Source organism: Pinus tabuliformis, chromosome 7 (assembly GCF_031772625.1).
Source record: "Pinus tabuliformis cultivar Carrire ecotype Pingquan chromosome 7, CPIR1, whole genome shotgun sequence".
Taxonomy (NCBI): Eukaryota; Viridiplantae; Streptophyta; class Pinopsida; order Pinales; family Pinaceae; genus Pinus; species Pinus tabuliformis.
Window position 1 is genome coordinate 487,980,620 of NC_142293.1, and position 72,089 is coordinate 488,052,708.

General features: G+C 36.2%; 1 protein-coding gene across 1 annotated transcript; it reads left to right on the forward strand.

Annotated features, from left to right (window-relative positions):
* Positions 1–37,951: 37,951 nt before the first annotated feature.
* On the forward strand, positions 37,952–41,559 carry LOC149248152 (dihydroflavonol 4-reductase-like). Its single transcript, XM_089458358.1, has 6 exons — positions 37,952–38,318; positions 38,695–38,864; positions 39,048–39,251; positions 40,354–40,513; positions 40,826–41,018; positions 41,140–41,559. The coding sequence occupies exons 1-6, from the start codon at positions 37,982–37,984 to the stop codon at positions 41,297–41,299; spliced, it is 1,224 nt and encodes a 407-aa protein (XP_089314484.1). The 5' UTR covers positions 37,952–37,981; the 3' UTR covers positions 41,300–41,559.
* The last annotated feature ends 30,530 nt before the right edge of the window (positions 41,560–72,089 follow it).

Sequence of the window (72,089 nt, forward strand, 5' to 3'; positions counted from 1 at the left end):
TAAGTTGGAGGAATTAGACACATGCCTATCTAGGGTGGGGCATCCAGAATGGGAGAAACTCATTTTTATGATATTCCGACACATAGGAAATAGTTAAGTATAACTTGCTCTAGTGTAGAGTTAGGTAAAGCGTGTTTCTTTACTATGTACTTTTGCAGCTTACAATCCGACAGTCACGATATGTTCTAGACATGAAGTGATCTGACGGTTCATTCTCTCCTCGGTATTACTGACACTTGATTCATGGCTTAACACCCGGTTGGTTCATGATCTCTATTTAAAGAGCATGGAGGATCATTTGTAGTGTGACCATTCATGAGAGAAGCTTATGTAAATTTTCTTTCTCTTATTAATAAATTGTCTGAAGTGGCTGGGTTGGCTCAGGCCATGGACTATTTCCCTCTTTGATGGTTTTAACCACGTCAAGAATACTAGTGTATTAATTTGTGATCTATTTGTCAGCGGTGTCCTTTGGTGTTCTATCTGAGGAAATTACCCTATAAATTCCTATATGGTATCAGAGCTATTTGAGGACCGCATCCATTGGTGATCCAAATATGAAGCTGGTATAACTGCATTCGATTGTCGTTTCCTAGATCTACTGTTTCTGACTGCTTTCAAGTTGATAGGACTGCTCTATTGTGTTAGGATCATCTGTTCCAGTGAGGAACCCCTTTCATTTCAAGCAAAAAGATTTTTGGTAGCCCTAGCTACATAATTTTTAAGATATGGATGTATACAGTCTTTATTTGTAGTTTTAGTTATTCATCTCTCTATTTATTTCGGTTTATTTAGCTCTCGATTTTTTATTACTAGATCTAGACCTTTCATTTCTACGTATGATCTTTGCCCTATGACTCTGTTTGATCTGGGCAAATCAGAAATAGAAAGGAAGAAGTTTTCTCATGTGTATGCTCTTTTCCGCTGCGCCTTAGTGTGATCTCGGAAAATCAGAAACATTGAGAAAAAAATTTAGTTTCTGGCAAAAGCTAACTTCAAGCCATAAGATTTGGTTTTTTTTGCATGTTCATGTTCGGTTGTGTGGTTTTTTGTTTTGTAGGAAAAAATATATTTTTCAAGTAAGCACGCACCCCAAAACTTCAGTGACTTGTAAAAAAGAAAAACCTTCCTCTTTTCCAAAAATTACTAACCTTTTAAACTAGCTCACCTGGTCCAAAGTTACTTTATGAGAATAGAGGTCTTGGGTTCAAGTCTTTCTTTTTGTTGAGTTACCATTTCAAAAAGCACATGTAACTTATGTTTTAAAGTTACTTTATGTAAAAATGTTCTCACCCATTATAAAAAGTGAGTCACTTATAATTCTAAAAGTCTCTTTATCTTTTATTTAAGTTACAATTTAGTGAGTAGCTCATAAATTACCATTGTAAAAGTGACTTTCACTTATTTATAAAAGTGGGTCACATAAAATCTTTTTTTAAGGTGAGCTAATTAGATTAAGTTTGGAAAGCGAGGGAGAGGGGGTGGGGGGTTTCTAAATATAAAATTATCATTCACTTCTGCACATTCACGCACTTCGTTGGCATCTTCAACAACTTTTCTTCAAAAAGCCATAACTTCTTCATCCGAAAGCCGTTTTCAAAGCCTTTTTTTTTAATCAGCCTAATTTTTCGAGATCTTTCTATTGGAACACTTAGTTTCATCATATACAACTTTAGATTCCATTAAAATGGAAATTCCATGCCAAGTTATTCTTGACAACACCAACTACTTCTAAAGGTATTCCTACATTGTGGATTTACTTAGAAGTAAAGGTCTTTACAGAATAGCCTCAGGCCAAGAAACTAAACCTAAAGATGAAGATAAGGTATCCAAATGGGAAAATAGGTAAGATCAAGCACATGGGTTGATAGAGATTCCTATTCCTCTAGACCTTATATTCCATATCGTAGAACTTGATACCCCTAATAAAGCAATGAAACAACTCATTAAAGTTTTTGGAATTAAAAACGAAATTAGAGCCCATCAACTCGAAAATGAGTTGCTTACGTTGGACCCCAATACTTTTTCTTACATTGAATATTTTTTGTCAAAGTTCAAGACCCTTAGACTTCTCTTGGAAGGTGTTAAGGTAAATAAAGAAGATGGTAGCCTTATCTATTCCATTCTTACTAAGTTGGGACCAACCTACTCTGTGTTTGTTTCCGCCTTCCATTCTACTAGAGAAGCCTTTATTTCTCAAGGACAAGATTAGAAGTCCCCCTCTTTTGATTCCTTTTGTGATTCTTTAATAAGAGAACAAGAAAAACTCTTACATCTTGGTCTTCTTAATCTTGGAAACTCTTCTAAGAAAGCCCTAGCTGCCCAACAACAACCAAATTCAAAGAATCTTAAGAAGCAGTATCCTAAAAGGAATGGTCCCAAACCAAACAAGGGTCCGAAGCAATTTCAGTCTAAAAATGAAAAATCAATTCAACAAAATGATAAGGAAAATAAAAACAAAGGGAAGAAGATTGATAGACATTGAAATTTTTGTAATCGAGATGGCCACTTAGAATCTAAATTCTTTAAGAAGATGGAAGCCTTGGAAGCAACAATGAATAAGAATAACATCCATTTGGAGCACTCTTCAACTTCAACTTCATCTTCAGGAATAACACTTTCTGCATGTGGTTGTCAATCATCTCGCTCTGGTTATGCAATAAATGTATCTTTTTCTTCTCATTCTCATGAGTGGCTCATTGATTCTGGAGCTTTTTATCACATGGCCAAAAACAAAGCCATGTTTTCTTCTTTAAATGATTGCAACACCAAAAATATATATGTTGGTGATGATAGATCTCTTAGTGTTGTAGGGACTGGAACTGTTCATCTAGACAATGGTCAATTTAATGATGTATTATGTGTTCCAACCTTATCTTGCAACCTTCTATCTGTATATTAGATAACTCATTCAGGTGAAGGTAAAATCGTTGAATTTTCATCTCACGATGTGGTAATTAAAGACCTAAGAGATCCTAAACAGATTTTAACTACTGGAATTGCTATTGATTCTACAAGGTCGTATACGTTTAACAACTTTGGGTCATCAAATCTTCCCTCGGTATTTGTTGCTCATAATGATGAAATGAGCACGCTTTGGCATGAGCGATTTGGTCACTTAAACTATCGCTCCCTTCAAAATCTATGTAAAGAAAATATGGTGACAGGTCTTCCTATGGTATCTTGCAGAGATGGTGTTTGTTCTAGATGTGTACTCAGAAAAGATCATCGGGATAGCTTTGAAAAACGTGCCTCTTGGCACGCCTCAGCCCCTTTACAACTTATGCATAGTAATTTATGTGGTCCACTTCCCGTTGTTTCATTCTCTAGCTACAAGTATTTCTTAACTTTCATTAATGATTTCTCCATACGCACTTGGCTATACTTCATAAAACTCAAGAGTGAAGTATTTAACATGTTCTTGGCCTTTAAGGATTTTGTTGAGAAACAATCTGGACATCAAATTCTTAAGTTAAGATCTGATAATGGTGGAGAATATGTTAACAAAAAATTCATCAACTTTTGTACTGAGCATGGAATTCAAATGCAACATATTGTTCCATATACTCCACAACAAAATGGTGTAGCTGAAAGGAAGAATCACACCTTAAAGGAAATGGCTAATTGTATGCTTCAATCTAAAGGACTTAGTCTTAATTTTTAGGCAGAAGCAATTAACTGTGCAAATTACATAGTAAATCACATTCCTACTAATGTTTTAAATAATATCACTCCATTAGAAGCATGGAGCTCAATTAAGCTAGCTGTAAGTCACTTTCGTGTTTTTGGAAGTGAAGCATGGGTCCATGTTCCAGATGAGAAACATAAAGCTTTAGAATCTAAGAGTGAAAACTATATTTTTGTCGGATATTATGAAGATGTCAAAGGATATATACTTCTTCCACTTAAGTCCAAAAATGTTATCATTAGAAGAGATGTAAATTTTGCTGAAAATATATCGGCCTACGAGCCTAGTTCGGCAGATGTGCCAACTCTCTCTATCCCTTCTAATTCTGAAAATATTTCTTCTTCAGATGATGACAACAAGGATGACAATCCTCCCCCACCTTCTTAGGATCCTCCTTCAGCTCCTCAGCTTCCAAAATGGGTCTGTGCTACTCGAGATGCAGTAGGTGCTCTTGCAGGTGATCCTACAGATCATCGACGTACATGTTCTTAGTTCGATAGAGCCTCTTCTTTACTTGCTCAAGCTTCAGCTAATTATGATCCTGAAACCTTTGCAAAAGCTTTAGGCCATCCAAATTGGGATGCAACTATGAATGAAGAATATCGTTCATTATTGGCAAATGATACATGGGATCTTGTTCCTCTTCCAAAGGGACGAAAACTTGTTAGATGCAAATGGGTTTACAAAACCAATACTGGACCAGATGGAAAAGTTGACAAACATAAAGCTCGTCTTGTTGCTAAGGCTTTTTCACAAGTTGAAGGCATTAAATATACTGAAACCTTCTCCCCTGTTTCCAAAATGAACTCTATCCACCTTGTTTTTTCCCTTGCTGCCTCTTTCAAATGGGAAGTCCATTAGATGGATGTTAAATCTACCTTTTTGCATGGGGACTTGCATGAAGAAATCTATATGGAACAACCTCCTGGCTTTATACACACAGACTCCAGCCTTTTATGTCGGCTTAAGAAATCCCTTTATGGTCTCAAGCAAGCCCCTCGGACTTGGTATGCCAAAATGGATAATTTTCTTTTAGATACTGCCTTTTCTAGGTGTCATTCTGACAATACTGTCTACACCAAGAAAGTGGGTAAGTATCTTACATTCTTGTTCTTTATGTTAATAATATTCTCCTTATTGGTAGTGATCCCAACCTTATAAACCATGGGAAGTCCAGCCTTAAAAAGAAGTTTGAAATGACAAACTTAAGACACTTGCACTATTTTCTTCATCTTGAAGTCTTGTAAACCAAGGAAGGTGTTTCCCTTTCCCAATCCAAGTATGCTTGTGATATTCTATGCCATTTTCACATGGAAGACTGTAAGCCAACCCCTTCTCCCTTTTAGTCTGGAGCCAAACTTTCAATCACTTGTACTTCCCCTGAAGTTGATTCTACCTTATACTGTCAACTTATAGGAAAACTTTTGTATCTGACCCATACTTGTCCTGACCTTTCCTTTGTTGTTGGCCTTATTTCTCGGTTGATTCAAAACCTACATGAAAGTCATTAGAAAGCAACTAAAAGAATACTTTTTTATGTTCCAGGTACAGTTTAGTTTGGGATTCATTACAGTGCAGAAGCATCTCCTATATTGGTTGGTTTCATTGATTCCAATTGGGTTGGTGACCCTGATGATCGGTAGTCTACTACAAGTTATGTCTTCACTCTTGGTTCTAGACCTATTACATGGGATTGCAAGAAACAAAGTGACATTTCTTTTTCTTCAGCAGAAGCATAGTATTGTGGTGCCGTAGAAGCTAGTAAGTAAGCCCTGTGGCTTCGTGAGATCCCGTTAGAGTTTGGCTTTCAGCAGCAGCCTCCGACTACACTTTGATGTCATAATCAAAGTTCCATTCAACTATGTAAAGATCCAGTCCAACATCAGCGCAAAAAACACATTGAACTACACATGCACTTCATTAGAAGACTCATTCATGACCATGTTCTTGAAGTGCAATATTGCTCAACCGGTGATCAAGTTGTAGACATCTTTACAAAGGTTCTCACAGAGGCGAATTTTTCTAAAATTTGATTTATGGTTGGAGTTTAGGAAGATGTCACTAAGGGGGGATAGGCTCTAATGCCTCCTTCCTTCTCCTATTGTGTCATATTTGTACATCCTTCAATCCTATCCCAAGTTGTTCTTAAGGGGGGATGTTAGGATATTCTAACACAGGAAATAGTTAGGTATAACTTGTTCTAATGTAGAGTTAGGTAAAGTGTGTTTCTTTACTATGTACTTTTGTAACTTACAATATGATGGTCACGATATGTTCTAGACATGAAGTGATCCGACGGTTCATTCTCTCATCATTTTTACCGACACTTGATCCATGGCTTAACACCCGATTGGTCCGTGATCTCTATTTAAAGAGCATGGAGGGTCATTTGTAGGGTGACCATTCATGAGAGAAGCTTATGTAAATTTTATTTCTTTTATTAATAAATTTCCTGAAGTCACCACATTGGCTCAGGCCGTGGGCTGTTTCCCTCTTTGAGGGTTTTTGTTAGAAAATTATATATTATGGAGCAATGGAACACATAAAATATTGCAGAAATATAAACACAGAAAGCACATAAAACAAGAGAGACACAGATATACGTGGTTCACCCAGTTTGGGCTACGTCCACCCCGAACAGCCAGTCCTTCCTTTCTATTATCCAGCAAAATGAAGAGACACAACCTACAGCAGATCCGCTATAATATCCTATGTTTTCTCTCACAGTCTCACCTCTCTATTTCCCGCTCACAGAATACACATCTATCACACAGCCTCAAATACAATACCCTCATACAAAGAGAGGGGTTGCCTTCTAGGGCAAAAACCCTAAACTAAACATAAGTTCTACCGTCAAATCATCCGCCTAATGAACGGCCCAGATTGACTAGAAATTACTATACTTTTACAAGGCAATTTTACAGCTATTTTTAGCTTCGGGGGCGCTGCCCCCGAAACCCCCCACTAGGGGGGGCTCCCAAAGGTCGCAGCCGCCCCCCCTAGACCCCCCCCTGCAGCGAATATTTTACAGGCGGTGTTGCCGCCCCCATTTCCAACTAGGTTCCAATGTGGCGGTACCTTTGAATATAGAAGATAATCAGGCTCCACACCCAACAATCTCCCACTTGGAGACTGATTGTAGCAACTCCACCGCTGCTCCATTTGCTGGACAATGACTCCTCTTTAGACCTGGCTGTTTCTCATCTTCATCGTCATCCTTGAAGACCAATTGAAACTGAGCATATTCTCAGTTTCTCCCTAGTTACAACTTTTGTTAGCATATCTGTAGGATTCTGGCTAGTGTGTATCTTTTCCAGCTTCAACTCTCCATCTTCCAGCACTGATCGTATGAAATGGTACTTGAGCTGTATGTGTTTAAAACTGGAATGAAATGTTGAGTTCTTTGAAAGATGAATGGCACTTTGGTTATCACTATATAACGTGCCCATATCATGCTCCTTACCAAATTCACCCATAAACCTTTGTAACCAAATCATTTCTTTACTAGCCTCTGTAGCAGCAACATACTCTGCTTCTGTTGTTGAAAGTGCAACAACACTTTGGATTTTTGAAACCCAACTGACAGCTGTTCCTCCAACAGTAAATACATATCCTATAGTGCTCCTCCTGTTATCTCTGTCACCTGCCATATCTGCATCAACATATCCTTGTAGGGAGATGTTTGAACCACCAAAGCATAATGCTTGATTTGTGGTACATTTCAAATATCTGAGAATCCATTTCACTGCCATCCAATGTTCCTTTCCTGGATTGTTCATGTACCTGCTTACAACTCCCACTACATGTGCAATATCAGGCCTTGTGCAGACCATTGCATACATTAAGCTTCCAAATGCTGATGCATATGGAACTTTAGACATATAATCCATGTCTTCTTGGGTCTTTGGGCACATTTCCTTGCTAAGTTTGAAATGGCTAGCAAAAGGTGTACTAACTGGTTTTGCATTGTGCATGTTAAATCTTTTCAACACCTTTTGTATGTACTCATTCTGAGACAATGTTAATTTAAGATTTTTCCTGTCTCTAGTTATTCTCATACCAAGGATTTGTTTTGCAGCTCCCAAATCCTTCATTGCAAATGAATTTGCCAATTTTCTTTTGAGCACATTTATTTCCTGCATGTTAGATCCTGCAACAAGCATGTCATCTACATACAATAACAATATAATATAGCTACCATCATTTTGCTTTTTCAAATAAACGCAATGATTAGAGTGACATCTAGTATAACCTTGTTCAGACATAAAATTGTCAAATTTTAGATACCACTGACTTGGAGCCTGTTTTAAGCCATACAAGCTCTTCTTCAACCTGCACATTAGTTTCTCCTTCCCTTTCACCTCATATCCTTGTGGCTGCTGCATATATATCTCTTCCTCCAAATCCCCATGGAGAAAGGTTGTCTTTACATCTAACTGCTCAAGATGCAAATCTTCAGTTGCTACAAGACTTAAAATAGTTTTGATTGAAGTCATTTTAACAACAGGAGAAAATATTTCATCAAAATCAATACCTTTCTTCTGTGCAAACCCCTTCACCACAAGTCTAGCTTTATACCTCTGTTTTCCTGCATCTTCTTCCTTCAGCCTGTAAACCCATTTATTCTTCAATGTAGTTTTTCCTATAGGCAACCTGACTAAATCCCAAGTCTGGTTATGCATTAAGGAGTCCATCTCTTCTTCCATGGCTACCTCCCACTTCTTCATGCTTTCAACCTGCATTGCTTCTTCATAACATTCGGGTTCACCGGAATCAGTCAGCAATAAATAATATAATGAAGGAGAGTATCGTTCAGGGGGTCTACTTATCCTGGTAGATATTCTAACACCACTTTCAGGTGTTTGAGGTGCTTGTTGTTGTTGTGGTTGTTGATTATTATTATTTTCAGGCACCTTTACTTTTTCAGTGATTTCATCAAGGACTGCGTATTCCTTGTTTTCCTTTTCCTGCAACTGGTTCTTATACAAGACCTTTTCATTGAATATTACATCTCTGCTCCTAATGATTTTGTGATTTTTGTAATCATATAAGCGATAACCAAAATCATTAACACCATATCCAATAAAGGTACATTTCTTTGACTTTGCCTCAAGCTTTGTTCTATTTTCTTTATCAATTTGGACAAAGGCCTCACAACCAAAAGGCTTTAAAATAGAGTAGTTTACCTTTTTACCTGTCCATGCTTCCTCTGGAACACCACCATCCAACAAACATGAAGGCCCTCTGTTTATTAGATAAACATAAGTATCTACAGCATCTGCCCAAAACTGTAAAGGCAATCCTGCATGCAATCTCATGCACCTTGCACGTTCCATGATTGTTCTATTCATCCTTTCTGACACACCATTTTCTTGTGGTGTTCTTGGAACTGTCTTCTCTCTGCGAATTCCATGCTCTGAACAATACATATCAAACTCTTTGCTGCAATATTCACCTCCATTGTCTGATCTAAGACACTTCAATTTCTTTTCTGTCTCAATCTCAACCAAAGCTTTCCATTTCTTGAAAGTATCAAATACATCAGATTTATTCTTAATACAATAAATCCAAGTTTTTCTAGTTGCATCATCAATAAAAGTAACATAATAACGAGAGCCACCGAGAGATGATACCTGAGCAGGTCCCCATACATATGTATGCACAAGCTCTAATTTTTCATTCTTCTTTTCTTTCCCAACTCTAAGAAATCTGACTCTCTTATGTTTTCCATAAATGCAATTCTCACAGAAGTCCAAATCAACATTCTTCAAACCCGGCAACAAATTCCTTGAGTGAAGAATCTTCATCCCCTTTTCACTCATGTTTCCGAGCCTATGATGCCATAATGCTGCATCTGCTCCTTTGGAAGTTAAAGCATTAACAGAGTTAGAAATACCATTGCATAAATACAATGTACCAACCTTTTCGCCTTTTGCTATTACCAGGGCTCCTTTGGTGACCTTCCAAGCTTTATCTGTGAAAGTTGTCACACAACCTTCACCGCCTAACTGCCCTGTTGAAATCAAATTTTTCTTTAGATCTGGAACATGCCTTACCTCCTTTAATAGCCATTGGTTTCCATTCTGTTGTTTTACAATAACCTTACCCATTCCAACGATTTTACAGGGTTTATCATCACCCAGACGAACTTGTCCAAAATCTCCTTGAACATAGTCATGAAAGTATTTCTTATCAAGTGTGGCATGGAATGAAGCCCCTGAATCTACCACCCAGGAATCAATAATATTTTCGAAAGAAAGAATCAAAGCATCTTGTAACACCTCACCTGTCACATTTGCTTCATGATTGTTTTCTTGTTGTGCATCTCCTTCTTTTCCCTTACGAGATCTACAGTCTTTCTTTAGGTGTCCTTTCTTTCCACATTTCCAGCACACTATCTTTGATCTGGACTTGGATCTGCCTTTCCTTGATTTACTACGATATCCTGAGATCTTTCCTCTTTCCATTTTTCTTCCTCTAGACTCTGCACTCAAAGCATTTCTCGATGTCTCACCGGAGCTTTTCCGTTGCATTTCCTCGCTAAGGATAGCACCGACAACATCATCAAACTTGAAAGTACTAGATCCAGAAACGGAGTTACTAATGGCCATTACCAAACCATTCCAACTTTCTGGTAATGAGCACAAGAATAACAGAGCTCTAACTTCATCATCAAAGTTTACCCCTACAGAACTTAACTGACTTGTAACTGTATTAAAATCATTTAAATGGTCTGCAACAGATACACCTTTCGACATCTTCATATTAAATAAACGTTTCATAAGAAATACCTTGTTTGAGGCCGAGGGTTTTTCATATAGTTTCGACAACGCCTGAATCAAACCCTCTGTCGTGGTTTCCTTCGAAATGTTGAAGGCGACTGACGCAGCAAGGCACAACCGTATTGTTCCAAGTGCCTTTCTATCGAGAAGGTTCCATTCTTCGTCTGTCATACCCGTCGGCATCTTTGATTTTCCGCCCAATGGTAGGTATAGATATTTTTGATACAGATAATCTTCCATCTGCATCTTCCACAGCGAGAAGTTTTGGTCGTTAAATTTCTCAACCCTAAACTTACCATCTTCCGCCATTGCTCCCACTCGAACCAAGAACCCTTCTTTCCTACGAGTTTATCAGCCAAATAGACCTTCGGCTCTGATACCAGTTGTTAGAAAATTATATATTATGGAGCAATGGAACACATAAAATATTGCAGAAATATAAACACAGAAAGCACATAAAACAAGAGAGACACAGATATACGTGGTTCACCCAGTTTTGGCTACGTCCACCCCGAACAACCAGTCCTTCCTTTCTATTATCCAGCAAAATGAAGAGACACAACCTACAGCAGATCCGCTGTAATATCCTCTGTTTTCTCTCACAGTCTCACCTCTCTATTTCCCGCTCACAGAATACACATCTATCACACAGCCTCAAATACAATACCCTCATACAAAGAGAGGGGTTGCCTTCTAGGGCAAAAACCATAAACTAAACATAAGTTCTACCATCAGATCATCCGCCTAATGAACGACCCAGATTGACTAGAAATTACTATACTTTTACAAGGCAATTTTATAGTTGTTTTTAGCTTCGGGGGCGCTGCCCTCGAAACCCCCCACCAGGGGGGCTCCCAAAGGTCGCAGCCGCCCCCCTGGACCCCCCTTGCAGCAAATATTTTATGGGCGGCGTTGCCGCCCCCATTTCGAACTGGGGTCCAATGTGGCGATACCTTTGAATATAGAAGATAATCAGGCTCCACACCCAACAGTTTTAACCACGTCAAGAATACTAGTGTATTGATCTATGATCTGTTTGTGAGCGGTGTCCTATGGTGTTCTATCTGAGGAACTTACCCTATAGATTCCTACACTCATTTGGGCTCTCAAGCCATCCATGCTTTCATTAATACAACCCAAAATATGGGAGCATCCTTGTGAAGAGTTCAAGCTCGTAGTTGCTTCTTGTCTCAATGGGATCATAGATTTAACATCACCACTACTACCTTACAATAAAGATATCATGAGAGAGATATTGCATGTGATAGTATAATCCCTTCAGGGGTTGAACAACACATGCTTCCTACCTTTCAGAAGTGGTGTAGAATCTTAGATCTGATGGCAGAGTTTATCTTTAGCACAGTCATGCTGAATATGGAATGTGATGAATTAATCCCTTAGGTGTTCCAAAACTTTTCCAACAACAGTACATCATTCCATCCAGACCGTTTCAAAACAAGCATGCAAGTATTGCGTACCTTGTTCTTAGAAGGAGATGTCGACATCTGCAAGATACTAAGACCCAACTATTGACCATTTGGACGAAGGAACTAATTGTATCACTAGCCCCCTATGATTTAGTGGAGAAGTTTTTCATGCAAAACATAAAATTGCTCAGAAGGGTGTTGACTAAGAAGGAGCTTAAAACGATTAATGGAGGAATGAAGAACAAAGGTAGTAAATCCTGCAACAAGAATGAACTAAGAAGGAGAGGACTATGCTTCATTTGCAAGGGATATTGGGAACTTAACCATTCATGTCCAGGTGATAGGAAGGAGGAAAGAAGCAAAAAACAATAGGTGATTCATTAAGATCATGGGGAGTCTTATATAGTTAGATCTATTGATTTTCAAGATGGTGAGTAGCAGCGTGATATTATTCAGGGAGACTTACATTATTACAAGCATTCGAAAGTGCATGAGGAAATTCTACCTAATGGTATTGATGAGGTAGACTCATACAACTGAGTCCATAAGTATCCATGGGGATGTCCATAAATAATATGAGCAATCAAGTATAGATAGTAGTCCACCAGTGCATCTATGTTTGACAATTGGAGGGGGTGCATAAAAAATTATCCTTATAGATGGAGGAGGCTAGGGAAACCTAAGTGAGGAGATAACAGTTGTGAACTGAAATGATGAGCATGATGATAAGGGGGAAAACGACAGACATAATGTGCAGGATGAACCATTCCAAGAGAGCTAGTGAAAGACTCAAGTTAAAGTTGTGGTCATGGGGCATCTGGTGTAGACAGGTACATAGACATTTAGTAAGGCACTAGATTTTCAAGTAGAGGAATTTTAGGGAAAGATCACGCATTTCAAGACAAATCTTATGATGTTGAAGTAGAGATTTGGACATCTGGAGACACTATCTTACAGGAGAAAATAAAAATTGAGGAGCTCATAAGGGTATGTGTCGAGTCAGCAACCAAGCTGTCTAGTGTAGAGGAACGTCTCAAGTCCCTCACAATGTACAAGGAGGAATACAATTGGGAGTTTCAAAGCATCCCTTTACAAAATTAAACAGATAGGGCTTGCTATAATACAAACCCACCTTTATACATTAGGGAGAGTAGGGCAGATTTCTCCAAATGGATCATGTTGGGTGACCGGGTGGAGCAACATAAGTTGAGCATCGGGCAGCATCAACATAGTAGACTTATTCCATGTGCAGGAATTCATGCATTAGATTCGTCCCACAAGATGGGTAGGTGATAGATTATGATTTCAAACTCTATGGATTGGATGATTCCTAGGAGGATACCCTTAGCCAAACACATAATGCAGCTTGGGCCCCTAGGCACGAGAAGTGTTGGAGAGCTGAGATGGTATCATAACCCACAGGTCCCAGGAGTTAGGTGATATTGGGATCCAGGTATCGAAGGATCCATTCAGGATCATTTAGCATGGAGGCATGGGATAACACGTTGGCTTGTATGGGATCCTGATATCAGCATACAAATTGTTTTTCTATGGATTGAAGTGGATTGCTTGAGGGCAAGCAATCTTTCGGCAAGAGGATTTGTAATATTCCCTTATCTTGATATGATCAAAGTAGTCAGAATTTTCCCATGGTATTTACCATGGTATTTTCCCATGCTATCAGACCATGGTATTTACCTTCATTTTTCAAGGGAAAACAATGAAATAATGTTTCTAGAGAGTCCATCAAGCCTATAGAAGGGGATAGAAGCTAGATAGTGGGATCATCTTGACTTGTTTATCTATTTGTGTTTTGTTGAGAACTCAGCTTCGCTAGTTCTAGTTTGATCTCGGGACGAAAAACCCGTAAAGAATTTTGTTGGTGGATCCATCCACAGTTGACATTTGTGCTTCAATGTCCTTTTTTTCTTGTACAATGAGGAGTCGTGTATACTGAGGCAGGGGCTCCATTATTTTGCTTGTATTTGGTCATGTCTCGTTTTCTAAATATTAATTGAAATAAGGGCTGCATTTTCCCAGATCCCTTTCTGTTTAGTGTTTTGTTGAAAGTATTTTTATTAGAATACCTAAATGTGTCATATCTGTTGATTATTTCATTATTTTTGATCTTACACTTCGGCCCTGAGTACACATGGATGCGATGTGGCAATGTGTGACTGACGTGGAACCATGTGATTCGTTGAAATTTGAACAATGATATCTCTCAATCTAGGGGATGAATTGAGATAAAAAATCTATTGTTGGAAAGCTCTTGATGAGTCGGCAATATCAAAAATTAGCTTCACAAAATTGGAGAAGGATGATTTTTGTAACCCGATCTTCATAAGTGGACCATAGAGGTCATGTTAATTAAAATTAACACCTCCCACAACTCTAGTAGGTATGAAGGGGTGGGTGAGAGCATTACAACTTGAAAAGTACTTAGAAATATAAAGATTTTAAACAATTCAGAAGCAAAGAACATTTGTAATGATGAAGAAAACCATGTAATTCCAAAGGGATATCATTATGAGAATGTGGATAATATGTATTTGTTAAATAATTTGTAGTTGTGCTTGTTGCATCTACACGGTGTTGGTAATATGAAATGTACTATAAAAACATGAAACTAGTTTTTCAAATAATGAAATAAGTTATTTTTCGTAACACATTCAATATACGACAATGTTTTTTTTTATCATTAATAAAGTCTTAATATTTGTATTATTGTCACTGTAGTAGGCTAGGGTATAAGGTATTCAAAAATACGTGTTTACCAAAAATTTAAAGCATTTAAAGTGGACATTAGAACCTACAAATAATTTATTTTTTACAATTATTAAATTGAATTTATTTAATTTTTGATTGGTGGAGAGAAGAAGGACTCTTACTTAGTAATCATTACTTCATATATTTCATTAAATATTAAATAATGGCAACTCATATGGTACTTTTCATGAACAAGTCACTTTGGATTTGTCATTAAATAATGACAAGTCATTTGGTACTTTTCATGAACAAGTCACTTCGAATTTGTCATTAAATAATGGCAAGTCATTTGGTACTCTTCACAGGTTGTTGAGGATTCCAAAGTGGGGTCCCACAGGGGTGCCTGCACTATGTTCACACTGCCAAAAGTTTGTCCATACAAGTGACATGCGTGGAGGGTGTCGGCATATTTATTTATTGTATCAGTAAGGCATTGAAAATAGCAACAAGGTGTATGTAACATGTCCGTGTCAATAGTTTCTACAAATATTGCGAGTTTTTTAAAATATTTTTTCTTTTATAATGAGTCTGCATTATTATAAGTGGTTCACCATATTTTATTTTATTTTCCATATTTTATGGTTCAATTTTAAATTCTCGTTTACATAGAAATGTCCACAAATTTACCATATATTATCACGTGAAAATAAAAATTAAAAAAATTATTTTAAAATTATTAAATAACATTTATTAAAATTACGCAAGACCTTGGCACTCATGAGTATGCATAAAATGTGAAATAACAAGCATCACAAAGAAATAACCGTCATCTATGTTTAACTAGATAGACACAATAAATTTGAAATTGCGGTGGCGCCAGAGTCAAGATTAAAAAAAAAATGTCATCTAGAAGCATGATAAAATATATATTTACAATACCTTGTAATAAAAGCTTACACATATCCTTATTTATTCATTAATTTCTTCTCATTTCATTTCATTAGTACTTTATCAAAAATATAGTATTGTAATAAAAGTTTACACTATTATCATTATTCATTGATTTATTTCTTATCCTTTATCAAATCCAACACCATTTTTTTTTTTTCAAAACATGCAATCCTTTCACAAAATTTTGCTACATTCAAAATATCAAACATTTGCATTCATCAATAATGTGGGGAAAGCGAATTGATTTCCTTGTGAGAGTTGTTGAACATTTTTCTGTTTTTCTCTGTTTAAATTGCAGTTATTCAACATACTTAACTATTCTACCAAGCGGAAAAAAATGGCAGCCGAGCGCAGAGAAGCAGTTTCTCTCAAAAACCACGGCGGCGCAACAGCACTTCTCTGCATGGGCGACAGACTTGGCTAGGGGCTCCTAGGGTCAAGGACACGGCTTTGCAGTTCTGGATCAGGGCCGAAGGTCAGTCAAGAGACTGGATCTAAAGCAGCACATCGCGTTTCGGCTCAAACCCTAACGCAGGAAAAACAGAGTAATATTGTGAAGCGAGAAGGGCACTCTGGGGAACGACGGGAGTCATCCTCAAGAAGATCGAGAGCGCGCTCAGAGGACACAGGCGGGCCAGCGGAGGCAAGAAATGATCGCAATGGAAGCGTATGGTTAAAACCCTTTCTTGAGGCGACTACCCAAGCGGCAGCACCCGTGTTCGCTTGCAGTGGCGACGCGTTCACTGTTGCTAGCTGTGGCAGCGCGCTTGCTGCTGGGCCTACTGTTATGAACGCATTTCAGGAGAATAACCCTCCCCATTCTCGCCAGGGTTCTAAGGAATCCTGGACCGGTTGGAGCCAGGTAGTAGGGGCCAGATCTGAACCAGATCTGCATGAAGAATCACATGTTTTCCAGATCCAAGTCAACCTCTCGGGCAAGACAACAATGCAATGGGCACGCGCAACGGATCTTGTGCAGGACCTTTTGCAAAATCTTGAATGCCGGCTAGGGATCCCATCATTTCACCTCAGACTGCTATATAAGGGTAAGCAACTTATGAATACCCTTCCTCTCTCCTTTTACAGCATTCAGAGGGACGCCTCTATTGTAGCTACCTTTCGTTTGAGAGGGGGTTCCTTTAGGCAGACCTCCTCTGCCCCTTCTTTCTCTTATAAAGATGCTGTCCGCAAAGATGCTGCCCATTCTCAACCCTCTTCGACAGCAGGCCATCCATTTGAGGCTCCAAAGCCTTTTCTGGTAGACAAATCAGAGGACATTCCTTCCATCAATCTCTCCCATCCTGGGATTGATGGTCGCTATCAGCTTTTTGCAGAATCCGCACTTATATGCAGATTTAATGGGCTATGGCCTCGCACATCAGATTTATACCAATGGATCCATACCAATTGGACTAAAAAAAGCCAGATATACTTATGCTCAAAAGGATTTTTCATTGTGGCTTTTGACTTAAATGAAGATTACCAGAAGGCCTTAACGGGAGGCCCTTGGTTCTGGGGCTCGGCTGGGCTTTTTCTTACTCCTTGGTTTCCAGACTTCGACCCTTCTACAGCTGTTATCACCAAGATTCCCATTTGGGTCAGGCTACCGAACCTTCCGGCGCATCTATGGCATATCTCTGTTTTCTTAGCCATTGCAGAAACTTTAGGACGCTACCTGGCTGTAGATTCTTCTCGGAAGGAAAATGGGATCTACACCTACGGAAGATTCTGTGCAGAAATAGACATTAGCAAAGGACTGCCGGATCAGATTATTCTCAAATATGGAGATTTCCACTGGACTCAAACCTTGGATTATGAGAATACAACCTTCCGTTGCCGCCATTGTCATCAAACAGGGCACCTCCAAAGTTCCTGTTCCCAGTACCTAGACAAAAAGAAGAATCCAAAGCATAAACCCAAATCCAAAAGTTGGAATCCCTGGGTGCCTCCCCCCCTATGGACGATTCAGATTCCTCTAGTTCGGATGAGGAGGAAATTGCAGCAGATGGGCAGAACGTTGAGATTCCGCTGGAAACTCCCTTAGACGATCCGGCAAACCCCTCCGTCTCTCAGATATCTCAGAAACGTTCTCATTTTACATCGTCCTCAGACTCTGATAAGGATATTCCGCCGCCAGGGCAGAATAGTCTTCAACTTGTTTCGGCTCAGCCAAGCACCACTGGATGGGTCAAAGTAAACAAGAAAAAAGGAAAAAAAAGTCGTGTAATAGTAACTGCCCCCTCAGGGTAGTTCTCTCTGCTTAGTTCCTGCTTTTTGTTATTCCGAGCTCGCTCTAGCCCTCTCCTGGTTTGTCGTCAAGGAGCAAGGTGGAGCCTATCCTCTTTGGCTCCCTTGCTTTTTGCTTCGCTTGCTTGCAAGCTTGATTGTATTATACTCTTCTTTTCTTAATAGAATTAGTCTTTATTCAGAAAGAAAAAAAATGTGGGGAAAGCAAGTCACGCTACATCAATGTCGATTCCATAAATTTTTCGGAGAGTCAAAATCTGGAAAGTATGCGTTTTGGTTGTTTTCACTAGCCCAACGAGGCACCTTTTTCTTCAATTCTACCACATGATTTTTATTGACATAGTAATGTGTGGGCATGTAAATAAAGTTACATAGCTAGTGTTTCCTGCTACTTAGCTTAATAAAATATTTTAATGTTATGATGTGTTGTATGTACTCCAAACAATAATAAAACTGTAAAATGAGTCGTATGAATATTTTTTTAATATAATTAAACATATTTTTTTTAATTTTTTAATATAATTAAAGATATTTTTGTTAGATAAAAGTTATATATATATATATATATATATATAATTGACATTGAAGAGAATGATAACAAGTTAATAATTATTTATTTTAATATTGAATGATGGAAATTGTTTTATATAATGGTCATATTATAGCACACATGTCATGTCATTAGAGTATAGATTGAAATAATGAGAGGTGTACAAATTGTACACATGTTATTTTTACATATTTTTTCAAATTTATATTTTTTAAATTATTTTTTTGTAAATTAAAAAATAAAACCTATGAAAATGGTATATTCAATGCTTTACACCAATGAGAAAATTGATTTTTTGAATTTAATTGCAAACTATTTGTGTTTATGGTACATAGTAATTAATATATAATGTTATTTTCCAAATTATTTATATTTATTGTACATAGTAATTAGTGATATAGTACATAGTAATTAATAATATAGTACACCAAAGTCAATTCTCACCATCATTACACAATAACACATTTCAACCAATCATATTTGAGATAAATAGAAATAAATTTTATTTAAAAATAATAAATTTAATTTCATAATGTTAAACTTTGGATAAATTGTAATATGTTTAGTCAAAGCAAAAGTAATAATGAAAAATTGAATACGTATATCGTGACATTTCCTGACAATCCTGCCATCACAGATATAATAACATTTTTAATATATAAATGAATTTAATTTTTATTTTATTTCTAATTAAAAATAGGAAATGATCCCCTAGTATAAACATTTGCACGTGATTTTTTTTCAAATATATTATAACAATTTTAAAATCAAATTGATTTGAATTATAATTTCCTAATATCATATATAAATTTACTGTATATAAAATACTTTTTCAATATTATATTTTAATTTTATAGTTACGCACGATCAATTTTATTTGGTTTAAAAACAATCCATTAAAAATTAAACAATAATACAATAAAATTTTGAAGCTCTTCAACATTGCGCGCAGACCAGTGCAAAATCCCAGGGTTTACTAGATCTGGATCATCATTTGGTAGATTCCACTCAGTAACTCCCTGTGATTAAAATTTAACATCAGGAATTTAAAAACTAAAAGTTGAATTCAATGTACGAATCAAGAAGATGGAAAACCCTAAAAAAGGTTGCGGCTTACCAAGGATATTATCGTTTTTATTTGTTTCAATTGCAAACTTAAATTCCAAGCCTGCTTTCCTTCCTTTCTTGTCTTAGCTTTAATGCCCTAAAGCAATTGAAATTATGAGGAGATCTGTCTAGATCATTTTTTTGTGATAGTACACTGGTGTAATCAATTCGGTAATCAATTGCATGATTATCGACTTCACTCTTCCATCTTTTGTTGATGGAAATCAAGAAAAAAATAGAGGTAGCGGGAACTAGTTGCTAAAGAACTCCTGTAGCATGTAGCAGAACTGGCATTGAACAAAATCACTAGAAAAAAAGAGGTAGCAGGAATTGGTTGTGAAAGAAGAGTTGTAGCATTTGTGCAACTGATTGAAGGTATGGCTTGTCGCAGTATTGATTTGAATTATCGATGTTTTCTATTTTGTTGACTTTCATGCTCAATTTCTTGTCCCTCCAATGTATTGTTTTCTCATATCGATAGATTTTTAAGCGAGTGCCATTTAAATTGTGGAAGTTAAGCTTTGTACAAACACCAAAGGGTATTTACCTTCCCTAATTCAACAAATTATGTTGGATTTTTTTTTTCTTATATGGCCCAAACGTGTTCACTCTCTAAGAAACTATGATATTTGTCATGGCCCTAACCTTCCTCAAACGTGTCTTCCTTTCTCTGTGATTGGGTTTCTGGATAATCTTATTTTCTAGATTGTCCAGTTAGGAAATTTTGTTTTTCCTCTCTCTATGGTTGGGTTTATTGGGAATATTTTTTTCTGAATTGGGTAGTTAGGAAATTTCTTTTCCTTTCTCTGTGGTTGGGTTTCTGGAATTGTTTTTTACATTTAAATCAGGGAGATGTCTCCATCTCTTGATTTCACCCTCTGAAAACTCTAGTTTTCTATTCAAATCACTGAGAAACCTCAACGTCTTTTCCCATTTGTTGGGAAATTCCCTTTGCCCTGATGAGGCTATAGAGTTTTATTTCCCAATTAGATCATTGAGTAAAGGAATACTCTATTAAGATTACAAATATCTCATGATAAGTCAGCCATAATAAATTAGTAATTACTGAAATTAAGTTTCACACTTGTTCATGGCAACATTAGATGGCCACAAAACTAAGTTGAGATCTCCAACATCATTACTCCATTGAAAGTTGAAACATATTTTCGAGGCAATTGATGCTCAGCTATAGCCTATTAAGATATCAATGGTTCCATAGAAAACACCTTGGCTATATCTTTCAGCCACAGGTTTGCAAACCTATCCTAAACAATTAAAAATGGTGATGAGGTGCATATCAATGACTTCCTCGAGTATAACATCTGAGGGTCAAACCTATGCCATGATATAACGATACGTTGATTGTGAATTAAATACGTTCAGGATTCAGAGAAAAACAAAGGTAACCTTTGTATGGTCGCCAACAATAAACTAATGTTCAATACATGCAACTATTGTGCACTTAATTTCTTTTTAGATGTTTTGCTTCTTTTTAGGATTTGATCTAGTCCTGTGGTTGGTTCAGTTATCCAAATCACAAAGAAACATTAATGTTTTTTCCCATTTGTCGGGAAATTCCCTTTGCCACAATCAGGCATTCAGGTTACTGAGAACTGTTTTATTTCCCAATTGGATCGTTGAGTAAAAGAATATTCTATTAGGATTTGATTTTTTTCTGAGTTTCATTTCTCTATTCTTTTCTAGTTTATTGTTAAATTTTTGCTCTTAATTCATTAGTTTATATTTTTTTCTAGTTTATTGTTAAATTTTTGCTCTTAATTCATTAGTTTATTTGATTGGTGTGTGGAAAACCCTTATTTCTGGGACTGGAGTGTTCAACTTTGTTTACCCTCTTCAACTTTTTCTCCCACTTTGAGTAATAATATTTCCATATTAAAATTTTAAAATCTTTTATTAGCAATTTTCACTGTCATATTAGTGGATTAATTCAAGGTATAACTTGAACTTATCCAATTTTCCTATAATTTGGTGTCAAATTTGATGTTTAGATTTAATCAAATGTTGTGTTTAAATTTAATCAATTGTTGTTTCCAGTAACTTGACGTAATACTTCTTAAATAATATTTTCTTAATTCTTTTTAATTACAGTTATGGAATCAATTCCATTCTTTTCATTTTCTACTTTTGATTATAAATCACTAATATAAAGAATTTTCTTGTTGATGGATTCTTCTGGCTGAACTATAGTTTCTCTATAGATAGAATATTTTTTTATGAATTTTATTTTGTGATTCTACAAGTGAAGGCTTTAATGAAGTTTCCTTTTCTCACGACACATCAAGACATTCATCATTTCCCAAAAGATTAAAGTCAGCATTTACAACTATATATTGAAATATATCAAATAAATTTCAAATTGAGAAACATTTTGATTCAATTCTTGCTAAATTTTTACAATGCGAGGGAATGTTCTTCCTAAAGTCCAAATTCCTTTTGTTCCAAATCCTCAATTTCCTTTTCCATCTGGGAAGATTAATATTTCAGTTTATAATTGTCTAATGCCAAATCTCGATGTGCGTTATATAGTTCCTTAGAATCTCTTAGATCATGTGAAATAATTTTAAATTTATTTTTAAGTGAGTTTAATCTCTCAATCTCCATCCTCCAATAAACTCTTGTAATTATTTGTAACATTTTTTATATCAGTGATGAAGTAATTTTGCTTCGTAACACTGATTTTTGTGGCCTTGACTTTATTCAAATTCCTTTCAATTTTCAACAAGGAATCAAGCTTTTTTATCATAGTTCTTCACCATATATTGAATTAGTCTATGAGAAACCACTTCACCCATCTATCTATGCTAGTATATTGTATATGTTTCATTTACTTAGTTTCGGTTCACTTAAATATGGGTAATTTTGAGTTCATATAACAAGAATTTAACTTGGGACTCCTTGAGACGGGGTCATGGCACGGCCCCAGCAGATGTGCTCTCTGCAATATGGAAGATGAGACAAACTTCCATCTCTTCTTCAAATGCTCTGTCACACAACAAATCTGGTATGACCTTGCACACTTTTTCTCTTTTCAACATCTTAATTTCATCTCTGTGGATGCAGCGTTTGCCTGGTGGGGGCGCCAAAACACTCTCCGGCCCATTCTGCCCATCACCATCTGGTCACTTTGGAGGTGGCGGAACCTAAAAATTTTTGAGGACTCTTCTTTATCCGCCAAATTTGTCCTATCATCTGTCACTGCTCTTTACCTTCCGATCAGCTGAATGGTTTCTATGGGTTTTGTTTCTTTCTGAAAATGCTGTTAATCAGGTACATGTATATATTACATGATGGTTATCTGCTCAACTTGGTTTTGAGATGCAGTCTATCGGTAGTATAAGGAGTTTTTCATCAAACACATTCAGAACTATCTGAACATTTTGTTTTATATATCCTCAATATAATATCAAGATTTTCTTTCTAGAAAAAAAAAGATATTTTAAAATTTACTTTGATTATTATATGTTGATGCAAGAAATAAGGTTTGGTTAAGTCCTTTGAACTTGTTAAAGATAATTGTCCTAATTGCTTTTATAGTTCTTCACTTGGGATTTTTCCTCCAGATTGCTCTTTAATTAAGAGTTAAAAATATTTATATTATATCACATCTCCTAGAATCTCTAACGTTGGATAAATGGTTACCATAATAGTCGGTTCATTTTATTTCTTTGGTTGTAATGGAAAGTCTAGTTGTTTGGCAGCCTTTCCAATTCTATTTTTAGCATTTTATGTTACTCCTTTTCGACATGCCGCCACCCAAAAATAAAATTAATAATAATATTATCTGATATTTGAAAATTAAAATTCACCACGACAATAAAGAATTAAAATTCATTGTTTCTACAATTTCGAGAAAAAACATGGTTAAAAGGTTAGATTCTGTCAATAATGTATAGATATTCGTAAGTGCCCGCATCAACCAATGGCAAGTCTTTTCCTTTGTTCCTATTGTTTTCTTTTTTACTCTCAGTTTTAATGGATGATGAAGAATGCTTCCAAACTGGTAGTCATATTTAACTTATAACAATCTATCTTGACAAAGCGATGGTCATATTTAACTTATATCAATTCGTTTTTGTTGCCACACCTTAGCAGTTGTTATCTCCAAAATTTTCGAGTTGATTAATTTTGTCAGCAAAAAGAACCATGAAATTCATCTTCATGGTATCCATCTTCTGTGCATTTAATTATCTGCACAACCTTCTGTGCATCTAATTATCCATCTAAGAGCGGAAACTTGAGCAGAGTCTGGTTAAACTCAGTGCAGGGTTTCTCCAACTGAGGAACATGGCCGTAGTCTTTTATCACCACCAACTTAGCCTTCTCTCCAATATGTTTGCAAACATGAAACAAAAAATTGAACTTATGCTTGAAGAGACCAACAAATTATAAAAATATCTAAAACTCCATTCGCATTAAAAAATCCAAATTTTGCAGTTGGTTACTGGTGTAGAACAAAGGCCTGGTCTAATGTTCCTATTGTGCAAGGGATACCAAAAATGCAATTATCCTTGAAGTTTAATGAGAAGTTTGTGACTTGGTTTAATAAAGAAAATTTGAGAGTTCAACTTTCATATTCTCTTTTAAAACCCTTCAACTTTCTTCAACATGTTGATATCTACCTTGCACTATCCTATTATAGTCAACTTGTCCGCTCCTCCTAATGCTCATCCAACTTGTCCGCTCCTCCTAATGCTCATCCTGCACTCTCACTATTGTGCTCATGTTGGCATCATCCACGCGCTCCAATTTTATTTATTTATTTATATCGTTGTGCTCTTTCTTCCTATGTGCCAAAATTGTGATTGTACCATCATTCATGCTTCTCCACCAGCACTTCCCTCTATTGGACACACTTTTGTAGCCCTTTTTTGTCACATACTTTAACTTTGAACTTTTTGTTCAACCTTTACGCCATTAGTTGCAAAAGCTTGCATGTCCTACAAATCAGGGTTCAAATATCAGTTTTTAGTCTCCTTCAACCTAGAAGATGACATGTACATATCAATTCAAAAAAGTAAAAAATGTTCCTCGATATGCATGGATAATACTACAATCCAGAACTGATAAGCCTTTTACATATTGAAATTTAGTTCCTTGCTGCTTTGTTTCTAGCAATAGTTTTAAATTCTTAAACAATCCCCATATTTACTTTCTTAGCCAGTGGAAAATTTGACAAATTATGTATTGCATGATTACATGTTCAACGAAGTAGGTATGCTGATATCGTTTAGTTGTGGTACTCTTGTTGTGCCCATTATTATGTAGGTGATTTTATGCATGCTAATCAGATAATCATAAGGTTGGTTGTCAATTGCTGTTGAATTTTCCCATATCTGATTTAGAACAAGAAGAGATGGTAGGAAGATTGTAGTTCTAGTTTCCATCTCCCTGCTTTCAGTCTGGATCAAGATGGTGGAAAAAATTGCTTTTGTATTGCAAACGGTCTATGTTTTATTTTTGCATAATCAAATTGATACATTAATGTATCCTTATTTAATATTTCGGAATGAAGAATTTATTTTGATGGCATATTTTTAAAATAATTGCAGTGCAGTGAGCTGAACTGTTTGGCCTCACTGTTGTCAAACTAAATTCAATACTTAAACTAAATCAACACTTAAACTAAATTCCTTTTAAAAAAACTTTAACATTACTTTCATATAGCATAGACAACACTTGAAAACTATATTCATGGCCTACACATTATGTGTAATCACGTTATTACAAAGTCTTGTTTTAGGCGAATTAGAACCATCTCACTTAACTTGTAGTTCTTGTCAACAACATTGTTTCTCTTCTCGATAGTTTGCTAAAGTACATGGCTTTTGTGATTTCCTATGGCCCATCTTTATTGTAGATACATATAAATAACAGAACAAGAAACAAGAAAATACAACCAACAATGATCAACAGAACAAGAAGTAGTTATTCCATAGGAAAACTTGAATTTCCTTACAATCTTGTAATGTATGAAAATGATTTGCATAACATTTGGAATCTATGCTTTATCCTTTCTTGACTTTCACCATCTGTTCCATCGCAATGATGGTGAAAGAAACATTTCAAGATCCTTTGGTACCCAATAATGTAATTCTTTTAAGATGCAATAAGCGATTGCAAATTAAAATGAGAAACCATGTGAGGGTTAGTGCATTCATTTGTCATCATTTTCCTTTCTTCAGGTTCCCTCATGCTTTCATTGTATGTCATAAGCTATTGGTTCCACATATAGAAACTTATATGGCAACTTCATTGTATTTTTCTGCAGAGTTTCCTTGCAAATACGTGCAAGTAAGAATGTCAAGTTAGCTGCACATTGTATTCCACTTTGCTCCTAGTTCTATTTCATTGCAAATACAACTTCCCTATCCTGTTCCAAATTTCCCAATCTTGCAACAACAAGACAATGGCATTTAACTAGCCAATTTAAACAAAAACATTCACGAAATAACGATATAAACATGTCTGAAATAATTGATGTTGATAGATACAAACGAAAAAACAATGTGACAATGATGCCACTATTGATGATGTCTTGAACACCAACAATATTTTTAGACTTGAATCATTTTCATACATTCCAAGCAATTTCCTTTTCAATGCAATTAAATTCCTTTTGCATTTTCGATCTATGTCCATTGAATTGCGAAATGGAACAATAGACCACTTCTTGATATGCCTTGAAGAAGGTTACATAGAAGCAGTCAAATCATTCAATTACGAGCTAGCACCTGATTTCTTGTATCAACTTTGTGGAATTTGTGATGTTGAAACATATTTGTGAAGAATGCATCTTCCCGCTTCAAATGGCCCTATTGAGAATGAACAAGGACTATGGGGAGACACATTTTGCATATGCTGGCTAGCCAAATGGTTGAATTTATCAATAGGAATTTGGTCATTAACAAAAAAAGGTATTTTCTATTCAATTCAAACAAAACAACAAATTCATTGCATATATTGTTCCATGATCACAACCCCTTTAATGGGCATTTTGAACCATTGTTGTACAAAAAAATAGCTCAATCAATTGTAATATGCAATGAATACCTTTCTCCTCCATGCAAAGATCTACAAATCTATTGGGAAATAATGGATGATAAAATGCAAAACCATAGATTACATAAAGCAACAAACACTATATCCATTTGTGGAGATAGCATGTTCTTTCCACTTTTTCATTTGATTGCACCTGAATTTGATGTAGAATCATTAAGACTTTACATTGTGCAGTCATTCTGCAATTCGATCATGTGATGCAAATTGCATTGTCTACAAAAATATATATCAAATGATGTGATAAAAACTACAAAAAAGTTGCAAATTGGCAAACATACCTTATCAATATGGCAACGCCCTATGAAAAAGGTGGAATAGAAGGCAAGGCATTTTGTTTGCAATGGGCAATGAAATTGTTCAAAGTAAACATATAGGAATGGTCCTCTGTAACTAGGAGCATTGTCAATTACTACTAATGCAACAACTTTTCAAGTCAAACATGCAATATAGTGTCGTTTGAAATAGATGCATTTCACACCCATTATGCACCTTTGTCAATAGATGGACATAGCAACATAAGCAATGTACACTTTCAAATTCTTCCAATAGAAACAATGCCATTGCACACGCAACTTGAACCTATGTCAAAAAGCGCAAATGCACATGAAGACAAATTGCAATATGGTATTACGCCAATGACAAAAAGTAGAAATAATAGGGTCAATGTACATAGATTAAAACAACTATTACGATTACAGACAAAAAAATATAAAAAATTTTGCAAACAAAAATCACAGAGTAAACATAATTTCTTATCCAAAAAAAACCCTTTAATAATTTACCTAGCCAAGATAGAGGACACACCTGAGAAAAAAATTCCAATATGTAAATAATTGCAGTTTCACAAGAATATGGAGAGGATTGGAAAAGACTTCGAACAAATATATGTAAATTTATCTAAAAGCCATAGAAATATGCCCAGGAAATCAATATGCTAGGTTTGCAAAAGAGCACTTCGAAATAGAAAATTGCCACAATTTGTTGTACCTGTGAACATTAGGTGAAACAAACCATCACCAGTTATACCCACACTCTTAGAACTTGAAGAACGTCTTGTAGCATTAAGAATAACATTTGCACAAATAAGACAATGGAGCCACAAACGATCACAAATGGGTTTAACAAGATCGATCATCAATGTTCCTGTCCAAACAAACATTGTTCAAACTACACTGCCACAATCTATGGAAAACACAACAACAATTTTCATTGCATTGACAGAATTTCTCCTGATTACCTACAACAAATGAAGAAAAATATATTTGCCATGATACGTCAAAAAGGCCCACCAATTTTCTTCGTCACACTTACAAGTGATGAACATCAATGGTCTCAGTTGATCAATACATTTACCAAATTACATAGCAACAGGAAAAAAAGAAAAAAGATTGAAACAACAGAAGACTATAACATTGACTACCTCATAAGAAAGAATCCAGTAACTTGTACTCATTATTATAGGCATAGAATTAATGCCTTAAAAAAATGATATTTGAAGAAAAAACATTCTTCGGAGAGATAGTTGATTACTACTTTGTAACTGAATTCCAAAATAGAGGAATCGAACATGAACATGGACTATTATGGGTAAAAAATGCACCAATATATGGAGTCAATAGTAACTCTGACATTCAAAAATTCGTTGACAATTACTTGACTTGTAGCACATATCACCTTGATCTAGAGCATGCAAAAATACATGAACACCACCATACAAAAATTTGCAAAAATAGAAAAAACTCACATTGTAGATACCACTTCCCAATGCCACCCATGAGAAGCACAAAAATTCTTGAACCAATTGGGTTGGTAGATGAGACATTAAATGAAAAATCAAAATTCAATAATAACATCTTGGAAAAGAAACAATATGATAGCAACAACACATTTGATGAGTTTTTGGATGAATTGCATTTAACTGAAACTAATTACATCTTTGAAATACAAAATACATTGAAGAAACCAATGATTTTATTGGAATGAAAACAGTCGCACATTTGGAATAATAGCTTTGCAAAGAATATTCCAGAGCTATGGAATGCGAATTTTCATACCCAATTTGTCCTTAATGCATATGCAGTTGCATCATATTGCACTTCTTACATGACAAAAGTTGACAAATCAATGACAAATGCATTTAAAAGGATAATAAGAGAACATGAAAAGAGAAAGCTAAATGCTTTTGAAATGATACGCTTATTGGGAAATGATTTTCTTAATCTCCAACAAATCACAGCTCAACAAACATTCCATATAACACTTTCTCTTCCATTGAATCATAGTTCATGAGAATGCATATTCAGAAACACGACACCAATTGATGAACGCACATTTATCCTCAAACCATCGTTCCTGCTACAATAGGAAGATAACTTCAAAAATGTCATGTGTAGTTCCATTATTGATTATTATATCAATTGACCTAATGCTATTAAACATATATTCCTTGATGAATTTTCTTCAATGTACAACAAAAATGGCATACCCATTTCGAAAAGGAAAAAACCCAAGGTCATACGATTTGTGAAATACAAAAAACATGTTGGATATGAAAACTATTGCAGAGAAAAGCTTTTGCTATATGTCCCATTTGAAAAAAGTGAAAGTACATTGATACAAAACTTTCTATCATGGGAGGTTTCTTATATGTTACATGAAAACACATTAAAAAAAAAATGAGTCCAATTTCACTTATAATATCAACCCATTATGGGGTGATTTAGAAAATGCCATTCAAGACATCCAAAATAGAACTGTAGATCCCACTGATACAATGAAAAAGCAAAGAACCACTGAAAAATTAGCAAAAAATATGACTTGGAAATAGATTTACAACATTCCCATTGCCATGAAAGAAAAAGACAACTAAATATCGGATTCCACTTATTAGAGCATCCATTTCTTCTCACAAATGAAGAATACCGCAAATTAAGAAGAATGCTCAATAAAGAACAACAAGCAATTATCAAAGATAATGCAATGAAGAAGAGTATGTGCATGTACAAAACACTATATTTATTCTTGACTGGAGGAGCTAGAATTGGCAAACAGTTCACAACAAAATTAATCTTCCAAATGCTCATGCGGCTTTATGATGCACATCATTCAACTGATCCTTTGAAACCAAAGGGTTTGATAGTGGCAAACACAAGCGCAGTTGCATATAATGTAGGTGGTACAACATTCCACTCTGCATTGCTTATGCCTTTTAACAAGTCTCCCGCCCACACCGCTTAGCAATGAAACATTGGAGGCACTCGAAAAACTTTACCAAGAATTGAGACTAGTTTTCATTGATGATGTTTCCCTACTTTGAAGTCAGTTCTTGTTTTGCATTGATGATTGATTGAGGAACATAAAACATGTCCAAACAAAATATTTCAGAAATGTTGACATCATTCTTTATGGTGATCTCTATCAAGCACAACCTATACACGTCTCCTTGATATTTGAACTACCTTTTCTCAACAAACAATCAGTTCCATATGAATTTTGGCAAGAAAATGTAAAGTGCTATGAATTGCATATTACAATGCGTCAAACAGATGAGAAATTCATCTCAATATTGAATAGAATGTGAACAAACACTCAAACAGAAGATGATTTACATTATTTCAACATAAATTGTGTTAGACCTGCACTTATTGACCATGCTTTCCCCTATTTTTTTATAAAAATAAAGATGTCACTTTGCACAACAATAAAATGTTGTTAATTGTTCCTGGAGATGAGATTTTTATCGATGCAATCGTTCAAGAAGAAGAAAACCATGGCGATTTCCCTTCCCATTTACATACAACAACGTTTCCTTCACATATAGTCGTAACATTAAACATGTTAGTTTAGATATATGCTGGAAATTACGATTCACAAGATGGCCTTGTTAATAGAGCAAACAGAATCATTAAAGCCTATACAAAAAAAATTGAAATTGATGTCATATGGACCAAGTCCTTCGATGTAAACATAGGGCATTATCAAGAAAAAAAATGGGCTCACTTCTATAGTGAAGGCATTTCCAAAGATTGGATCCCCATATTGTGCATAGAAAAACCAAGAACAATGCAAGCAAAAATAGGTTATATCAAAATATGAAAACATTTTCCTGTTCAATTGGCATGTGCTCGCACAATCCATAGATCACAAGGCCTCAATCTACACAGCCTTGCATTTGATCCTACTCGAATACGAACTCATGGATTAGTCTATACAACTTTGTCTCGTGTTAGAAACATGCAATCCTTGTTCCTATTAAAACCACTAAAGAAAGAAAATTTCAAAGTCAAGCAGAAAATAGCAGCTAAAATGGACCGTCTACGACAATTTGCAAAATGGGAACTAGATTACAATTATCAATCTTTGCATAGACATTTATGCACATCAGTTTTCTCTCTAAACACTCACAACCTAGAAACTTATATCAATGATGTCCTCAATGACTATGATCTAATGGACGCTGATATTCTATGTTTACAGGAAACACATTTGAAACAAGAAATATTGCAACAAAAGTTCAAAACATTTAATTGCATATCAAGCCATTATAAATATGGATTGCTCACATGTTTCAAAGAAAACATAAGAATTGTTGAGCATATGCAATTTCAAGAAGACAATGTAGAATCATTGATGACAAATATCATTCTACATGGAATGAAAATTACAATTGTTAATGTTTACACAGCGCCCTATGCCACATTGCCCAATATACTAGATATTATTGAAAAAACATTTTGCAATATATCTATTAGTAAACCAATAATCATCGTAGGAGATCTCAATGTTAATGTGCGTGAACATAACGCCAGAACAAAGACAATAAAATACTATATGCATAGCCACAACCTCCATTTCCTACTAGATACAAATACCTATGTGCACACATCACTCATTGATCATGTATGGTATAACATAACAAACAACTACAAGATTTACAAGCTAGATACATATTGGTCAGATCATGACAGAGTCTATCTCATAATGGACCATGTACATGCAGACGAATAACAAAATATAGCGAAATCTTTCCATATCTGTAATTAATACCATTTTCTTTCCCCTTTTATTGTCATTGAAACTCAACTATTCATTACTGTTCTTTTGCAAGCATCTATTGTATCCATATCCAAAGAAACTGCTAATGCAATTTCCTTTTCTCTTATATAGCTAAAATGGATCAAAGTTGCAATGACCAAAAATGGAGAAGGAAAATATTTACATATACTATTGAAAATATCCATTCACAAAATATATATATGAAATTGCTTTTCATGCATCCAATATTAGTAGTTCCATTTTCCACCCATTATCATTCGCAATGAAACAAATACCTTGCAGCCTTGAACAACAAATCAACACAACATTGGAGCAAAAAAAACAACTAACAAAAGAAGTGGCAAGGCAATACAAGCCATGCCCATCACTTATTTGCATCTCTCACATTGTAATATACACATCAACATTGTTTCTTTGTAATTGACTCTAATTTGCTTCATATGTTCAGAGTTCAAATGCACCATCGACAATTCCAATATAAATTGAATAATTGAACATCGCAAAACTCAAAAATTATTCCATGGTGATGTAATGGTTGTCTACAACACATCTCTTGAAAAAGCACAAAAAAATCGTCAAATATTGCGTGGAGATCTCATTGATCAACAGGAATTGATGACAATCACATTGGTTGTTCCAAATGAACTCATCAAAAAACATAATCAAAAGATCTTGCCAAGAAAAGGAATTGGAGTGACAAATGTCCAGATTCTACCAAAAACAAATTATGACCGTGGCAACTATGATCACATTTTGTTGTTAGACAACACAATAACTGTAGAAAACATTAGCCCAATTTGTATAGAATACAAACTTGTTCCCAATTAAACAATAAAATAATTGGGAGAAAGCATAGAAAAATTACCAATAGCAATAGTTGCAACAATTGTAATAGCAGTTCAAAAAGTTGGCATGCAATATACATTGAAAATTAAAGATGGAAATTCTCAAGATGATATGGCCTCGAGAAGATGCTCTGCCTTAGATGATTCACCCATAAGCTTTATGAATCTTTATTTATTGTCTTTATGCAATAACAAGATTTGTTTTTTGTGTCCTTCATGTCACAACTGCAACTATTTGAAAACTTGTTGCCTATCTACAATGAAATTGAATAGATACTGCAAAATGGAGAAATGTCGATTATGCTCTTCAAAAACATAATAAAAAGAAAAGACCTCAAGGAAAAAAAATTCCCTTCAACACAAGCCACATTCATCACAAATTTGAACACTGAAATAGAACATGATCTCGGAAAACTAATTGATAGACAAAACCAGGTACGTACATATCCAATAATCTGCTTATTTTTAATTACACAATTACTTATTTTCCATTATACATTTACTCACTAGTTTTCTTTTCTAGCAGGTGCAAGGAACACTTCTGGTTGCAAATGCATATTCCACACTATTTGAACCTATGTGTGCACTTTGCAGTTGCCCAATCTCATCAACTGTAATGATAGAAGATATTTCAATATTTTGCACTAAATGCAAACAAAGTACTCTGCTTCTCTTTCTGCATTGTATCAGCTGCATTATAAGAACTCCTGATAACATCACATTACAATGTTGTCTTAGAAACAGAATAGTTTTAAATCAGTTGTTGTGAACATTAGCTCAAATGTCTTACCAAGAATATTTGCAGAAAGAAAAAACAACAATTTATATGCTGGGCAATCTCCAAGTTCAAGGTATCTTCACTCTAAATGGCAACAATGAGAATTTAGATACCGACCATAGCAACAAGAAAAAGAAAGTCTCAACTAGCAAGTTTGTATTGTATCCATAGGTAACAACTTCATTCTTTGACTTTTAGTATTTAGTCATATAACAAAATTCTTCATTTTTTTATTTATACAAGCATAATAAGCATTTTGTATTATTTCTCTTATTGCAAGGTTGGCCATTCTTCAAAAACAAGATTTCGTGATATCACAGAAATTAAGAGCCCAATGTTGAAAGGAAAATGAACATGATATTGAACAATTTGAAATTCTTTGTTCCAAACTTGATAAAACAATAGAAATACTTTTACTGATACTATGCCAATAAAAAAGATTTACTATTTTTTGATATTAATATTACTGCAACAACATTTATAACTTCTTCATTACATATACGTTTTGAAAATTTCCACTTCCAATTTGGTGTCTATAAATAATAGTTATCTGCACTTTCATGTTTTTTTGTTATGTTCTATAAAGTTAAAAAAAAAACATGCTGCCTATACTATTATTTTGATTTTTAATGCTGATGTTCAGCTAGGGCCTTCTGCTTCTACGCTTCTAGCCATTGCTCTGTTTCATTTCTTTCCACAAATTCTTGTTATATTTTTCATGTATTTTGTTAGATCATCTTACTTTATGATTTTAGAGTAGCTTTGTGCACTCCCACAAGCTCTCGTTGTTGATTGCACCTTCTAGTCCCATCCCATTAATAAAATTATCTGATCTGATACTATCTTACTTGTTGCATCTAAATAGAATGTCATAATCCTCTTTCTGGAGAAAATGGCTCAGTTACCCCGTGAGAAGAAAATTTGTCTATTTTGTTTTTACATAGTTACAGAGTTTGCTTTTACACAATTACAGAGGTTGCAGCCTTTCTACATGCTTAGATGAAATGTGATAACTGAATGTGATGTTTCCTATCTTACTTGTTGCATCTAAATAGAATGACATAATCCTCATTCTCGAGAAAATGGCTCAGTTACCCCATGAAAAGAAAATTTCTGTCTATTTTGTTTTTACATAGTTACAGAGCTTGCTTTTACACAATTACAGAGGTTACAACGTTTCTACATGCTTAGATTAAATGTGATAACTGAATGTGATGTTTTTACAAAGTAACTCTCCTGGATTACTCCCGTAAATTATACAAATATCAAATTTTGGTTAAAAAGTAAATATCTTAAATACAAAAAAAAAAAATTCTATCCGTGATTGTGATACGATTAGGCACTCTGTAAATTACTTTGAAATAACTCCTGTGACATACTATTTTATAAAGTTAATCTTCTTTCCCGATCTTCTGCCCTGAATCTAGTTATGTGCTCTTATTCAAATGATTTGTGATTATAAGTTAATCTCCTCGACTGATTTTGTGCCTTCAATCTAGTTATTTTCTTTTATTCCAGTGATTTGTGCTTATTTTTTACCTACCTAAATGGAGACTGAGAGTCTTATTTGCTCTTATTCTAGTGATTTATGCTTATTTTGTACCTACCTAAACTGAGAGCGAGAGTCTTTGAACATTTGCTTTGATAAAAAAAAAAAAAAAAAAAGAAGAATTACTATGAGCCTTTCAGATTAAACTTAAACATGGCCCCTGCCACAGAGCTTCTATTTGTGTTTTCCAAGCCTAGGCTTTGGAATGTTTATAGTAGTTTTGATCAAGTAACTACTACAACGTTCTTATTTCACTCCTTTTCATATTCATGGTGAGAGAGAACTAACATCTTTATTATGATGTTTGTCATTTGATTAGCAGCAAGATTGGTACCTATCGGTTAAGGATATGACATGGTAGAACTTCCAGGTCAAGGTGAAAATATGGATGTGTATTAAGCATAGAATAACATCTGATCCCTCAGATTTCCCAGCTTAAAAAAAAATCTTTATTGAACAATGTTAGGATAGTATTGTGGTAGTTCTTTTACTGCACACACCCAAACCTATATCGTTGTACCATTGCACATTGTGAGACTACTTATACTTTAAGGGAAGCCACTTAGAAGCAATTTTGCCAGACTCCAACTGTCCATTATTAAAAATTCTAAAAACTGTATCTGTTGTACCTTTTCTTGATTAGGTTATGTCCATCGGCAAGGCTTTTTAAACCTCATGAGTAGGAAAACTGAATGAACCGTCGGTGCTTTCAAATTAAATATTTGTAATCATGTGGCAGTCATAATTTCACTCTCTTCAACAATTATAAAATATATATTCTATCTGAAAGTGCTCGCATCGTCGTGATAATACTGTTTCGTAGATTTCATTTAAAGATTATTATGTTTCCTTTAGATTTATGATATTCTTATCCTTTAATTTAATATTTAGTTTAGAACTAGTATTTGGATTTAGTTCAAAAAGAATTTTTGTCTATTTTATTAATGTTTAATTTTTAATTTAATTTGTTATATATATCTATATATATATCATTTCTTTATATAAATATTATTGATTGAAATTAAATATATTATTTTTATATATAATATTATTATTTTTATTTTAATAATAATTAAAATATAATTATAATAATGTTAGGTTTTTTATTCATTTAATGTTTATTCTTTATTTATAACCATTTTAATTTTGATTATAAATACCATTTCAATTTTAAAATATTGCATTTATATTTATTTTTATTGGTAATTTTAATTTTAGTTTAGGTAAATGTAATTTGAATTGAAAAACTTAATTAAAATTTCATTTTATTAAATTTTATAATTTAATTATATTTAAATTAAGAAAAATTAGTTGTAGCCATTGTAAATTTGGGTTTCAAGGTTTGTGAAGGTGCTTGGCTATGCAGTCATGGTGCCTTGTTGGGGTGTCGGTCTCATAAGAGGAGAAAGGAAGATGTGGCCTGTCTTTGAGCACGGGTTGTATACTACCTCTTGGTGTACCCTTGGGACCCTGGAACCTAGACAATCAAGGTTCATCTTCAAAGGTTTCTACAACACTGGTGGCCATTGTTGGCTCCTCCCTCATCCAAGCAGGTTTCTCTGGACTCTCTCAAGTGTGTGAATGGCATTTCAATTTCAGTAATTTGGCTTCATGGTTTTGACATTACTCCTTTGTGTGTAGGAAGTTGCACTCTCCTCTCCCCTAATTGGGGTTGAGCTTGCAGCCAGTGATATGCCTTGAATTTTCCTGTGAAGGCTTCTCTGCCTTGTGCTCTGGTCTGGGCGGTCTTAGATTCGTTTTCCTCTTTGGATTATGGTGGCAATTTGGACGTTTGTATGGTAGTAGGGCAGTGGCCTTATGGTTTTGGGTTTGGCTACATCTTTTGCAAGTGGGATACAACGTCCTTCGCGACTTCCTCATGTTGTTTTCTATCATCTATTGTTCATTTTAACATCCTCGCCAACGGGACCATCCTTGCCAAGGGAAGGGTCAGCTAGCTTACGATGGTCTTCCCCAACATGGGCACTCTTCATCTTCTGCCAATTCGGCTAGTCGAGAAACCGAGGACGTTGAGGCTATTTCTCCAGCCAATTACGTAGGCAACCTTGTAGCCTCGGCCTCATTCGGGACTATAGCAGAACAATTGTGCCACCTTCAGCTTGATATCGATATCCTCAGGGACCACAAGTATGAGGACCGCAATGAGATTGTGGTGTACCTGACAAATATTTAGTATAGTTAGAGTGAAATCCTTCAGCAACTGGACAACCTCTGACATAATCAACGATGTACCAGTGACCATCTTCGCAGCTTGGAAGCTCAAGTGGAGCACATCAACTTCCACATTCATTACCGTGTTAGGTATTTTGCAGCTCCTCCTCTAATGCTTTCCGATCCCCCTCCCTAGCATGTTGTTGCCAACTCAAGCTTCTTTTTGTCTCTATGTTAGTAGGCTAAGGCCGTAGCACTTATCAGAAATAATGTATGTAATTTGTCCTCATTGGTATGCTCCAGTCCCCAATCTCACAACGTCTGTCCCAAGAGAGTGGGGACTCTTAAGATTTTTTTTATAAGCTATGTTATTTTGAAATTTTAATGAAGGCACTTTTGAACGACCAAAAAAAAAAAAAAAGTTTTTGTTACTTAAAATATATTTTTGGATGCATAAATGGATTCAACACCATATCAAACTTGAGGCAATCAAATTGTACACATTAAACAACTTAAAATCAAGTTTTTATAAACCTTTGCCTTTTTTTGTTAAAATCAATTAAAAAAATTGTGATAAAAAAAAAAACCATTTTACCCCTAAACTATACCTTCTAAAGGTAAATATTTATTGATTTACCATCCTATCTTTTAAGTAAAAAAATAAAATATCCAACGATAAAATAATTAATCATTATTATAATACCCTATAATAAAATAATTAATCATTACATATTAATTATTGTTAACATTCACTTACTACAATGTCAACTTACCCTCCTACCTAAACAATTAAAAGCACCAAAAATTTCACATGTAATTTGACTTCGAAAAGCCACCTAATAGTTTGTCAAAATGCCATGAATAATTTGAGGGATTGCTGCCTTCAAACAATCAGGATGTTGTGAACCTCCCAGGAATTTCATCTTCCTCTCCATGGGCAGTCGGGCCCGAAATATTCATGGGGGAGAAACATGGAAGTAGGACATATCGGAATAGAATGTTAGGTAGCTCGTGGGAGCCACGCCATATCACAGCCATCCAATGACACCGTTTTACCTACTCTTCCACTACAATATCCGCTCTGACACAATGACAAGTCGCTGGAGAAGCAAGAAAAATCGCCAAGATCCTCTTTGGCTTTGCGGGGCCAAGAAATTATCATCCAAGCGATTTGTTAATTTAGCTCGCCAGTTGATTACGGCTCCTGCAATGGCTTTTGCCAAAGAGAAACCCCAAGTGCCAGAAGAACTGCTAAATCATGAGGTGCATCAAGGAAGTGCAGTATGCGTCACAGGAGCTGCTGGCTTCATAGGGTCATGGCTCGTCATGCGTTTGCTTGAGCGAGGATATAGTGTTAGAGCAACTGTGCGAGACACAGGTAGGTTTATAATATTGGTTCATTGTATACAGATCTCAGACTGAACATTTTGATGACAATGACTTGTGTCCAGACAAGAAAGCTTAATGACTTGGTTCCACACAAGAACGTTTAAGTGGATTGTGAATTTCTGGAATATATTGTAATGTTATGGACACGGGCTAGGTCAAATGTCAGTTGGATCAGGGAATATTCAAGAATCCACAAATGCCCCATAAATAATTGTAATTAAAATAACGGTGTTCATGAGTTTCTATTTATTTGACCTAGCCTATGTCCGTCAGATCCCCATAATATTCAGGGAACCCACAATCTATTTATGGATGCCTGAGTAACAGTTTTAATTACAGTAAGAGTGTTCATAAATTTCTATTAGGTAATCCTGTGAAGACGAAGCATCTGTCGGATCTGCCCGGGGCGAATGAGAGATTGACGCTCTGGAAAGCGGATTTGGATGATGAAGGAAGCTTTGATGCAGCCATTGATGGGTGTGAGGGCGTTTTCCATGTTGCCACTCCCATGGATTTCGAGTCTGACGACCCCGAGGTCTGACTTTCTTTCCTCTATGCTTCAGATGGACCGAGTTGTTTTTCACTAGTCGAGATCCTTTATAATCATATGGTATTTCCTTTCCAGAGTGTTTGGCCCTTGTTTCTCTTTTACAATATTTTTGGTTGGTAACTGCAATTAGCAGGGCATGTGGGTATTAAGTTGTTCTCCATTATACAGAACGAGATCATTAAGCCAACAGTCAATGGGGTTTTGAATGTTTTGAGATCGTGTGCAAAAGCCAAATCTGTGAAGCGAGTTGTTTTCACGTCGTCTGCTGGGGCTGTGCATTTTACGGACGATTTTCAAACACCAGGCAAAGTCTTTGATGAATCATGCTGGACCAACGTGGAGCTTTGCAAAAAAGTTAAAATGACTGGATGGGTAGGATCATGACTCCTTGCATTTACTTTACTAAACATAATATACATTTCACTATTACTCACTACTTAACATAACATTGTTTGGACTAGCTCCAATTTATAGATTTTCGAAATATTTTCAAAAATCTACCATCTAAATAAAATAACTAACTAGAGTGGTAAATGAGATTAGTATATCACTATTACTTTCATTATGGTTTTAATTGAAAATGACAAAGGCAATGCATCTCATAAGATTAACTCAGTTACTTGGATAAGAAAAACAAATAAAGAGTTTAATGATTTATTTGAATTAAAGAAAATAAAGTGTGTATTTAAATATGGTTGATTTGTTGTAAAGAATGGTTGTTTTTGTCATTATTTTGGGAGATATAGATATATTTTGTTCAACCGAGAGGTTTATTTTACAGCCTAGTATGAGGGAATGTGTAAGTTTGTCTGTCCATTTGTACCTCTTTAAAATAAAAATAAAAATGAAAAATTATACTCTAAATAGAAAAATAATATTAGCTATAATTTAAAAAAAAAAAGATAATTAGAAGTGAAAAATGTGTGAATCAAATGTTTAAATATTATACTTTTTAAAAATATTTCAACAAGAGATTTAAATAAACTATTTGAAAATCTATGTTAATTAGTTTATCTAGATATCAACTTCATAGATATCTATATATATTAAAAAAAATAAGTTTTTATAGTTAAATTTTTTATTTAGAAACTATAGAGTCTATTTAACATTCAAAATACAATTTAAACAATAGAAAATAACCCATCATATTTTATAATCTAAAAAAATTTACATTAAAAAATTTGATCACTAAACTCATGTTAAATCCGTACTTAAATAAATAAATATATTTATAATATTTGATTACTAAACTCATGTTAAATCCGTACTTCAATAAATAAATATATCTATAATAGGTTAAAATCAACTTTTAACTCATGTTAAATCAGTACTTAAATAAATATATATTTATAATAGGTTAAAATCAACTTTTAACTTTGTACGACAAATAAAGCATCTATATACTTATTCCGTTCCAATCTTTGTAAAACTATGATACTACAATGATGTTTGATTTTTATTTTGTGTGAATCAGATGTACTTTATGTCCAAGACATTAGCAGAGAGATCTGCTCGGGATTTCGCAGAGGAGAACAAGATTGATCTCATTACTGTTATTCCCACATTGGTCGTTGGGCCATTTATCATGCAGACTATGCCTCCTAGCATGATCACTGCCTTGGCATTGTTAACAAGTATGTTTAGAATCTGGTGGTTGAATTTAACTTTGTAAATTTTGGAAATATTCTGAAATAAATTTGGTGAAGTTTTTTAACTTTTTTTACTTCAAAATTTGGTGAAATAACTTTGGTAAATTTGGTTAGATGGGGTTCTAATTTTTTTGACTTTGTTTGACTTTATTCTTTTCTATAGGATTCTTAAAATCTAAAATTCCCTTTAATTTTTAACAATCTCAATGAAAGAAAATAACATTATTTAGGAATATTTACTACATCATGAATTTTGACCATATGTTTTGTGGGTGTGTTTATATATATAAACTGCAGGGAATGAGCCTCATTATATGATACTTAGGCAAGTCAACTTGGTTCACTTGGATGATGTCTGTATGTCGCTTATTTTCGTGTATGAACAACCTGAAGCAAGAGGCAGATACATCTGTTCCACATGTGATGTCACCATCGTTCAACTAGCCAAAATGCTGGCTGAGAAATATCCAGAATACAATATACCCACCAAGTGAGTTCATTAATCAAACTTGCCTGCAGATCCTCACATATATCCACTATAGATAAGTATAGTTTGCTGCTTGCAATTATTATGTATGGATAGTTTTTATTTCGTCTGTCAATATATGCAGGTTCAAGGATGCGGATGCATCTCTGCAGGCTGTGCCATTTTCATCAAAGAAGCTCCTTGACTTGGGCTTCAGGTTCAAGTACACAAAGGAAGAGATGTTTGATGGGGCCATTCAGTGCTGTCGTGAGAAAGGCTTGCTGCCAGAAAAATCATCATTTTGATAAAACTTATTTTCCTTCACCGCTGATGCAGTATATAGTTCTATGATGTATGGGTTCATAAGGAATACTAGTTGTGGAAAAATAGATAGTAGGAATCAGTTTTTACTACAAGTGTGATTCAGTTCACATCATGTAGAAATCAAGAGAAACCAGCGGACAGATATTGTCAATGTTTTATGACAAAATTGCATCTATCACTAGTATCTCACTAGTATCGGTAATATGAAATTCAGCTCCACCTGTATTTCTGATTCTAGTCATTTGAATATCTTCAAACTCTGCTCATGTTTGGTAGTGTTAATATAGTTTGGTGGTGTTATAAATATTAATAGTGATGTAAATATTTTTTTAATAGTCTACATTTTTATTGTTTTAATAATATACATTTTCTGAGAAAGTAAGCAAATTATATAAATTAATACCATAGAAAATTAAATACACATTTAAACAAGAACAACCTAAATTATCTACGGTTTCGTAGTACCTGGAAAATATTTCATTCCCACTGAAACTCTGCAATCAAACACACTCGGAGAGATAATTAATATGCCCCTTATCAATATCATTTATATAATATAACGTTTATGTTCATGTTTTAGTCGCATTTAATAACAAGATGGGCGGCATGGTATCTAGTCCTTGCTGGGTCGTTGAGTGGGTTGGTCAGTTACAGATAAGGTTAATTCCAAGGCCAAGAAAGAAACATGTAACTGAAATATGAGCTGAGCAATGAGATGAGTATTTTGTTAGTAATGTTGCAGCAATGGTTTGATTAGAATGATACATTTGCACATAATATAATGATGAGACTTATATGGTAAAACTGAACTGTGAAATGGTTATTCTGTCAATAGCAAAGACAAAGGTAGCTGAGGTAGATCACCTAATTAAAGATTGACTAGATCCTGCACTATTGAAACCTCTTCCGACATATCTTGATCCTGCACTATTAAAGTTTCTAGCACTTTCTTAACCATTGGTTCCTTGTGTCTTTGTAGGACACAAACACACGAGACCAAATCCTTCCTTCTTCTCCTAGTCTCAGTTCAAGTTATTACCTTGATATGTCGGAAGAGGTTTCAATAGTGGATTTACCTTGGTAACCATGCGAACGAACAGAAGACGAGTGCATCCAGGTACGATGACCATTACAACAACCCACTCTCGATGAAGGACAACAATTAGTTCCAAGAAAACCGAACCAAAGGATGGACAGTAATTAGAGGCAACAAAACCGAACCAGAAGCCACTATCGATGAAGGACAACAATAGTGGCAACAAAACCGAACCAGAAGCCACTATCGATGAAGGACAACAATAGTGGCAACAAAACCGAACCAGAAGTGATGTTGTCAGCAATTGGTCAACAAAATGGCAACATTCGGTTGGTACGAGTTGGTAGCAGTTTCACAGATACCCAAGAAAATCTCTCGGTGGTATGTATAAGTTTTTAGTAAATTAAAACTGGTAGTGTTGTATCAATACTAATAAGCCTATATGGAATTAGAGAATACACTAGCTTACTATCAATCTCATAGAAGAAGTGAGAGATGCTGTAACTTTTGAACACTGATAGCTTGGTCAAGCTTGAATGCCATTGGATCTATCCAAAGAACTTCATTAAAGAAAGAAATAGCTTCTGCATAATGCCCCTACCAATATCAATTTGTTAAGTTATAAAACAAACCTTAGATGCACCTTTCACTTCCAGCTTGTCTTGAGAAGAAGACATCATTAACAGAGGCATGAACTATAATGCTTCAGTATAAACACACCATACTAAATTTCTCACCTGTTATTCGTAGATTATTGCTAAATTATTGTGCGGGGCGAACAAGCCTGTTGTTACAACTATGGTTTCCTTACAAAAATTGGTAGTTGCATTGATCATATTCGTGCATTAAGTTGGCATCAAGAGAATTACCAGAATTATATGCATCCATAAAAATTGAATACTGACATAATAACAAGTAGCTCCCCATTATATGGCCTTTTATAAGGTATAAAAACACAAACAAGTAAAGAAATGACAATGACAACATTTATGGAAAAGCTTACCATTCCATGTAAATGTTTCCAAGATTAGTGAGAGATTATGGATGATTTGCTTGAAGATGAAGACAAGACTGCAATTACAAGCCAGACATAAAATCAAAACCATAAATGGGCAATCCAATACAACATAATCCCTAGAAATTAAAGCAACCAATGTACCATATGAAAAACCACATCTTGAAACATCTTAGGAAGAATATGAAACATGCTTATACAACATTCAAGAAACCAAATGCGATTCACAACCTGGTAACAAGCAATTGCTTCATATAATGTAATGTGGCACATAATCATGTCTCCAACTCCAATTAGTTTTTGGACATGTCCCCTATTAATAATCAATTTACATTTTCCCTTGTTCATAGTACACGCTTACTAAATTCGTTGCGCACAATCATGGCGTATGCACCAAATCCATGTCCCGAAAGTCTACCTAACCACTAAGCCATGATGTCTTGAGCCACAATTGTGCCAGAATTTTCATACTAAAGTAATCGATAACTGTTGCCAGCAACTGGGCTTGCTTGTGTAAATAATCATCACAATTAATTGTTGTCCATTAAAATTCATGTTGAAGATTCAACAAAACAGAAGCTCCCCCAAATCTTTGCACATTTCTATGCAAGATTGAGACTTTTACCAGAAGAATATGTTGTTCTTGTATGAACAATGGGCTTGAAGAGTACTTACAACCTACACGAGCTAGGTAAGTACAGGCACGCTACTCCTAATATTCCCTTGGAGTCAACGAATGTAATACATGCGTCTTGATCTAGATACTACCTCCAAATTAACACATGTAATACACGCACCATGCTCCACATGTAATAAATTTTTCACGCTTCGTGTTAAAAAAAATTTAATCAACAATTTCATATAGTTTAATTTAATTAAACAATAAATAAATTTATGTGCCCATCTCCTCTAGTTGTCTTGTCCACTTGTGTCCATCTACATGCATCGACAAGGGGAGCATGGTTAATATTATAATGAAAATAAATTATTGGAACAATTTAGTTAACAATACTCTTGTTATAAAGTATTATTCATCGGAAGAAAACCTCTTACACTACATGGAATTAGAACCTGCACCTAAGGCTAACCAAGGCTAACGAGGAGCACAGGGTTTTTGTGTCCTTTCACTACTCAATTTATTCTAACACATGTGAAACAGAATGATCAAGGAATAAATATGATTTAGGTTGATGCTCAGGAGACTTAAAAGGAGTGGGCTCCTGAGAAGCAATTTGAGATAAATCAGGTTGAGTTGAAGAATTCGGGAAAGAATGTCAAAGGCTCAAAGCTGTTGGGGGTTTTTCTGTTAAAATCCCAAAAACAAAATAAACTGAACACAGAGACAATGCTCTGTTTTTCTAGACAATGCTCTGTTTTTCTCCACGATCTTAGCACAGAGAAGCTTTAATTGATTTCTGAGAACAACACCCATAAAAAGCTTGGTATTCATTAAAATAAAATTCCTGATACAAAATTCATCCTCTTTTACTTAGAAGGATTCACCAAAACATTTGAAAAAAATTACTTTGTCTCCTTTAAAAAAAATTACACAGCTATGTGTAAATTTTTGTTTACATTTACTGCTGTAAAATAAAAACTTACAAATCCATTCTTCACATTACATAAAACTGCTATGCATTTCAATGCATGAGCTCCACAAAAATTACCACGTTGTGCGTTCCCATTCACACTGCTGTGTGAAAAACCTATACTCCATTTGCAAGCTGCTCCAGTTTCGTTTTCTTTGCACTGCTGTGCGTTTTCACCTTTGCATTACATAAAAATGGTCAACACCACAAAAAACATATATTATACAATGCATATACAATACATTGAAAAACACCACACGTAAATGCGTTTTACTATGCCCATACCTCCGAAGGAATAAAAAACATTAAAATTAAAAACTTTTACCAATACTCTACGAACACATTTAAGTTGCCTTTATGTTTTACTAGCGGTCAACACAAAACTTTACGCAATGTCAAAATTCATTTGCTGCAGGTCTGATGTTGTCTGTCAACCGTTGATCTGCCCTCAAGAAATCGAATGGTTGAGGTGAATATCGGAAGGCCTTTATTTGCTGAACGTTATGTCCCGATGGAAAGGCTGTTTTGGAGAAGGTACAATGGACGCGCGTCAAGTTTTCATTGCATCGGACGCGTTTGTACGAAAACCACTTGCTGACCAAAAGCGGTCCGATAAGGTAGCGGTTTTCGGGAATGGTTTTATGGTCGTCGTTTTAATGCTGCTGCACGGCAGGTTGAAATTAATATTTCAACACTCCCCTTTAATTTCAACTGCTGGGCATTCAGTCATACCCAAACACTTCCTCAAAAATTCAAAGCTTTTCTGATCCAATGGCTTTGTCAGAATGTCTACTACCTATTCCTAAGTCCTGCAATGTTCTAAAACAATTTCTCCATTGTTCACCAATTCCCTGATGTAGTGAAACCTTGTGTTGATGTGTTTCGTTCTCTTATGAAACACTGAATTCTTTGATAATGCAATAGCTGAGCTATTGTCACAAAAAATCACTGTTGCTTTTGCCTGCTCTTGGCCTAAGCTCCTTAACATTCTTCTCATCCAAACTTCTTGACATGCTGCTGCTGTAGCTACCACATATTCAGCCTCTGCGGTAGACAACGCCACGATAAGTTGTTTCTTAGAAGCCCATGAAATGGCTCCTGAACCCATGTGAAAGATATAACCGGATGTGCTTTTTTGATCATCTACACTTCCAACCCAATCACTATCAGTGTATCCAACTAAATCTGAACATTTTGAGACAGTATATAAAATTCCAAACCTTTTAGTACCTTTAACATACCTTAGAATTTTTTTTGCTGCCTGCCAATGTGCTTCTTTCGGCCTCTCCATGAATCTGGAAATTAAACTAACAGCAAACATTATGTGAGGTCTAGTTGCAGTCAAATACATAAGGCTGCCAACTATGCTCTTATACAAGCTAGGATCAAAATCCTTGCTGCTGTCCTCTTTGCTGAGTTTTAATCCCATTACTGTGGGAGTGATTGCTGCCTTGCACTCTTGCATATTAAATCTGCCCAACACTTCATTTACATATTTAGCTTGTGAGATGAAAATTCCATTTTCATTTTGATCTACTTCTATTCCTAAGAAGTATCTCAGCAAGCCCATGTCAGTCATTTCAAATTCTTCCTTCATGACTGATTTGAAATTTTCAATGAGGTAGTTATCATTACCTTTAAAAATCACATCATCAACATACAACACTACAATTAAAATTTTACCATCTTTTTCTTTGATGTAGAGGGTGGGTTCTCCCTCACACTTTTCAAATTCATTTTCCAGTAGATAGGAATCTATCCTACTGTACCATGCTCTTGGCACTTGCTTTGGCCCATAAAGAGCTTTCTTCAATCTGCACACTTTGTGCTCTTGGCCTTTCTTCTCATAGCCTGGAGGTTGTTCAATGTAAACCTCCTCCTTTAACAATCCATTTAGGAAGGCTGACTTCACATCCATTTGGTAAAATTTCCATTTGTTTTGTGCTGCTATGGACAGCGCTGCTCTCACGGTTTCCATTCTTGCAACCGGTGCGAAAGTTCTCTCATAGTCTCTCCCATATTGCTGCTTGTATCCTTTGACAACCAGCCTTGCCCTGTGTCTTTCAATTTTGCCTTCAGCATTGCTCTTGGTCTTGTAGACCCATTTAACTCTAATGACCTCTTTATCTTTTGGTAGCTCAACCAAGTCCCATGTCTTGTTTCTTTCTATGGCATTCATCTCCTCATCCATAACTTCTATCCATTTCTTATCTTTAATTGCATCTTCGAAATGAATAGGGTCATCAACATGACAATATAAGGCAAACAAAGAATTCATACCTTCATCATAAATGTCACTTAAATTTCTGAATTTCTTACCTCTTTCATTCGGTGTGCAAGTGCTTGAAGATGCACTTAAATTTCCTCCTTGTGGTGTGCTTGGGGAAGCACTCTCATTTCTCCTCAAGGGTGTCTCTTGTTGTCCTTGTGTTGGCGCTGCTGTTTGGGGATGTATTTCAGCCATCTCCTCCTCATCATCATCATGAGACAAAAAGTTTTTAACATTCATTGTTTTCTCTATGCTTCCATCCCAAGCTTCCTCCCCAATGAACTGAACATCTCTGCTCACAAAAAACTTCTTGCTGGATGGGATATACAACCTGTAAGCTTTGGATTCCTCACTGTATCCAATGAAAATACATTTCTCCTCTTTGCTGTCCAACTTCCTCCTTCGCTGATCTGGAATGTGTGCATAGGCCACACATCCAAAAACTTTCATGTGGGTGACTCCTTGCTTTCTCCCACTCCATGCTTCTTCCGGCACTTTGTTCATCACAGCTTTTGTAGGACACCGATTCAAAATATATACTGCACAGTGTACAACTTCAGCCCAATAATCATTTGGCAAATGCTTTGCCTTTAGCATACTCCTCGCCATATCCATGATGGTCCTATTCTTCCTTTCAAAAACTCCATTTTGCTGCGGGGTGTACCTAGTTGTAAATTGCTTATGTATTCCATTTTCTCTACAAAACTGTAGGAATTCCTTGGAGATATACTCACCTCCTCTGTCAGTTCTCAAAACTTTGATATACAGCCCGCTTTGATTTTCTACTAGTGCCTTGAAATTTTGAAATTTCTCAAACACTTCACTTTTATTTTTAAGGAAATATACACAAGTTTTTCTAGTAAAATCATCAATGAATGTTAGAAAATATTGGCTGCCTGCTAATGATGGATTTTGCATTGGTTTACATAAGTCTGAGTGGACAATCTCTAAGGGTGCTTTTGCCCTTATGCTTTTCCCTGATGGAAAACTTTATCTGTGTTGTTTCCCCAAGATGCAACCTTCACAAAGGCTGTCCGGTTTCTCTATCAATGGTAATCCTCTTACCATCCCTTTTCTACTCAACAAGTTAAGACCTCCAAAGTTGAGATGTCCAAATCTCAAGTGCCACAACCAAATTTCATCCTTTGGTACGCTTTGGAAAGCCTCTTGGGTCACTGCTGCAATTTCTTCTTTGTTTTTCAAATCTGCCCTTATTCTGAGAGGGAACATCCTGTTCCTTGTCATCTTCACTTCAGCAATGCATCGTTTGCTGGGTGCTCTATCCATGATGGTGCATACATCATTCAAAAAGAAAACATTGTAACCCTTTTGAGCAAGCTGTCCAATACTAAAGAGGTTACATCTCATTCCAGGAACATAATAGACATCTGCTATGGTTTTCCTTTCACCTTTCTTTGTAAATATTTTAACTTCTCATTTTCCCATAACAGAAATTTTGCTATCAGTTCCTAGTGTGACTTGTGATTTCACATTCTGATCTAAATTGGAAAACAATGCTATGTTTCCTGTCATATGGTTGCTACAACCGGAATCTAGAAACCATATATCTTCACTGTTTGTTTCAGCCATGTTACAAGCTAAAAACACATTATCTTGTCTAATATTTTCTCTAGTGATATTTGCATTAGATCTATTACTCATAGCATGCTGCTTCTTTTTACATTCACTGGCATACTGCCCATATTTTCTACAATAATAACATTGGACATTGGATTTTTCATACCTTTGTCCTTGAGCATGATGTTGTCCACTTTGTTGACTGCTGCCTTGGCCTTGGTTCTGATTTGGATTGCTGCCTCTTCCTTGAGCATTTGCTGGACTGTTCCTTCCACCTCTATTTTGGCTTCTGCCTCTTCCTCTCTTGCTTCCTCTGCCTTGACCTCTTCCTCTTCCAAAGGACATCTGGGTCTTGAAGGCTTGCTCTAGAGATGAGTTTTCATTTCTACTCAACTTCTGCTCATGTGTTATCAGTGATGCATGAATTTCATCAACTGAAAAGTTTGAGATATCCTTTGTCTCTTCTATGGTGGTGACAATCACATGGAACTTTGAGGGTAGGACTCTCAATATTTTCTCCACAATCCTCCTTTCTTCAAGAACTTCTCCATGAGTCCTTATTTGTGTGACCAGACCAATCACATGTGTGAAGAATGAGTCAATACTGTCTGACTCCTTCATACACAGATTCTCAAAATCTTTCCTCAGCAATTGTAGTTTTGCTGTCTTCACTTTCTCCATGCCTTGATAGGCTGTCTTGAGGGTTTTCCATGCTTCTTTGGATGTCTTAGCTACAACTATCCTTGGAAACACACTCTGGTCCACTGCTTGATACAAAAATACAAGGGCTTTTGAATCCTTCTTCCTATTGCTCTTCAATAGGTCTTTCTCTGCCTGAGTTAATCTATTAAATTCATTTTCATCTGCTGGTTCTTCAAATCCATCTTCAACAAGTTCCCATAAATCTTGTGAGGCAAACATGGCTCTCATGGTTATTGCCCAATAGTCATAGTTTTTCCCATTAAACTGTGGGAGTTGGGTATTAAACATACCCATACTAGTGCTTGTGCTGGCCATTCCTTGCATTCTAAGCTATGCTTCTAAATCCTTGACTGTGTATTTAAAACACTGATTGTTTCTTCAGCAGTAACACAAAGAAAACTTTGAGGAATACCTGGATTCTTTTGCCTGAGACTTCACTCTGCTGGAGAAGTTGTTGCAGCAAAAAAAATCCTTCCTTCAGCTTCTTTGACACCTTCAAAGAGCCTGGATCTGCTCTGATACCACTGTTGGGGATTTTTCTGTTAAAATCCCAAAAACAAAATAAACTGAACACAGAGACAATGCTCTGTTTTTCTCTAGGATCTTAGCACAGGGAAGCTTTAATTGATTTCTGAGAACAGAGTATTACACACCCATAAAAAGCTTTGTATTCATTAAAATAAAATTTCTGATACAAAATTCATCCTCTTTCACTCAGAGGGATTCACCAAAACATTTCAACAAAATTACTCTGTCTCCTTTAAAAAAATTTACACAGCTGTGTGTAAATTTTTGTTTACATTTACTGCTGTAAAATAAAAACTTACAAATCCATTCTTCACATTACATAAAATTGCTATGCATTTCAATGCATGAGCTCCACAAAAATTACCACGCTGCTGTGCATTCCCATTCACACTGTTGTGTGAAAAACCTATACTCCATTTGCAAGCTGCTCCAGTTTCGTTTTCTTTGCACTGCTGTGTGTTTTCACCTTTGCATTACATAAAAATGGTCAACACCACAAAAAACATATATTATACAATGCATATATAATACATCGAAAAACACCACACGTAAATGCGTTTTACTATGCCCATACCTTCGAAGGAATAAAAAACATTAAAATTAAAAACTTTTACCAATACTCTACGAACACATTTAAGTTTCCTTTATGTTTTACTAGTGGTCAACACAAAACTTTACGCAATGTCAAAATTCATTTGCTGCACGTCTGATGTTGTCCGTCAACCATTGATCTGCCCTCAAGAAATCAAACGATTGAGGTGAATATCGGAAGGCCTTTATTTGTTGAACGTTATGTCCCGATGGAAAGGCTGTTTTGGAGAAGGTACAATGGATGCGCGTCAAGTTTTCATTGCATCGGATGCGTTTGTACGAAAACCACTTTCTGACCAAAAGCGGTCTGATAAGGTAGCGGTTTTCGGGAATGGTTTATGGTCGCCGTTTTAATGCCGCTGCACGGCAGGTTGAAATTAATATTTCAACAAAAGTAATGTCTGGTTTGGTTTCAGGTTTGTCTGGCTCACGATTCAAATGAAACCCAATTTTGTTTGACGACCTCCCAAACATCCCGTTCGACAATCTCCCAGCAAGATTCAGAGAAGCACGGCATCAACTGCAACTGCTACTACTTGAAGAAAATGGTAGTAGCTCGCTGGTTGAATCGTGACTGGAGGAAAGAATAAATGGCAAGATGGGAGTATAAATGAAAGAATCTTCCTGCTTGCTGGATTGATGGCAGGTGGGCTAGTTGAATCGACCGGGGTTGGGAGGAGATGAAAACGGGCAGCTAGCTAGATTGCACACTAGCTGGATTATCAAATCACGGCTATATGAAGGAAGAAATGGCAGGCTAGGATAAGAATGAACCGAAGGGAGGTAAATTACTTACTTGTTGCTTCTTGCTCGCTAGAAGAACATGGATGGATGCTTGTTGGCTGCCCTGCGTCGAGAGCTTAGGAAAATCCTTTGTTTGCAGGAGGAGTTGAGCCTCTGATCCATTTCTTTAGGATTGAGGAGCTGTGAACCAACACCTACTCTTCTTCCTTAACACCTGCTCTTCTTCCATACAACCAAAATTCATAGGAAACCTCTGCTTTGTTTCCATACAACCAATGTTGACAAGCAACACCTTCTCTGCGACCAACATTAAAAAACATCACACTTGCCTTAGGTATGCTTGCTTGATTATGAAGCATAATTGTGAATGTGATAGATCTCCAAGTCTAATAATAAACAAATGGGTTTGATAAATACCCCCAAATCCAAAGAGCTCCACTCACAATGGAGTAGACAAAGACAGAGGTAGCTAGAGCCTAGAGCCCAGTCGACATAGTGATAGTAGCGTCCTCCCATTCTAGCCAACTTCCGTTTCGTAGGTCGCACAATAGACATCGCAACAACATGCATTTCATTAACATGTGACAGAATTATAAGATCAGAATCACAGTTGGGAGAGTGGTAAGATAAGATCTTACGGAGCCCAGGGTGTTAGGGCAGTGCCATCGTTAGAGCAGTTCCCTCTCTCCCCACTCAGGTCAGGTGTATGAACATGTAGTAATGATTCTATTCCTAAATAAGGGATGAATTAAAGTTAATATGTTCCAGTATTTAATGCTATCAACTAATGCCAGCACTAGTATAGCTGTTTGAAAATGCCAAAAAAAACCAATAAATATAACTTATGGTTTTCGAGGCCAAATGAGATGGTGAAACAATTTTTTTTTTTTTAATTTGCTTTATACGTGATCGATAGTTATCGGTAGGCACTAACAAGCAGTTGGAATAATGTATGGCATCGCCATATCGATTACAATAGTCCTAGTCGTGCCTATGGCAGGGACTAATAAACTATTTTCATAAATCAAAACAAAAACTATGACCAAAAGAATTTTAAAATTATATTAATAATTTTAAAATATATACTTTTATTAATAATAAATATAAATTAACTAATTTTTACTTATTAAGTAAATATTTATAATATTTTTTTATTTTGTATGTTAAATTATGTGAGTGTTGAGATGAATATATGTTTAATTTTTTGCTTGAGAGGCAGCTACTAAGGGGCATCTAAGTCATCGAAATCAATATTTAAGTTGTCAAAATCACTCTCACACTTAGCCTCGACCACTGTAGCCCTTAACATGACTAGATTTTTACCCGCAAAATTTAACACAAATGACCTTCACATCACAAAATGCATCAATAGTATGCCCATCACTATTTATTCTAAACCACTTAAACATTTATAATTTTTAAATTATATATACATCTTCAAATTTCAACAGCAATTAAATTATTTAATAATAAATATTAAAAAAATAATATTAAACCTATCTCACTATCTAAATTTACACTCTTAATTTCATTTCCGTTAAAAATAGAAATATTAAAAATATAATTTATATAACGTTTTATTTTAAAATATTAATACAAAAATCAATATTTAAATTAAAACTAAACTCCATACCAACTTTTAAAAATATTAATACAAAAATCAATTTTTAAATAAAAACTAAACTCCATACCAACTACCTTACCACTCGTGAGAAAAAAATATAACAATTATCCACGCATGCCATGTGCAATAAAATTCTTGCACTTTCCACATAGTGGACATTCGAGATTAACTTGCCTACAACATCAATACAAATTATAGGGCAACAAATCTTTTCGAAAATGTGCACTTTCCACATAGTGGACATTCGAGATTAACTTGCCTACAACATCAATACAAATTATAGGGCAACAAATCTTTTCGAAAATGTGTGGCATCCACACCCCCTAGATCTCCAATGTCATATCTAGAATAGAGGATAACATATCAAATTATTTTCATTCAATATATTCTCAATACATATGTCACATACTCATTCTATAAGAGATCTTAATCTTTTTAAGGTACCTCAACTCAAGGTGGCAAGATTTGAGTTTGAATATTGACATATAAATATGTTAAAATACATAAGTAAAAAATTATGTTTATAATTTTAATCTATGTAATTTTGTAAGGTTGATTCATTGCTCATTTGAATATTGACATATAAATATGTTAAAATACATAAGTAAAAATTTATGTTTATAATTTTAATCTATGTAATTTTGTAAGGTTGATTCATTGCTCACTGTATGGAGTTCCAAGTTTATTCAAAATTTTATGAGGAATAATAACCACACATCTTTATTATGTTTTATTAAGTAAATTCATTTTCAGTTATGTTCTTTGAGTTTATATTTATTTATATGAAATAGCCTATGGGTTGAGGATTTAATAATACAATTTTGTCACTTTTTTATGTTGTGATGGTAAAGTTAAGAACAATATGAAGTATGAATTATTATATTTTGATATTATAATAATTTTGCTCAGATATTAATAATTAATGGATATTTGAATCGTTAAAAGTGAAATTATAAGATGGACATTAATTATTTTAGTTGAAGTTTCATTCTCATTTTATTAATCAAATAAGAATATTGCATGTTAAAGATTTGATTATAGAAAGTTTATATAAGGGGTGGCATCTAAAGTTTAATATAAAAACATTTTCTGGATCTTTAAAAGTTTAAAATTGCAAATATTTTTAAATATTTAGTTAATTTTATTGCATTTGTATTGTGTCGAATATCAATTAAATTTTGTATTTCATGAAAAGTGATTCATAAATTATTGTGTGTATTTGATTATATAGTTTGTCACAACAAGATCTACTAAGATATAATGAAAATCCAAAATCTACACTATGAGAGTTAATTATTATTTAGAATTTTCGATTTGTTAGTTATTATGTTATGCCTATGCATGTAATATATGAAGTATCGAAAATAGATAAAATGCTCAAATACAATCATTCACAATCATAATCACACAAAATATAAATTGGAAACCCATTATGGGAGAAAACCTAGTTGAATGATGAGGTTTCTCTACTCTCTCTTTCTCTAAATGGAAATGGATGCAAGTACAAACAATGAGACCTATGGCTCACGGGCTGCTACAATACACAAACCATCTCTGTTTTCTCTCTGTATCCACTTTTAGCGACTTTTCTCAACTATGGAACAAAATGCACTCGAATAGAATGGAACATCTTTTCCTCCTAGTGACCTAGTTAGAACACAACTCGATAACTTAATAGTGGTTAAGTTTCCCTACTTTTGGGAGGATTTTGGTTCCAAAAATATTACTAAATGAGGTGAGGAAATTTTTCCTATAACTTCTCCATGGAGTACCACATAGCCTTGCTTGGACGTTGTCCTTTCAACCCAGTTTTCCAAAGGTCATGCTACCCGTTTGTTATAGTTTTGCACCTATTTGTGTAAAATTGTATCCTTTGTTGACTTGCCTAAGATTGTGGTACCAAATCCTCTACAGGCAGTGGTGCAATGGGAAGGCTAAAAGGATATTTAAGATAGATACACAATTCTCCAATTTTTCTTTGGCAAGTCGCTACAAAATGATTTTCCAGTGCATTGTCCAAAATTTGGTTTAGCAATTTATAGGAAAATTTGTAAAGGCCTGCGCTATCAAATGATTTGACAACATTCCTTCTGAAACCTCGATTCCCTTTTGTTAATTTTAGATAACAATGGTATGTTTTATGCTTGTAACAATTACTTCAATGCCTTTTTATTAGCCCTATGATAATTTCCACTTTAATTCCCAATAGTAGTCAAATTAACTATTAATTCACATGGATAGTAACTATAGATTGAACATGAACAATAAAATGCAGAAGACAAACCAAGGCAAGAGAACACAAGAATTTGGGTCAAGCCAGGGAAAAACCTCAAGATGGGGAAAACCCTTAATCAATCCTTCTTATTATCAAATATCAAATGTTCAGCAGACAGAGAATCCAATAATATACAATGATGATGAAGTCAAAGTCAAGCATTTGATTATCAAATTGTCCTCCAAAATCCAAACAACAACAAACCAAAAGATGCTCAGAAAATCAATCAAAACAGTCAAATGTCACCCCTAAAATGTCTTAGGAAACTCAAATTTAAGCCTTTGCAATTTTGGTCAAGGAGTGCACAGTTGATATGTGGTGAACAAAAGGTCTGAGCCTACAATTGATGAGCACATAACTTCAGTATTTCAGCCTTAAAGAACTCTCTCTAGATACATCTTTAAAAATCCTTCCAGAATTCAGCCATACCACTAGGAGATAGGTGATCAATGCAAGTCAACACAGTGAGAGATAGTTGATGAACGCAGAGGAAGAATATTCCCAAACAAGTCCACACGAGCCACATAAAAGACTCCTATTAGCCACATGTTTGAACTCCTTTGTAGATGAGATGATTGTATGTGAGAAGTGTCGAATGAAGGTGAACATAAACCCACATTTATAGTGGTTGACGTGGGCTTGAAGATACATTAATCTTCACTAGGGCTAACATGAATTCTCCTGGAGCCAACTTGAAGATAAGCAGAATTTAGCTAGCTTAAAGTTGAGCCATTTGTAGTTTCCAATCCTTGAGGTGAAGAAGAGTATCATCAAGAGTGATTCATATATGAAGAGTGACATCAAGAAGAATGTAGACAAATGAAGGAATTAAACACTTAGTTTTCAATTTTAACACTCACTCTCAACTAATCGGCAATTCCACCTGTCAGCGTCCATCCATAGCTATGCCATCATGTACTATCTCTAGATCTCGTATTTCCTATGTTGAACATTGATACAAATAATAAGAAGGATTGATCGAGAGTGAGTCACAAGACATTACCACTCTCCATTGACAAAAGTTAGTCCACATAACTAGGGGTAGAACCCCAATCTAACTTGATCTTGAGTTATCAATTTGTTGAACATCATGCATCCTATACATAGGGAGTATGGTAGTACATGATGCGTCCATATGTAGTGTTATGGCCCCTAACCACTTTCCCCAACTCATTAGCCAAATGAGAGGTACTCCTTGAGAGTCTCAGACTGCAAGGGTAGGAAGTATGATGGGGCATTTGCATGAGAAGGTGAACCACTCATCCTGCTTATATTCCATAGGAGAAGGTGAGCCACTCATCCTATGCATATGTCATTATTCATAGGGGGAGGTGAACCACTCACCCTATACTCACATATATCACAACGTGGTATCATAGAGGAAGCTGAACCACTCACCTTGTACTTAATGTACCTATAAGGGAAGGCAAACCACTCACCCTATGGTCATAGATAGCACTAATAAGTACCAGAGGCCCCTCGGAGGTCCCAGAGTTCAATGTCCAACTCAAACAGGACCCTAATTGGAGGGTCCTTCCATGACTCCAAGTCTCTCTCAGAAGGCTAAGAAATTTTCCTTCCCCAATGGCTTCATGAGGATGTTAGAAACCTGTTCATCAGTCCTCGTATGTGGGAGCCTTATTTCTCCCTGTTGTACCATATCTCGAATAAAGTGGTACCTGATATCAATATGCTTGGAGTGGTTGTGCAACACGAGATTATCTGAAAGGTGAATCCCTCTTTGGTTGTCGTAATAAACAACGGTGGTATCCAACACATGCTCAATTAGCTCACATAAGAGCTTCCTCAACCAAATAGCTTCACAACGGGACATACCGGTTGTAATATATTTGGCCTCGGCGAAACTTAGAGAAACCAATTTCTGCTTCCTACTCATTGAAGAAATTGAACCAGATCCCAAAGAGAAGCAACATCCAGATGCTCTTTTTCTATCCACCATACCTCCAATCCAGTCAACATTAGAATATCCATGTAGTCTCAGATTCCTGGAAGTGTACCTCATACCAAAGTTGATAGTGCCATGAAGATATTTTAAGAGATTATTTGAAGTAACCCAATGTATGAGATGAAGTTCAACCATAAATTGACTCAAAATATTTATAGTGAATCATATGTCGGGTCGAGAGTTTATCAAGAACATCAAGGCCCCCAAAAATTGTCTATATTCAGAAGGATTTGCTAATTCACGAACATCGTAATTTCCACATAGCTTCTAGGATTTTAGTTTCATTGGAGTAGACACAAACTTCAATTAACATCTTTCTAAAAGCTTCACAATGTATTTCCCTAGAGAAAGGAAAATATTGCCTAGCTTTTTCCAGACCTCCAGACCGAGGAAGTAATGCATCAGTCCTAGGTCCTTCATCTTGAATTTGGAAGTCAAATCCCTCTTACATTGATAAATGAGAGGGCCTATACCAGTCACAAATGGATCATTGACATAAAAGACCAAAATAAGATGCATTTCCTTTTCAACCTTGGATTATAGTTTTGGATCATCATATCTCCTTGTAAATCCTAGCTTCATAAGATGGCTATAAATCCTCTCATACTAAGCCTTGGTAGCTCAGCTTAACCCATATAGGGCTTTCTTCAACATGTATACATGTATCCTCTGATATTTTTCTTCAAACCCAAAAGGTTGTTCCAAGTATACTTCCTCCTTAAGGGATCCATGCAAGAAAGCAGTATTAACATCCATTTGATGTAGGCTCCATCCTTGATTGGAAACAAGAACAATTATGGATCAGATAGTGGTATATCGGGAAACTATAGCAGATATTTCATCGTTGTCTAATTAAGAGAAATCACGAGCTACGAACCTTGCCTATTTTTTAGCACTTCCATCAACTCCATGTTTAATTTCGTAAATCCATTTTGAAGTGACAACAATCTTGTCCTTGGTTCTAGGAACTACTTCCCTGACATCATTCTTCATGATCAATTCATATTCCTTAGACATAGCATCTTTCCATACCTGGTTCTTCATGGCTTCTTTGAAAGTGAAAGGTTCAGTTTGGATGATAATACTCATGGTAGCCAATTAACCTTGATACTTGTAGGGCTTCTTACTTTATCGAAACGTTCCCCTTGGAGAAGAATGATTTTCATCATCTTCAAGTTTGTCCTTGAGCCATAGTGGTGTTTTCCTTGAGGTAGAGGGATCACTAGGAGTTGGATCAAGAGGATCCACTAGACATAGGCTCCTCCATAAGAGGTTCTACTTGTGTTTCAACAACATCATCATCCTTCCTTGAAATCAGGAGATCTTTTTCTGAGGGAAATGTCTTCATCAAAGGTAATATCTCTACTTATATGTCTCTTTGACAAGGTACATAAATTATATACTCCTTTGAATATTCACCATATCTAATGAATACACCTTTCTTCCCAGAAGGCTCCAACTTATACCTTTTCTCTTTATGCACATGAAAATACAAAAGACAACCAAATATTCTAAAATGAGAAACATCAAGTTTCTTACCAATGAAAATTTATTCAGGTATCTTGAAATCCAAAGCTTGATGAGGGCTCCTATTTTGAACATATACATTAGTATTGGCAACTTCTTGATCCGAACTTAAACATGAACGCAAAAAATTATAGATATATCCATAAATATAGAGATGCAATAGAAATAACACTTCATTTCATTAGTATAAAATACTGAAATATGCTTATAAGCAGAATGGAAATAAGACTAACTCGGGTGATGGTAGCTTATCTCTGAGAAGAGATGTGGGGCTACATGCCTCTGAAATGTGTTACAATGAGGCTCAAAGGCCTATTTATTATTGAGAAATAATGGAAAATCCTAAACACCTAAAAACCTAACCCTAGGAGATGAAGCACCAAAACTATGGGCTTCGTTTCGGTAAATTGGTACATCAACTTCCTCGGGACGTAACTTTGACATACAATCTCTATTTGATGCGCACAATACCTCGTTAGAAATATCTATCTGAGGAATAGAACTTCCAAGTTCCCAACAACAATCTATAACTCATGTCGGCCCCATTTTTCCAAAAAAAAAATCTCATTTAGGGCCTCAAAAAGGCTCTGGAAGTTCAAGACCTGAAAAATTTCCAAAAATAGTAAATTGTGCAACAACTAAGGAAACTGATAAATTGAAAGAGATAGTTGTGGGGGGGCAAGTGGAATAGGCGGGTGGCTACCAACATCCACCTATATCACTTCTCCCCACAAGAATTTTGGTAGACCTTGATCATAGATCATGGCATGGGTGGCTTCCATGATAATTGGATTCTATATTTAGGAAACACCATTCCGCTCTAGAGTTAATGGAACAATAGTCTCCCTTTAATTCCATCCTCTCTGCAAAATTCATTTAATTTATTCGATTCATATTCGGTTCCATTTCCAGTCCTCAATGTCTTGATCTTCTTCCCTGTTTGATTCTCCACTAGTGCTTTGAAAGAACAAAACCTCTTGAACACTTCATCCTTCTTCTTCAAAAAACATATCCATGTTTTGTGTGATAATTCATCCACAAATATTGCATAGTATGTGTATCCTCTTAATGAAGTTACAAGAAAGGCACCAAACAAGTCATATTGAATTAATTGAAGAATATCAGTTGTCTTCGTTTCACTAGAAGGGAATGGTCCCTTTGTATGTTTCCTAGCTGCACAACATTGACAGACTCCTTCATTGTTCATATGGAACTTGAGCATCCCTATTACCATCTTCCTTACCCCATGTAAGGCTTTGTAATGTAAATGGGTAAATCTCCAGTGCCATAGCTCACATTGAATAGAAGTATCATTTTTCAACCCTAAAGGACTTACACCAACTTGATAAAGACCATCAACATTGAATCCAAAAGTAAAATAATATTTTACGTTTCTTTGCCACACAAGTACCATTCCATCAATGAATGCTACTTTGAAGCCTTTGTCTTCCATCGTAGAAATAGATACCAAGTTCGTCCTCAAATTAGAAACATACAATACTTCTTGAAGGTGTATGGTTTGACCATAATTCGATTTTTGAGTAAGAGTTCCTATGAATTATCTCTAAGAATTATCTTTAGGTCAATTTCTTCTCAACGAAATTGGAGAGGGCCTCATGGTATCCAGTGAAATTCCTTGATGCTCCACTATCAATTAACCAATGATCCAAAGTATCCGGAGGAGAGGCAATAGATAGAGCAGAAATAAGATCAAACTCATCTTATTTTTCTACAACACTATTTCATCATACTTGGCATTTCTTGTCCTCTTGGGAGGTTGACTATTTCCTTCTTGGGAAACAAGAGAATTCCTCTTTCCTTTTTTATTATACATGTGGTTCCTTTGATTATTATTTCCTTTCTAATTGTTGGTGTTGTTGTTGTAATCCCTTGGAGGATTTTTCTTGTGAGGAAACTCTCTAGCATAGTGGTCAAGCATGTTGCAATTGTAGCATCTTCATTTGTCTCTTTCTTTGAATCCCTTCTTAGAGCCTTAACCTTGAATTCTTGGACCAACATCATTATTCCTCTTAGCATGTGCAAAGAAAGCAGTAGGTTCATTTCCATTGTAGGATTTATCTGTTTCCATCATCCTTGTTTCCTCTTGAGTTCATCTAGCTAATAACTCATCAAAACCAGGTATCCTGTCATTGTTGAGAGTGGTGGTGACAAATATATCCCATGGTCTTGAAATACCTCCAAGAGTAATGCTATTGAGTTCCCTGTCAACAATAACTTCTCCAATAAATAGCATGTCATTCTTGATTTAATTTATTCTCATGAAGTAGGATTGGATAGAATCCCCTTTATCCATCTTGATATCCTTTAGCTTGTTTTTAAGAAAGAGGATTTTATTTTCATTGTTTAATTTTATCATACATTTCCTTAGAAGTTCCCAAATAAAAAAATATAGGAAACCAAATGCTTTTTAATGGAGTCAATTATAATTTTTTTAGCTTTGATCTCACCTTTTCTATACTTCGTTCTAGCAACAACAGGTGCATTTGAAGGAGGCTCCACCACGTTTCCTTGCACATATTCCAATACTGCAGCCTCTTCCAAAGTCAGGTCCAAAGTCATATTCCATGCATGATAGTGAGATTTTTCATTCATCTTTTCCTTAATTTTGAAGTAAGATGTAGATGTTATGGAGACTCGTCCAACAATCTGTGTCCAATAGATATCTTAGTGATTTCTTTTCTCTCTTGCTTGGGCTTTTCCTCACCTAGGCTTTGATCCCATGTTAATTTTAGATAAAAAATGGTATGTTCTATGCTTATAACAATTAATTCAATACCCTTTTATTATCCCAATTATAATTTCCACTTTCATTTCCAATAGCAATCACATTGACCATTAATTGACATTGACAGTAATTATAGATAGAACATGATCAATAAAATGAAAAAGACAGGACAAGATGAGAACAGAAGAATTTGGCTCAAGCCAAGGGAAAACCTCAATATGGGGAAAACCCATAATAATTCCTTCTTATTATCAAAAATGAAATGTTCAACAGAGAGAATCCAACAATGTACAATGGTTATGAAGTCAAAGTCAAGACTCTGACTATCAAACTGTCCTCAAAAATCCAAAAAACCACTGACCAAAAGATGCTCAGAAAACCAATCAAAATAGTCAAGTGTCACCTATGAAATGTCTCAGGAAACCCAAATTTAAGCCTCTACAATATTGGTCAAGGAGTGTACAGTTGACCTATGGTCAACGCAGGTCAATATAGAGTTTAAACCTGCAATTGATGAGCCCAGAAACTTTGGTATTTTAGCCTTCAAGAACTCGCTCAAGATGCCTCTCAAACCATCCTTCCAGAATTTGGCTAGACGGTTAGGAGAGAGAGAGGATCAACGCAGGTCAACACTGTGAGAGATGGCTGGTCAACGAAGAGGAAGAATATTCCCAAACAAGTTCGCATGAGCCACATAAAAGACTCCTATTTTCCACAGCTCTGAACTCCTTTGTAGATGAGGTGATTGTATGTGAAAAGTGTCAAATGAAGGTGAACATAAACCCATATTTATAGTGGTTGATGTGGGTTTGAAGAGACATGAATCTTCACTTGGGTCGACATGAACTCTCCTAGAGTCACCTTGAAGATGGGTAGAATTGAGTCAACTTAAATGTAACACCCTCCTCGCACACTAATCCAAGTTTATTGTCCATCGGGGTAAATATGTGATGAAGATTTATTATGATATGATTCAACCTCCTATACCAACTTATGGAAGTGGAATCGACAAAACAAAACCTTATCGACCTTCCTCAGGTGCTGCAAGATCCTCAAGGGCTAACCCACCCTTCCAGGTGTCCAAACCTTGAGTTAAATTCCTAAGTTCACTGTTTTGGACTCTTAGTCACATGCACAAGCCTGCATCCATGCAACCGTAGGCCTCTAGTCACATGCATAACCACTGTAAGGGAGCGAATATAGTCTTTTTCAGCCAATTTAGTGCTTGAGACCACAGAATCTATGCCACCTTTTAAGGGCTAGGCTCCAGGTCACTTCCCAGAACTTGAGGACACTTTCCAAGACCATAAATGACACCAAGGCAAATCCTCTAACAAAAAACTTGATCAATTACTTGACCTAACCAAGCCTAGCCATGACAAACATTCTTTCAAACACATCATGAACATGTAATCTACAGGTCAAAACAACATATTTTAACATAAGGATATGATACTTATATAACAATCATCAAGAAGTTCTAATGCCCTCTCATATTAGCTACAATAACATCTATTAGGTTATGCATTCAATAGCCAATCACATATGTTGGGTTGTGTTATATTCTTTCCATGACTAAGCCACGTAGTTAACCAGGGGTTAGAGGGGGGGAGGTCACAGGGGGTTTGAGGGGCACCCGTAACCCCACTTTATGGGGTCCGGGGCAGTGCCCCAGAAAATTTTGGTTTTGGAACCTATGTTAGGTTTGGCGGACCCACCTATGGTTTTGTGCATGATTTTCGCACATGTTTTTTTGGATGCGATGGTTTTCGGTCCATGGTATTGGATGCTTCGGCATGTATAAATATGTATTGTAACATTGAGAGGAACATAATGAAAAAAAATCAAGCTGGTAGTCCCAGTTTTGGGATCCAGGGGAAAATCTCTGTGTATATGTGTTTTATGTGTTATGCTCTCACATTGTTTATTTTCTGTGTTCTAGAATTCGTATTTAGGTAATTTCTGTACAGGGTTAAAACCTACATTTGGTATTAGAGTTGTTTTGGCTTCAAGGGGATGCCTTTGTTGCTGAGGGGTTTCGCTCGAGCCTGTGGTAGACCCTATTCAGTGGGAGATCTGCGAGATCGATTCTAGTGGTGAAAGAAGATGGCGAGTAGTGGAAAGATAGAGATCGAGAAATTTAATGGTCAGAGTTTTGAGTTGTGGAAGCTCAAGATGGAGGATCTGTTGGTGGATAAAGATCAGTGGATCGTGGTAGATCCATGTACTAAACCAACGGAAGTGTTTGATGAAGAATGGAAGAAGTTGGATCGGAAGGCAAAGAGCACAATACGATTGTGTGTCTCAGATTCAGTATTGTTGAAGGTATCAAGGGAAGCTACGGTGAAGGCTTTGTGGGACAAGTTAGGGACTTTGTACCAATCTAAGTCTCTGGTGAATAAAATGTTCCTACGGAAAAAGTTGTATAACCTAAGGATGAAAGATGGAGACTCAGTGACAGAGCATTTGAATGGATTTAATACTGTGGTAAGTCAGTTAGCATCTGTTGATATTAAAATTTCAGATGAAGATAAGTGCATCAGTTTGTTGTGTTCTCTACCAGATTCGTGGGATAGTCTGGTTATTGCAATAGGTAGCAATGCAACTGCCTTGCAGTTTGATGAAATAGTCTTAGCCTTGCTGACGGAGGAGATGAGACGGAAAAATATGGAGAGCCAAAATGGTGATGCCTTGTATGTACGAGGATGGTCCCAGAACAAAATCAAAAATAAGTCATCGAGTGGGAGATCTAAATCTAGAGAGAGATCTAAATCTCCAAGAAAACCTATAAAGGTGGTGTGCTGGAAATGTGGAAAGGAAGGCCACTTCAAAAGGGACTGTAAATCTAAAGCTCTTGACAAAGGAAAGGGATCTGATGATACTCCTTCTGCAGAGGCAAAAACCACCTCAGAGGAAGATGGGGATGTGTACTTGGCTTCTTCAAGTACACATGTAGATCATGAGGCATGGTTGATTGACTCAGGTGCATCCTTTCACTTCACTCACCATAGAGAGTGGTTCTGCAAGTATGAGAAATATGATGGTGGTGATGTCTTCTTGGGGGATGAAAAGAAGGCTAAAATCGTTGGTCGCAGAAAGGTAAAGTTGAAGTTGCAAGGTGGAAGAGTTAGAACACTTCTGGGTGTTCTACATATTCCTGCATTGGCCAGAAATCTAATTTCTGTAAGCAAGCTGGATGATGCAGGTGTAAAAACAATGTTCGAGAAGGATACCTGCAAGATGGTTTGGGGAGCACTGGTATTGATGCGGGGAGTTCGGATTGGAACTCTGTACAAGCTTCAAGGTAGCATGGTTGTTGATGGGTGCAACAGTTCTGTGGTTCTTGAAAGTGGAGTAGAAAATCTAGTAGTCTCTGGAGAGAAGACCATGTTGTGGCATCAAAGGCTTGGACACATTGGAGAGAAAGGCCTTCGAATACTTCATGGTAAAGGTATGGTAGAAGGTATGAGTAATAGCTCTTTGGATTTTGATTTCTATGAAAATTGTATATATGGGAAGCAGAATCGGGTGAGTTTCCACTCTGGCGGTAAGAGGGCGAAACAGATATCAGAGCTTGTGCATAGTGATGTGTTTGGACCTGTGAAGGTTCCATCACTGGGTAAGTCTATGTACTATGTATCATTTACAGATGAATTCTCAAGGAATACATGGATATATGTCCTTAAGAAGAAATCTGAAGTTTTTGATAGGCTTAAAGAATTTAAGGCTCTCGTGGAAAATCAAACAGAGAAGAAGACAAATGTGATGAGGACAGATAATGGTGGAGAGTTTTGCAACAAGGAATTTGAAGAATTCTGTAAGAAGTGTGGTATAGCACAGCAGAAGACTACTCCATATACACCTCAGAAAAATGGAGTTGCAGAAAGAATGAACAAGACATTGATGGAAAGGGCAAGAAGCATGCTCAGTGGTGCCAGGTTAGGACAGGAATTCTGGGCAGAGGCGATGGCACCTGCATGTTACCTAGTCAACAGGTCACCTTCATCAGCGTTGGAGGATAAGACTCCACATGAGGTATGGACTAGTAAGAAACCCTCTCTTTCACATATAAGGGTATTTGGATGTGATGCATATGTACATGTTCCAAAGGAGAAATGAACCTAGTTGGATAGTAAGTCTAAAAAGTGCATATTTATTGCGTATAAGGATGGTTTAAAGGATTATAAACTTTGGAACCTAGTAACAAGGAAGGTTGTGTACAGTCGATATGTAGTGTTCACAGAGGTGAAAGATGTTATTAAACATGAAGTCCAACCAAAGGAACCTGAGAAGATAGAGTTTGAGCTAAAGGAGGAATAATCATACTCTACAGTAGAGGAGGAATCAGAAGATGAAGAGCCACAAACTCCGACTGTGAGAAGATCAGTTCGAGAAAGAAGGTAGCCAGAGAGGTATAGTCCATCTTCTTTCTGTTCAAATTTTTCTTTGTCTGTCACTGATGATGATCCCAGAACTGTGAAGGAAGCAGTGGATTCAGAGGATGGAAAACTCTGGAAAGAGGCCATGGTTGATGAAATGACATCTTTGCACAAAAATGAGGCTTGGGATCTGATGGAGTTGCCGGCTGGGAGGAAACCCATTGGCATCAAATGGGTGTTAAAAAAGAAGACAAATGCAGAAGGAAAAGTGGAGAAATACAAAGCTCGGTTGGTAGCAAAAGGTTATTCCCAAGTGTCGGGAATTGATTTTGGTGATATTTTTTCTCCTGTTGCCAAGGTAACTTCTATTACATTACTTTTATTTGTTGCTGCTGCTTTTGATTTTGAGATAGAACAGCTGGATGTGAAGACAACATTTTTCACGGGGATTTGGAAGAGGAGATCTACATGAAGCAACCTGAAGGCTTTGCGGTGAAGGGTAACAAAGAACTAGTATGCAAGTTACAGAAGTCTATGTATGGGTTAAAATAGTCACTAAGGATGTGGTATCATAAATTTGATACATTTATACGGGGACTTGGCTTCACCAAAAGCAAAGCAGATCACTGTGTGTATTTTAAATTAATTGGTGACCGTGTTATTTATCTGGTCTTGTATGTGGATGATATGTTGCTGGTTGGAAATGACAAAGAAATTATCGAGGATTTGAAGACCCAATTGTCCTCCAAATTCGACATGAAATATCTTGGTGCTGCAAACTATATTTTGGGCATGGAAATTAAAAGAGATCGGGAAAAGAGGAAGCTCTGGTTAAACCAGAGGATGTATGTCGAGACAATATTGCAGAGGTTTAATATGCAGGATAGTAAACCGGTGAAGGTTCCTATTCATGTAGGTGTGAGGTTATCTGCTGAACAGTGTCCCAAGACACAAGAAGAGGAAGAGGACATGTCCTGTGTCCCATATGTAAGTGCAGTTGGTAGCTTGATGTATGCAATGGTCTGTACTAGACCAGACATTTCACATGCAGTGGGAGTATTGAGCAGGTTTATGTCAAAACTAGGGAAGGAGCATTGGACGACAGTGAAGCGAGTTTTCAGGTATTTGCGTGGCACTAGTGATTATGGTTTGTGCTACCAAGGAAGACCAGGATTGGACAGAGTGTTGGATATTCGTGGCTTTGTTGATGTAGACTGGGCTGGAGATTTGGATAAGAGAAGATCTACAAGTGGATATGTGTTTAACCTATTTGGAGGTGCAGTCAGTTGGATGAGTAAGAAACAATCTGTAGTGACACTATCAACTACAGAGGCAGAATACATGGCAGCCACTCATGCAAGCAAGGAAGCAGTTTGGTTGCAGAGATTGTGTTCAAGTACGGGGTTAGTACAGGAAGCTATAAGGATAGACTGTGACAGCCAAAGTGCAATTTTCTTGGCAAAGAACCCTGCATATCATTCAAAGACAAAGCACATTGATGTTCAGTATCACTTTGTGAGGGATATGATAGAAGAAAAAAAGGTGTTGTTGGTAAAGGTGGACATTTTGAAGAATACTACAGATGCATTGACAAAATCTATGAGCTCTGATAAGTTCTCTTGGTGTAGAGAAACAATGGGTGTTGCAGGGCTGGATAAATGACTAAGCTCTCTTGTGGCCCCCTGTGGAAAGAAAACAACAAGTGGGAGAATGTTGGGTTGTGTTATATTCTTTCCACGACTAGCCCACGTAGTTAACTAGGGGTTAGAGGGGCGGAGGTCACAGGAGGTTTGAGGGGCACCTGTAACCCCACTTTATGAGGTTCGGGGCAGCGCCCCAGAAAATTTTGGTTTTGGAACCTATGTTAGGTTGGGCAGACCCACCTATGGTTTTGTGCATGATTTTCGCACATGTTTTTTTGGACCCGATGGTTTTTGGTCCATGGTATTGGACGCGATGGTTTTTGGTCCATGGTATTGGATGCTTTGGCATGTATAAATATGTATTGTAACATTGAAAGGAACATAATGAAAAAAAATCAAGCTGGTAGTCCCAGTTTTGAGATCGAGGGGAAAATCTCTGTGTATATGTGTTTTATGTGTTATGCTCTCGCATTGTTTATTTTATGTGTTTTAGAATTCATATGCAGGTAATTTCTGTATGGGGTTAAAACCTACAACATATTCATCAAACATGTCAAGATCCATAAACAATATACATCATAAACCAACAATAACCAACATTTAAACCAACAATAACCAACATATAATGTAGAAAATCTGTAATAGGTTAACCCGATAATGCAATATAAATCAAAGCAGAATATTATAACCTACTTCTACTATCAATTTGTGGAAGCTTAAAGCTCGAGCTGAACAATATAACGAGAAGAAGAATAATCAATGGCACAATACACATGAAAATAATTTGGGGAAAGCCTCAGCTAAAAACCCCACACTACTGTATTATCATACATGGTGGAAATACATAGGAATTATACAAATCCTTAGCTCTCACAGCTAGCCATCTCTCAGTAAAATCCTCACAGATGCTCACAGGAAATCTTCTCTTCTCTCCAGCCTTCCTCTCTACCCTCCAAGCTCCTATTTCCTTGTGTTGTTCCTTGTGGATGATTCACCTATTACCAAGTGGAAAACCAATCCTTCAAAACTGTGCAATCCTCAAGGATGAATCCTTGACTACATGCATGAGTTTTCTCCATGAGAAAACACATGCAACTGATAGTACACTATCCTTGATATTTATCTCAACTGAGTCTTTCTCATAATAGAAATGCATGAGCTTTTGATGAGGGAATCTTCAGTTAACTGGAGTAGCACTAATTGAGTGCATTAATGCATCAATTGACTGTTAACTCATTATTAGTTCCTCAAACAGTTTGGAAATAATTTAACTGGACTTAACTCAGTAAACTGAGTTAACTAATTACAACTCAAATATAACTCAATCTTATCTCCTTAATTTAAGGGATAACTCTTGCATGATTTCAGAAAGACTTCTAACTTGAATTTCTCCAACTAATTAATTTAAAATAAATTAATAATTATTTCCAAGTAGCTGTCAAGACTAAATTCAATTTTAATTCACAATTTAATCCAAGGACAAATTAAATTGGAATATTCTTGTGCCATATTTCAACACCCCCTCTCAACAAGAAAGGGATTATCTTCCACCCCGATCTTGTCTCTATGGAACTCAAATTTACACTTTGACCATGCCTTTGTCAAAATGTCAACATCTTGCTCCTCTGTCGAAATATACTGTAGCAACATGATCCTCTCGACCTGTGAAAAGCCACAGGCAACAAATCTTGCCTTACGTTTCTCCACAGTACCATAAGCATCTTGTTTTACCTTGTAAAGCCAACAGGAACTCACAACTGACTTGTTCTCTGGTCTCGGAAGCACGTCCCAAACACTGTTACGAACTATGGATTCATACTGCTCCACCATAACATCAACCCAAACCGGCTGCTACACTACTTCCTCAAAGGAAGATGGCTCAGTCTCAACACATTCCCCAGCAAGGGCCATGTATCTAGTGTACCTCTCAAGTGACCTCCTCTGTCTGCACTGAGAAGATGGTTCTCCCACATTCTCTCTCGCATCCTCCAAACATCTTTCAGCTTCTCATGTGTGCTTCCGTCCATCTCTAGAAGACTTTACTTGAGTGGATGTCTCCACTCCTGGAACCTCTGCATGCGGCTGCTCCACATTAGTTTGAGGCTCCTCCTCCTTAGGAACCAATAGTTCCTCCACAGCCTGTAGTTGGAGCTCCCTCTCAAGGGAAACTCACATGGCCTTCTGCTCATCAAACTTGAGATCTTTGTGAACCACTGTCCTCCGACTAGTCGGAAAGTACACCTGATAGTTGTGAGGTGTATCAGTGTACAAGTACCCCCAACTCTGTTGTTGGCTCAATCTTCTTCAATGCATACTTTGTCACATGGCAATATATCAATGAGCCAAAGATCCTAAAGTGACCCACATATGGTCCCTTACTAGAGAAAGCTTCCTCTAGTGTCTTCATCCCAAGTATGTGATGCGAGCTTCTATTATGCAAATAGACCGTTGTGTTGCATGCCTCAGCCCACAAGTGAAGTGGTAGGCCTTGGTCATGCAGCATTGCTCGTGCTACCCCTACAATAGTTCTGTTCTTCCTCTCGGCCACCCCATTCTGCTATGGGTTATGAGGTGCCATAAACTCTCATTTAATTCCTTCCACTGCACAGAAGTCCTTAAACTCTTGAGAGACATATTCTCCACCGTTTTCGCTTCTCAAGGCCTTGATCTTCTTCCATGACTCTTTCTCGACCAAAGCTTTGAACTCACAAAACTTTTTGAAATTTTGGTCCTTTTTTTTGCATGAAATAAATCCAACATTTATGAGAATAGTCATCAATGAAAATAACATAATACCTTTCCTTCGATGTGGATGTCGTCGAGAATGGTCCACACAAATCAGTATGAACTCGCTCTAAGATATCTTCTGCTCGACTGTCTCGATCATGAAAGGAAGACTTGGTGTACTTTCCCAAGATACAACCTTTGCATGTGTCAACTTGCTCAAGTTTACCTTTGGAAAGTCCTATAGATATCTGCTGCATTATCTTCAATGCCCCATGATGCAAATGACCCAACCACCTGTGCCACAACTCGCCAATGTCTTGGCTTTGCACCAATTCTGCTTTCGTACTCAATGCCGCACAATCATCTACCTCTAGTTTATAGAGATTCTTCACCCGAATCCCTATCCTCTTGGTCTGACCCATGGCTATGTGTCTTAGGAATGCCTTTCCTTTACTGAAGACAACATCATAGCCTTCGTCCTCCAACATCATGACTGATACCAAGTTCTTCTTCAGTCTAGGCACATACATCACATCTGTCAAGGTGAGAGGAGCTCCATGCTCCCTTTGAAAAGCAACCGTGCCCACTCTTGAAACACTATACCTTCCGTCGTCACCCATCTCTATATGCATCTTGAGGTCTTTCTCCTCTAAGGCACTGAATAAATTTTTATCACCGGTCATGTGGAATGAGGCTCCATTGTCAAGATACCAGACACAACCCATCATTGATGACACCATGCATGTGATGAGGGTAAAGTCCATTTCGAACTAAGAGGCTAATGCCTCACCTTCTAATCCTTCCGAGGATCCCTTCTTGGACTTCTTTGATGGGAAATTAGTCACATACTATCCCATCTTGTAACAATTAAAGCATCTTACTTTAGACATATCACCCTTCTTCCATCCATGAGAAGAATTCGATTTGAAATGGGAAGCCTTCCCCTTCCATTTCCTTACCTTACTTGCCAAGGCTAGATTTTCTTCATCATCATTCTTGGATGAAGAACCATCTCCTGTGCTCCTTCTAATCTCCTCCTGCATAAGATATGACCATAGTTGTTCCTAATCTGATAGTTTCTCCCTTCCATTCACAGAGTCCTGGTAGCTATTCCAACTCTTTGGAAGGCCAAGGAGAGCGAGGCTCACCATATCATCATCGGCAGTAGTTATTCCCACACTGCCAAGCTCATGTTTGTAGGTGGTGAGCTTGTTCAGATATGTGGAAATAGTATTGCCCTTCTCGATCTTGATTCTTCAAAGCTTATCCTTAAGCGCCAATTTCCTCTAGTCGCTACTGTTCTGGTAGAGGTCCTTGAATGTCTTCCACATTGAAAATGGAGTATCCTTCCCATGGAGACTCGAGACAATATGGTCTCGAACTCCCTCAAGGACGATTAGTCTCGCCTTCACCACGCACTTCTTCCACTCATCCAACTCTTGTGCATTCATTGAAGCTAGCTTTGGGATTTCTTGATCAATGAATTTCTTCAAGCCATTGTCTTCTAATACAACCTACATTCTATCTTTCCATGCTATGTAATTCGAGCTACCTTCCAAGGCATACTCGAGTCTCAAGCCATAGAACGCCATTGGCCAACCTTGAAGTATGATATGAATTCGATTTGCACCTGCAACCCCGAACTTCAAACTTCAAATGCTCTTCTCAGTATACTGTTCACAACTCTGATACCATGTAGAAAATCTGTAATAGGTTAACCCAATAATGCAATATAAATTAAAGTAGAATACTATAACCTACTTCTACTATCAATTTGCGGAAGCTTAAATATCGAGTTGAAAAATATAACCAAAAGAAGAATAAAATGGCAC

What these genes read in the sequence shown, in the direction of transcription:
- LOC149248152 (XM_089458358.1), top strand. Translation starts at nt 37,982, where the DNA reads ATGACACCGTTTTACCTACTCTTCCACTACAATATCCGCTCTGACACA. An exon ending in AAGTTAAAATGACTGGATGG is followed by an intron (nt 39,252 to 40,353) that starts GTAGGATCATGA and finishes TGTGTGAATCAG; the next exon opens with ATGTACTTTATGTCCAAGAC. An exon ending in GAATACAATATACCCACCAA is followed by an intron (nt 41,019 to 41,139) that starts GTGAGTTCATTA and finishes CAATATATGCAG; the next exon opens with GTTCAAGGATGCGGATGCAT.